The 72,089-nt window shown below is 41.6% G+C and overlaps 3 protein-coding genes across 3 annotated transcripts in view; 2 read left to right on the forward strand and 1 right to left on the reverse strand.

Moving 5' to 3' along the window:
• Nucleotides 1-3,893: 3,893 nt before the first annotated feature.
• LOC135087033 (E3 ubiquitin-protein ligase highwire-like) lies at nucleotides 3,894-47,605 on the reverse strand (the record flags this gene model as incomplete). Its single annotated transcript, XM_063981884.1, is given in 32 exon segments — nucleotides 3,894-4,083; nucleotides 4,734-4,838; nucleotides 5,390-5,514; nucleotides 6,874-7,039; nucleotides 7,427-7,593; nucleotides 8,353-8,623; nucleotides 16,278-16,456; nucleotides 17,036-17,170; nucleotides 24,271-24,480; nucleotides 25,143-25,376; nucleotides 25,772-25,870; nucleotides 26,891-27,037; nucleotides 27,412-28,164; nucleotides 29,721-29,905; nucleotides 30,633-30,799; nucleotides 30,886-31,381; nucleotides 35,834-36,059; nucleotides 37,589-37,764; nucleotides 38,274-38,486; nucleotides 39,313-39,407; nucleotides 40,756-40,927; nucleotides 41,862-41,973; nucleotides 42,073-42,225; nucleotides 42,617-42,766; nucleotides 43,016-43,150; nucleotides 43,342-43,617; nucleotides 44,213-44,389; nucleotides 44,505-44,831; nucleotides 45,959-46,165; nucleotides 46,726-46,872; nucleotides 46,980-47,232; nucleotides 47,520-47,605. Coding segments are annotated over 32 exon segments (6,534 nt in total), but the record flags the coding sequence as incomplete, so codon positions are not given.
• LOC135086918 (uncharacterized) lies at nucleotides 9,284-15,790 on the forward strand. Its single transcript, XM_063981742.1, has 4 exons — nucleotides 9,284-9,590; nucleotides 9,702-9,805; nucleotides 13,504-13,733; nucleotides 15,688-15,790. Exons 1-4 carry the CDS (start codon nucleotides 9,374-9,376, stop codon nucleotides 15,788-15,790), a joined length of 654 nt encoding a protein of 217 aa, XP_063837812.1. The 5' UTR covers nucleotides 9,284-9,373.
• A 6,201-nt stretch (nucleotides 47,606-53,806) lies between the features above and the next one.
• LOC135087034 (kalirin-like) overlaps nucleotides 53,807-72,089 on the forward strand; it is a 23,102-nt gene continuing 4,819 nt past the window's right edge. Inside the window, exons 1-11 of the mRNA XM_063981885.1 lie at nucleotides 53,807-53,978; nucleotides 57,272-57,487; nucleotides 62,519-62,714; nucleotides 62,901-63,014; nucleotides 63,533-63,713; nucleotides 65,969-66,192; nucleotides 67,474-67,577; nucleotides 68,249-68,400; nucleotides 70,233-70,505; nucleotides 71,059-71,162; nucleotides 71,806-71,886. Of these exons, the coding sequence (XP_063837955.1) occupies nucleotides 57,306-57,487; nucleotides 62,519-62,714; nucleotides 62,901-63,014; nucleotides 63,533-63,713; nucleotides 65,969-66,192; nucleotides 67,474-67,577; nucleotides 68,249-68,400; nucleotides 70,233-70,505; nucleotides 71,059-71,162; nucleotides 71,806-71,886 (1,611 nt within the window). The 5' untranslated portion in view covers nucleotides 53,807-53,978; nucleotides 57,272-57,305. The remainder of the gene's footprint in view (nucleotides 53,979-57,271; nucleotides 57,488-62,518; nucleotides 62,715-62,900; nucleotides 63,015-63,532; nucleotides 63,714-65,968; nucleotides 66,193-67,473; nucleotides 67,578-68,248; nucleotides 68,401-70,232; nucleotides 70,506-71,058; nucleotides 71,163-71,805; nucleotides 71,887-72,089) is intronic.

A 72,089-nucleotide genomic window follows, 5' to 3' on the forward strand; every position in this document is an offset into this window, starting at 1 on the left:
GATTTTACTAATAGTGCTAAGTAATGATATAGGCCTGTAATTCGACACAGAGTCTACACCGCCACCCTTGTAGATCGGGATCACAACAGCCTTTTTTAATATATCCGGGAATGTACCTTTCAAGAAGCTCAGATTGCACAGGTGTGCAATCATGCTGCATAATATGGCATGTGAGTTCTTTAAAATTGTAGTGGATATGGTGTCTATACCAGGAGCACTATTGCTTTTTAGATTAAGAATAATTTTGTCTATTTCCCTAAAATCTGTTGGCGTCAAGCTCATAGAGTTGGCTTTCTGAGATGGTGGTATTCTATGTAGAAGTTGTGATTCACTGGTTCCGGTCCTAGATAAAATGTCGTGAGCCAATTTTTCGCCAATTGATGTGAAGAATTGGTTCACAAGGTTCAGAGACGATGTTGGGGAAGCTGTAAGATTGAGCAGAGAGGAAGCATGAGATTGAGCATTTTTTATGTTGCATAATTCCTTAACAGTCTCCCAAGTACCTTTTAAGTTTTTATGATATTTATAGAATTTTTCTTTATAATAGTTAATTTTTAAATTTTTTGCCGTCAAATTACATGTATTTCGGTATCTTATATATTGATCTTTTATGATTTCATTGCCTGGATACTTTTTAACAAGTTTGTGCATCCTGTCTCTGGTCTTAAAACATTTGATGATACTAGGAGTAATCCAAGGCTTTAGAGGACGTTTTCTTTTGGTAAAGGTAACCTTTGATGTATGTTGTGCCATGAGATCATGGAGCGTTTCAGTTAATGTTTCGGCGGCAATATTTGGGTCTTCGATAGCTAAGAAAGGTTTCCAGTCTTTATCCGAAATCGCTTTTTTCAGAGCCTCATAGTCTATTTTAGTCCTAGTTATCGGGTTAGAAGGATTGGTTGTCATTTTAGCTGAACTTGAAATACTCAGTAGTATAGGATAATGATCAGTAATATCTGTTTCAAGAACGAAGGATTGATGATCTGCAACTAGTTTGCACATAAAATGGTCTAAACAAGTGCGGCCGTGTGTCGGGATATTAATGGCTTTATTCATTCCGTGGGATCCTATTATCTCTAAATAGTCTCTAACGCTGCTACTACCAGTGTCTAAAGTGTCAATATTTATATCACCAGTGAGTATTATGTTTCGAGTTTTAGTGTTTGTTAAAAGTGTATCCAATGAATCTAGAAAAGCGCTTAAATTTTTAAAGCAATAGGGGCGATATATTCCAAAAATGGTCATATTACTTATGTTAGCTGCAAGACAGTTAGCTTCATCGAGTTCTAGTTCTTGTACTGTGGCATTTATACTATTGTGGATGTACATGATAACCCCGTAGTAGGATTATAGTCAACAAGCCATAGAACAAGGCTCAAGTAGTTTCAAAGCAAGATCTGTCAAGGCTTAGTAGAAATCGACCACTTTATGTTTCATTCCATACAACGAAAATAGGAAATATTTTTTTCCAGCCAAACTATTGGTTTTAGAGAAAAACTTGTGCAGCATTTATTCATCAGAATAACGTAACCTATCGATAAGTTTTTTTTTTAAATAGAAATTGTGAAAAAAATCGCTATGTCCATAAATCTCAATTTCGATCCATAGTGCATCGGCCCAATTGGTAGCAAGTGTTTTATAGACTTCCTTTTAATAAAACATTAATTTTATTTGTATGTGTTTTACTAACGGTACTTTTGGCGATCACTTACACAAATGTAATTCTCAGCTTAAGTTGATAGGACTGTACTATCTATATCTATATGGCATTTTTCAAGCGATCTTGAAACAACAACACTTGTAAAGGTGGTTTTATATTTGTTTGATGTGTCGTGACGTGACGACGCGTCAGAACGGTATCGGTTTCATACATTTAGTACTAGCTGGTGCCCGCGACTTCGTCTGCGCAGGATTAGTATTTCGAACAATATGTTTATAAATTGTAGCCTATGTGTTATTCTGATGTATAAGCTATATTATTGTAAAGTTTCATTAAAATCCATTCAGTAATTTTTGCGTGAAAGAGTAACAAACATCCATCCATCATCCATACAAACTTTCGCGTTTATAATATTAGTAGGATGGTAACGTTCACACTAGTGCGTAACGTGTTGTGTTGTGATGGCTTATGTATGGAACCGATACAGTTCTGACGCGTCACGTCACGACACATCAGATAAATATAAATCCACCTTGTCTTGCTCGCAATATTACATACACAAACAAAAGTACCTATACCGTAACTATGAGACAATTTCTGTCTATATTCATTTGAAGGGCGCCACTTCTAACTTAGAAGTTCTAAGCAAATCTGTCAATCTAGCTGAGGAGATGTACATATAGTTCACGTTACGCTGTCATTGCTGTCAGCCACATTCATTGGTCCTCCCTTTATCTTTGATTTTATTCATTAACTACGTGCGGCGTTACTGACGCACTAGCGTGCGCGAGATAGATAGAAAATTTATCGTTCGACAAGAGTGAAAAGGATGGCTTACAAAACTAAACGATTCACAAACGTTCCATTCTGCCGCGCCGTCCCACCCAATGTTCGGGGATTCCCCGATACATCGAGAATCACGCATTCAGATAGCCGCAGTGTTGCCAGAAGGTTACTTTTGAACTGCATTGGTTACTTTTAGGTTACACTAATGAAAAGGTTACTTGTAGGTGATTTTTCAGAAATTGTAGAATTAACTTTTACAGGTTATTAAGTAAAAAATATTAATACACAACAAGTGACAATTTTAAAATTATGTCATAAACTGCATTTAAACATGAATTTGATTTATTATTTGTTATAAAAAATTAGTTTTAGCCAATGTTTTTCGATAGTGAAACGCAAATCCATGAAACGTTTTTATACGACCGGTAACTTTTCGGTCTTCATGGAATGGTCAAAATTTCGAATGTAGGTAAATGATTGATGATCAATTGTATTCATTTTCCATCCATGAACAACCTTACACAATCACCCCCCCCCCCCGTAGAAGGTTCAAAAAGGTAACATTTTTTTATATTTCTGGTAATTTCTGACAAGAGCATTTTTCAAGGGCGCAGTTTTGAAAGCTCGCACCGGGCGCATAAAAGGCTAGTTACGGCACTGATTATAATATAGGACTTATTACTTGGTATTAAGGCGATCATTGCAAAGATTCGATTGTGTCAACAGTTCCCAGGTTTCATTTGGTATACTATTCGTTTCTAAGTATCGCCCAGTCGCGTCGCCTTCACTGTGAGTAATATAGAACGCAGAACCAGTCGTGGAAATTCGTAGGGGAGTTCTTTGTCCATCCATTACGAGTAGAACTGGAACGAACGAACAAACACCAGCTTCATCTCCATTCTCTGGCACTGCCCAGTGAAGCCGCGTAGCCTACGTACTCGTAAGCAGCATGATCTGGCGAAGGTTGTGGGAAACAGGGATGCGGGCAGCGGAGGACCGGTCGTTGTGAAAATTCATGAGGGAGGCCTTTGGGAACAGGTTCAAACGAACACCGTCGTGTGCAGGCGCTTCCTCGAAGCCACACAGCAACCGTGGCCGCAGCGATTACAGTGAGACACTCACACTCAGCGCTGGCCAGTGAAGGGCCTTGTAGACAGCAGCGGTTACAATGAGACACTCACAGAAGATGAGCGTCGGCAACTCCAGGTCGGGCGCCAGTAGCTTCAATACACAATCAGTGCCAGCATAAACCAGCTCCATCTCCAGCGACGCTTGCCCTCAGCGCTGGCCAGTGAAGGGACGTCCTTGTAGACATACAGCAACTTGTACACATACAGGTTACTATGAGACACTTACCGAAGTTGAGCGTTGGCATCTCCAGGTCAGACGGCAGTTAGCCTCGACAAACATTCAGGTCAGGCCGTGCAGGCGCTTGCTTGAACAGCTGCTACAACGAATAATACTCACAGAAATTAAGAGCGGGTAGCTCTAAGTCGGGTGCCAGCAGGCGAGACGCGCAGCCGGCGCCAGCATAAACTAATTCCATTTCCAGCGCTACCAGCCCTTGGCGCTGGCCGACGAACGGCGCGTCCTCATAACCCACGCATAGGCAGCGGTAGCCGTAGCGGTTGTCCTCACTGTTAACAAATGAGTTGCTTTATAGTATTTGTTAGAGTAAGGATTCGACCAAACAAGAGTAAAATATTAATCTCAGAATAAATCGTCACTTTTGACATATTTCCCATACTGAAACTGTCAATGTGTCAGTTATACCAGGAGTTATTCTCGGATAAGAGTTTGGTCGAATCGGGCCTAAAGAAGTTACGCTAATTGTTGACGATTCTGCTCACTGAGTAGATAGTAAAGGGAAATTGCTATGCTGTCTATCGTATAATTATTATTGTTGCAAGATATTTACATGTAATACCGTGGCTATTTCCATCGCTTGAAGATACGAGTAGTTCTAAGATAAAATATTAGTTACAACCTGAAATGTTATCCCTGATTACTGCCAAGAACAGTAAAACAATCAATCGCAACTGCTTTTAATTAGTTATTAATTAAGTGTCAAATACGGAAATGTAGTGTCTACGCGGTAACTTGAAAGGCCGTTATATGATAACGATTGTGTAAATAATGTATGTAAACAACATTACCATAATACATGTATTTAATTACCATTTATAAGTGAATACAACTTATTAAGTTATTACGCATACAACACAACAAACATCAGCAATTAATATTAATTAAAATATAAGAAATACATTACGTGTAGTAGACTTACTTGTTAGACTTATTATATTCGTTCAGGTAGTCCGAGGCTGTTTCGAGAGAGAATATTACTTCGTTTCCAGGAACCACTAAGGCTTGTGGGGGCCATTCGGCAGCACTGCGGACAAAAACAAGTTCATATTTAAAACCCCGAGGCTTAATTGTGTGGTCTGGTCATTAATGCTACGTCTTTATACGGGATTATTCCCACTTGTCGTTCCACTCATATTGTGTAGTGCTAGTCTGGTCGCCGAGCGCGTAGAATTTTGTCAGCAATATAATTACGCGCGAGCGATAAGGATGGGTAGCTTGGGGTCATTGGACAAAATTCTACGTGCTCGGAGACCGGGCTTTAGTTAGTTTACAACAGAACCTCCAAAGTGACTTAACAAGACTGTTTTCTCGTCGTGGTGGAAACACTGCAACTCTTGTCTAGCTAGAATGTACATCTTGACCGCGGACTAAAACTAAACCAGTGAAGCCTAAGATTTTTGTTTTAGTCTAAGAGTGAAAGCAGTTTAGCTTAGCAGAAGAAACTTAATTTCTTTCTTCTACAGCGTCACACATCAAGCCTTTACATGGCTCTGATGAAAACATTGCAACAATAACTTGAACCTTATTCACTAATCGTAAGGTCGAAAAGCAACTAACATTTTCACTGTTACTCACTTGTTGGAGAGCTTGGGTGTGACGCTGAAGTAGGTGCAGTTGTAGTGCAGGCACGGCGTGTCGGGCTCGCTGTCGTCACACAGCTCCTCGGGCTCGCCCGACTCAGACGTGAGTTGGATCAGCCGCTAGACATAAACACATTTTGTCAGATAGTGCTCTCCGTCATCATCGTCACTATCAAATTATTCTAGCCTACAACGCAGGAGGACCCGAGCCACCCTGTCTTATTTACCAGAGAAAAAAGAAGAATTTAGCCTACACTGCCTATTGGCCAAATGGGTTAGGCTACGCCCAGCTATATTGCTCGCATTCAATTTAACGAAGTTGTGGTTCAGTAATCGTTAATGTTTAGCATTAGCGCTGTTTCTTCTTCTATCGTGTTGTAACAGTGTGACCCTCTTCTATCGTGTGAGCTGTAATAGTGAAGTTACAACACTGGTGACAGCCTTAATGAACAGCGTCGAATTAACTCTGATGATAACTTCAGTGTTGATCTTCTTTATCACGGCTTACTACTAAAGTGACTGTTATTAATTTTCTTCTTAAACAAACAGCATTGACAGAGAGAGAGCAACAAAGGATATGTCGTCATATACATTACTCGTCGAAAACCTCCATTTATGATAATTTTATGTAACGCGCGCCATGCGCTCAGTCCTTGTTGCATGTAGAGTCATTAAAATCAGTAAGTGTTAATATTGGTTAGTGTCAAGCTCAACATTTTCTGAAGAAACGGCGTAATATTGGTTACATACTCACTGCGACAGAAGCTCTCGCCCCAAGCTTAGATGGCACGGCGTGAGTGAGTCAAAATAAGCAAGCTGTACAGTGCAAATGATTAATCTAGACTAAAACGATGTAATATTTCGTGTAATGATCATCATTAGCATTAAAGCATTTCATCTAATGTTTGATAAAATAAGACTTTTTGATATTATGAAACGGTACAAAATTATTAAAAGGTGATTGCGTCTTTAATTTTTTTAAGTGAAAGCTCTTTTTTGAAAAATTCAAGCTCTTAAAAATGTATATGATGCTGGGCGTACGCTGATCACACTAAAGCCAACGTCTGTATATGTAAAAATATTTATAACTCGCTTCACCCAAGCGTCATCTGCCTTTAATTTTATTTTGAGACAAATATGGTACTAACAGTAACTACAATGAATGCGTTTCATTTGGAAACAATGAAAAATTTTACAGGTATTCAAATATTATACGTAAGTATGAAAATACTATATCATACCCGTAACTGAACATGATTCCCAAGTGTTATCCAGTCAACACTGGCCAGCAATATTGAAACGAGTTCATTTCAATTGCAACATTTCTGGGTGCAGGTGAGGTCACAAACAATATACAGGTGTATTTCTCTAACCAGAATGACCAACGCCCTACAGCGGGAAAGTCCCTCAAACCGTTGGCTCGAGCGTGGTCAGCGCGCACACAGCACTAAACGATCGCACAGCATCTACCTTGTATACCTTGCGGAAGGGCGGGTCTGGGATGCGAACGTCGCTCGCGCATCGGCAGCGCCGGCGCGGCGGGCCCACCGACCCGAACACCGTGAGAGTGTCCTCGGGCTGAGCCGTGATGCTGCGACGGTCCAGTTCCAGGACTATCCAGGACACGTTTGGAGGGAATAGCACCCTGGCGGGAACGAAAATGGATGTCAACAGGTGCAATGTGCAATAATAAATTGTCACATATGATTGTCATTAAATTAGTGACCAATGGAAATATATCAGGTCCCTGACATGAACTTAGGCCGCTTTATGTGAAGCGTATACGGTTCATAGCAAAATTAAGTTTGTTTGTTTGTGTAGAGCTTAGATCCCTGGAAATGAATATTTAGCATAGTTTAGGAAGACCCTGTTTATTCCAGAAAACAATAACTTTGATACCCTCGAAATTCCTAGCGCTCAATGGAAAAACTTTCGTCTCCCTAAACTTTTAGAAATTAGTCTTTAACTCGCCGTCCTAACATAACTGATAGAAATATTCCAAGAAGTTTTTCTCAATCGCGTCAAATCATACCTGGAGTTGGACACGGTGGCCTGCTTGTACGGGTGGTCGCTCTCCACCCAGGTGTAGTACTGGCCGGTGGTGGTGGGCGTGGCCTCCTCAGCTGCTGGCACCAACAGATTCATGGCGGCCACGTGTGGGAGCAGCGTGTGGACCATCTCCAGGAGCGTTATCATGCTCTAGAGCAAAAAAATTTTTGGTTAACAATTGCAGCTAAACAGCTTATACATATTTACTAATGACTGGAGAACTGGATTAAAAAAAGATTCGTAAATATATTCGAAAGTTTGATACGGTACTGAGTTTGTTCCGGCGTTTCTTCTCAGCACTTGCCATAATTATGTTTGTCTCGAAGCGCTGGTAGGGCCCAAAAGATAAGGAGACATGTAAAGTGCCCCAAAGGGTACCTTTTTTATTGTTTGCTATATTTGACGTTCATAAGCGCCACTTGTGGTCTAAACTGAATAAATATTTTTGATTTTGATTTTAATGATTCTTGGAACGAGAATTGGGTAGTCCTGTTAAGTTCCCTTGCTATCTGGTTCTCCCATTTGTACTCACTGACAAACTCCTATTTGATCGCGTGCAGATCCGGGATCAGCATGTCGGCGCACTAAGAAACATTATGCAGTTGGAACTCTTGGTCGGCCGTTTGGTGTAGTGGTCCAGAAGGGACTACTATGCAGAGAGATCCCGGGATCGATTCCCAGCCGGGCAGAAATTGAAATGATGAATTTTAGTTTCTGTGACGGGTCTGGGTGTTACTATGTATAAATGTATAATAGGTATGTATTTAAAAAAAAGTATATAAGTAGTATATCCGTGAAGCTAGCACCCATAACACAAACATTAAGTTGCTTACTTTGGGGCTAGCTGGCGCTGTGTGAAATTGTCCAAAGAAAGATTTATTATTTTATTATTATTATTAGCTCACTGACCTTGGAGTCGTCCAGCACGTCAAGATGCGCGACGGTGTAAGGCAGCAGCGTGTTGATGACGGGCGAGTGCTGGAGCACGGCGGCGTTGCGGCGCAGGTCCTCGGCCGTGAGCTCGTTGCGCAGCGTGCAGAACAGCGCCGCGCCGCGCTCCACCACCAGCGTGGCCACCCGCAGCGTGATCGCGCGCAACTCCGAGATCAAAGTGTCGGCGCTTTCGGACACGTTGTTCAGTTTTGTTGTCCTGGACAAGAGGCTGGTTTCAGGGCCATTCCTATTGGACATAGGAAAATCCATGTCACATGTGATCATGAAAAGCTATTATTGCTTTCAGTTTGACTACACTTTCGATTCGAATCCGACAAAAACTAGTAGAGAAATCGGATGACGGACATCGTATCTAGTGCGTATACCTACTAAAGCCTGGTCCGTGAGCACGTAGAATCCCATCCATTGACCCCAAGCTACACATCCCTATCGCTCGCGCGTAATTATATTGCTGTCGCGATCGCACACTCACTGCGGGCGCCCGTCGCACAGTCGCGACAGCAACATAATTACGCGCGAGCGATAGGGATGGGTAGCTTGGGGTCATTTGACGGGATTCTACGTGCTCACGGACCAGGCTTTAACATAATATATTCTACGACTACGCCGGATCATGTCATAGATTCGGATCGGATGTTATACGAAACCGCTCCTACGTTAGTTATGGACACATAGAAACATCGAAACTAAACTGACCAAACTGAGGAAATAAAGCCGGGTCTCCAGCGTGTTTTGCTCCACACAATCAACAAAGGCATGTCAACATTCAACACAAAACATAGTTTCACTACACATGTTTATTTGCATTTACAATGTTTTTGCTTTCATTTTCCGGTGGAAAACTCGTACACACAATCGCCCCCGCGCGTGTTGGCACTGTCTTATCACCACTAACAATTTGATAACTCAACTCATTAAATAGTTTGTGTTTTATTTTGTCGCCAAGGTGATTTTGGTGGTTTCGTGCAAGTACAGGATGGATTGGAATAAGGAAACGATCCTAAACTTTATTAAGTTCATAAGAGAAAGACCTGCGATCTGGAACACTCAATCGCCGGATCACAAGATTAAAAACAAACGACACGACGCCATGGTAGAAGTGGCGATGTTGATGGGCATCTCCATAAAAGAAGTTAATACAAAATGGACTATTCTTCGAAATCAATTCAGCCGGGAAAAGAGAAAGATGACGGGTTTGTTTTATTTCTAGTATTTCAATATGACATGACAATATTGTTATTCACTTTTTACAGTATTTTATGTACACTCTATTTTGTGACTATTTTTTAATTTGTATATTACAGGTAGCCGCGCAGACTCGGTATACAAAACAAAATGGTATGCATACAAGGAGATGGAGCATTTAATGGCATGCAATACACCAATAATTAACATCAATAATAGTGAGGTAAGCATGATTTAAATGTGACTCTAATAAGACCAGAGCACTTTTTATAAGAGCAGCAAGGCTTAGTGTATAGTGATAGTTACAGTAGCGATTACAATTCATGGTCTCTGAAGAGGTACTAGTCTGGTAATAAGATATCTTTCTTTCTTTCTTTTCAGCCAAACGACGTCCACTGCTGGACAAAGGCCTCCCCCAAGGTTTTCCACAATGAACGGTCCTGCGCTGCCCGCATCCAGGCTCTTCCCGCGACCTTTACCAGATCGTCGGTCCACCTAGTAGGAGGCCTGCCCACGCTACGTCTTCCAGCCCGTGGTAATAAGATATAACAGACACAAATCGAAAAAAGAAAAGCTATTTCATTTACTTTAATATAAATTAAATGCTGAAACTCTAATGTATATGTATCCAGTTATTCATCGCAATAACATAAGTTAAAAAAAATTAAATAGGTACTGACGGCTTTATGCCAAATGCATTTTCGACAATTCCGCAGGCGCGACACAATCTGTAATGGACAACACGCATAAGTTGGAATATTAAGTTTAATTATGACTTAATTTAAAGTTTAGATCACACACATTATACTAGTTTTTATTTCACCTCAATCCATCCAGTATTACCGAAGATAGAGCCTCGAGAAGTTTACGGACTTTTTAAAATTTTCAAAAATTTCCAATATTCGCGCGTGACGTCACAACATGATTTTGCAGCCCCCGCACGTTAACCCATTTACCACTTTTTGTCTTTTTTCAACTAAAATAAAATTTTACCTAACTGACAAGTGTTGTTAGTTGTCATCGTTCAATCACATTTCAAACTAGGCGCTAAAAAAGTAACCATTATTATGCCACCTATTGCCAATTTTGTGCACTATGAAGCCATTTTTACATTTATGCACTTAAAAAAAATGCGAAAGTTTGGATGTCTGGATGTCTGGAAGTTTAAAATAAAGTAAAGTAATGTTTATTTCTCACCAACATAACAGATAATATTATTATGATAACAAACAATCAGGAAAAACAAAAAGTAAGAATGTTGGTGGGTGTACTAGGAAGATTCCTGTGTCTCAGGTTTGTTACTCTTTCACGCAAAAAGTACTCAACGGATTTTGTTGAAACTGTACAATATTATTGTTTGTAACCCAGATTAACATATAGGCTATTATTTATGCCGATCTGTGACACTAAATTTCACGCGGGTGAAGCCGCAGGCAAAAGCTAGTCGTGAAATAAATAGGAAAGTTTAATGATCTGAAACGTGGTCGCTTACTATGGGCCTCATAAGAAGGCTCAAGGTCACCCAAAGGGTGATGGAGCGGGCTATGCTCGGGGTGTCCCTGCGTGATCGAATCAGAAATGAGGAGATCCGCAGGAGAACCAAAGTGCCCGACATAGCACGCAGAATTGCTAAAATCAAGTGGCAGTTGGCGGGACACATAGCTCGTAGAGACGATGGCCATTGGAGCAGAAAATTTCTTGAGTGGCGACCACGGGCTGGAAGACGTAGCGTGGGCAGGCCTCCTACTAGGTGGACCGACGATCTGGTAAAGGTCGCGGGAAGAACCTGAATGCGGGCAGCGCAGAACGGTTAATTATTAAAGACCTATGGAAAACCCAAAGGCCTCTCGCCTTTGTCCAGCAGTGGACGTCATTTGGCTGTAACGACGAAATAGGAAAGAATGTAACTATCAAAAATCTTCTCTAAGGCAGCATTTTTCCAATTTCGCAACGAGCGCGGCAATCACAGTTAACTAACAGACTAACAGAGAGCATAGCGAAATCTTTTTTAATCACCAATTTTCAAAACTCCCGGAACACTTTCCAGGTAACCACGTTAATTTGTACCAAACGACTGGACTATAATTTAATTGATATAAAAATTTGGGTACATCTTCTCAAAAACAAAAGAACTGGTGCTAAAAGGGTTAAGTGACGTTCTGACATTTGTAGAGGGCCTTGTAGAAGGGGAGGCTATGGTGCTGAATGTGGATTAACTCGAGTGTCATAGTAACTTATTAGGCTGCTAAGCTTGATGATAAAAAGAAAAATATTTTATTGAATGTACATAGTCTGGTCATAAGTTCTGTCATATGATAATAACTTTTGAATTTTGAATGAAGGTCTCAAAAATATTTTTTACTGAATTAGAATTAAAAAGAAAAAATGTGCGATAGTTTGAATTTTATTGTATGTGTAGTGGACGCATAAAGAAGTCCGAACTGCAGTTGTCACGTTGCATTGCTAAGCGCCAAAGGAGATTTTCGTTGTGCTAAAAAAATTTAGTTTATCTTTTCATTAAATGATAGGTATAGGTCATAGGTGTACCAGAATCTCATGGCAAACAAAAATATTGGAAAAGTGTGTCTTTCACATGGCAAATGTCTATGGCTTTATTGTCACCTGTCAAAGTAAATCAAGTGAACTGTCAGTCGCTGCAGAAATTTTGTAATCTCTTCATGCCTATTTGTTATTTTTGTGAAAAAGTCGAAAAAGCTCAAGCAAGTCATATTGTTTTCAATGTGTATTGTAAAATAAGGCATAATTCAAAGTCAATCTTTGATTTTAAAGCGCGTCGTTGAGTTGACAGTAAGTTGGAGTGAAATGTTTTGATACATTTAGTTTATTACCTAACTGCGTCAGAAGGAGGGTTTTTTTATATTATTCTTATAATAGCTGATTTATCGGGGGTTTCAGGTGTACCTCACAAATTGGTGCAGAGGAATGGTGAAAATGTTATGACCATGTAAATAAAATTGAAAAAGATTTCATCAAGCAAGATAGAATAAATTGAAATGCTGGAAGAGCAATTTATAATAAATACCTCTTTATCTTGATCATCTATTGAAGAAAAGTGGAATCCTTGGAATCGTTTTCTAGTTCTGAATGAAGTGATTAGTTATAAGTATGATACAGTCATAATAAAATTAGTTACATAAACTAATATACTATTTACTTATTTTTCAAGACATTTTCCTATTATTATTACTGACGGGATTGCTACCATGTACCTTAGTTTTGAGTTTCCAATATTTCGGCACCGAAGAAATTAAAACCAGACATCGTTCAGATGTGCGTTCAAAAGACCTGAGATTTAAAAAAATCCCACGTTTTGTTTAAACAGTAAGCGATAAAAAGTGACTTGAAAATGGAATACAAAATGATAAATGATAAGTCTTTATCAATGAAGAAGCAGAAGTTCAATTTCATGTGTCCTCCATCTAGGCTAGTTTCCATCGTCACTCAAAGTTTGGATGCGGTCTCAAATTTGGGCTTAATTGAGGTATTTTTTGGGTGAGAGGCATAAGAACTAATGCCGTTTTATATGTAAAATTCATACTTAGAGGTACTCAACCCGGTACAAAGTCTTTCCTTGTATGTTAGTCTGCCACTCTTTAGTAAGTCCCGAAATCCCCGCTTCGGCTCCCCTACTAACCATTCTAACCATTGTACACAGATAATATCTTAAATGCAGCTTTTCATGTTACTACGTCACATTTTCAAAATCCGCGCGGAAAATCGCTCCTAGCGGAAGAGCGCACTTTGAGCTTGAATATTTCAGTCATTTTTAAAGATATCAAAAAAGTAAAAATACAGTATTCATTCTAATTTTTTGTAGTTTTTTTTGGCATCTTCAACAAAAATTGTGCGCCATGTCCATTAAATGTTCGCTGTCTTGAACCCTGTTGGTATTACCCACAGAGAACTACAACGCCGCCGCCACCTCTAACACCACCACCTAAGCCACCGCTACCAAAAAAGAAGAAAACGGAAACAGATGGCCAGAGTTCATTTTATAAAGAAGCAGTGGAAACATTGAGAGTTATTAGGGAAAGAAAAAATACCTCACGAAATCCTGCTGATGATCTAACAAGTTTTGGGTTATACAGGGTGTCCCGTAATGTAACGTCAAGCCGGAACTGGGTGTTGAGGCAAGTTGTGCTGGTTATCAGAAAAATATAAAAAAAAATCTATGTGGCCTATTTTCAAAATAATAGGCATTTAAAAAAAAATTAAAAAATCTACTCCAGGTGACGGTTCTTTTACTCGTGTTGCCACAAATCTTCACTTTTTCCAAAATTTTTTTTTATTATGTAACCCTGAATAATGCTTCTCTAAATTGTTATCAAAATTACAAAACCAGCTGCTCCAGCTTGGATGAAAAAAATACATTATTCCCAAAAAAAAATTCAAAATAAAAATTTTGCCTAGTTTAAACTAACTGTACTGAAAAAAAAATGTACTACGCGAGTGTGGCAAGTGACGTCATAATTTGGCGCATTTAGTAAGGATTCCAAAATGGTATAACACTTGGTAAATTTTTGCTGTAATTGTCGTCAATTTTTGGTTTTTTGGAAATAATCCCGTTTTTAACTTTATCTACCTTGGTTAAAAATTATTATTCTAATGTGCCCAAAATTCAAGTTTGTGTGACTGACTACCGTACAGTCAGTCACAGAAACTTTTGTCACCATGACAGTAATTAGTAGTTGACATACTGTGACAAAAGTTACCCGTGCGCGCGCGCCTTTACTACCTGCTCTGCCTACACTTGTACTTGGTAACAGGGATAATAAGGATATGAAGTTTCGGTTATGGATACGGTTACGGATATTAGAATAATATTATACCGGTTTCGGTTACGGGCACGGATATGAAATCATTTCAGATTATCCGAAAGTTCAGGTTACGGAATTATTAGAATTTCAAAAATGTAGGTATAATACAAATATCAAGATGCTACGTGAGCGTGACCCACATAGCTACTTTATGTACCAACTAAGACGACACCTATGTATGATAAAGGTAAAACAGGCTGGCATATTAGATGGTGCCAGCGAATGCCAGACAAGTTGGTAACAAACATTAAGATTTAAGGTACAATTCCAAGACGGGCCGCAGACCGCAAACTGCAACCGCAAACTGCAAAACTATGAAATCGGCAGCGCGGCATTGCAGCTAAGCCGTGTATACTGCAGATTTCATAGAGTTTTGCAGTTTGGAATTGTACCCCTAGACTCCGCCTTTATCCGAAACTATCCGTAACTTTTGAATCAGTTTCGGTTACGGTTATGGATATTTTTTTATTTCGAATATCCGATAGTTTCGGTTACGGTTACGGATATCCATAACATCCCATGCTTGGTAAGATGGCCCTCTCCGTCCTGCTCATACCTATTAAAATGGCTTCTCCACCTCACTTAAGCCAGAAACTTGAATTTTGGGCACATTAGAATAATATTTTTAACCAAGGTAGATAAAGTTAAAAACGGGATTATTTCCAATAAACAAAAATTGTCGACAATTACAGCAAGATTTTACAAAGTGTTATACCATTTTGGAATTCTTACTAAATGCGCCAAATTATAACGTCACTTGCCACACTCGCGTAGTACAATTTTTTTTCAGTACAGTCAATTTAAACTAGGCGAAATTTTTATTTTGATATTTTTTTTGGGAATAAAGTATTTTTTTCATCCAAGTTGGAGCAGCTGGTTTTGTAATTTTGATAACAATTTAGAGAAGCATTATTCAGGGTAACATAACAAAAAAAAAATTTGGAAAAAGTGAAGATTTGTGGCAACACGAGTAAAAAGACCCTCACCGGGAGTAGAATTTTTTGATTTTTTTTAAATGCCTATTATTTTGACAAAATGCCACATAGATTTTTTTTAATATTTTTCTGATAACCAGCACAACTTGCCTCAACACCCAGTTCCGGCTTGACGTTACATTACGGGACACCCTGTATATTGCAGCACGTTTACGACAATATTCACCACATTTACAATGTAAAGCTAAGTATAAAATAAACGAAGTGTTATATAAAATGGACATAGAAAGCCTGGGATCAACATACAGCTCTCTTATTACTTCTGCTTCCAGCATAGATGATAGTGATAGTCCATTTCCTACAGCTTTCAAATTAACTCGAAGGTTTTCAACAGCAGATGATCAATGTGAAGAAATGATTAATGAAAACTCCTAAACCCATACTTGTGACGCTTTGGAAATAGCTTAATATACGTCAAAAACATCAGAGAACCAAGTAATTGTTTTTTTCTTCTTCTCTGTGGCTATTGTTTTATAGTTCCAAAATACTGAACTGTCTTATGCATGACATTGACAGTGGGGCGCCACCGTCAATACCGGATCGCTGGTTCCGATTTTTGCCATGTTGGAAACCATATAGTTGAACGATGGTAGCGCCCCCCTGTCATTGAGTTTGGTGGGACAGGGTTGCACCATCTTACTTTAACTTTGACAAACGTCAAAAATCTGTCAAACTCCAAACAAAAAACACCGACTGTGGTAAATGGAAATTTCCACAAATTAAAGCACTAGATGCGGACAGAGCAGGACCGGTCGTTGTGGAACTCCTTGGTGGAGGCCTTTGTCCGTCATTTGGCTGAAACGAACGAAGGAAAGCACGTAAGAGCATCTATTCCGACAGTAACTAGAGCTGTGATAGTTACCCATAGTAGATGAGGCAGGGTATCTGCCCTCGTGCCATGGAGGTGCCGTTGATGCTGAGCGAGCACGAGGCGAAGCGGAAGGTGGTCCCGTCGGGGCCCTTCACTGACGGCAGTCCGCAATCGCCGTTGGCGGTTCGCCCACCGTGGTTGCATAGACGGATCGCATAGCGGAGGTCTTCCTACACAATAAAACACACATCACTCAGTCAAACATTAAAACTATATTCGCGTAGCCGAGTCATTCTTGAATACATACAGTCAGCGTCAAATACTTCGTAACACCCATAGTGGGCAAAAAGCTGACAACACAACCTTATTCCATTTGTAATAAAGACGTATTACGAACTTTTTGGCTACTGAAGGTGTCACGAAATACATATTTGACAACACACATCAATCATTCATCCATTTAAACTGCCAACTGGACCAAAACTATAGAACCTAAATAGTCATATCATTCACACTCGCTCGTTCATGAGTGAGTAGCATATCATATCGAGGAGAAACAATGTATTTATAGTAAAGTAAAATTTGGTCAAATCATGTGATTCATTCACTGTAAGTACTGTAAATGCACATGTAAAGTGAGATTCTTACACTCTAATAGTTCCTATTAATACTCTCTTTTCTCCTTAGTGTATTGTCGATGATACTGAATAAACATTCCTTCTTTCTTTCAACAGCTGCCTGATACTTAACAGCGCAGCCTATAAAGCGTACACACCAAATGCTATGATTATAATCTCGTTATAACAAACCTTCAGTGCTATAGGGCGGTCGAATTTAAGCTGGACCATGTCGTGCTGGCAGTCGGCCGTGGAAAACGTGCCCTGAGTCACTTCCACGCTCACCCAGCAATGGCCAGGGTCTGCATCATCAGCCGTCGCGCGCAACTGTAGGTATACAAAAAAGAAAGTATTAACCCAAAATTGCATAGGAATCAGGAATTTAGTTGATTCGATTGCTACATTTTCAAAGAACCTGTCAGGAAGGTATTGTGCTCCTTCTGTACATTTTGGGAAGTCAAAGACGCGTGTGCTTCTAAACGTGACTATTTTGTGTCCTTGAGTCGAAGTAAACTTTACGAGCATGAACACAATAAAGCATCGGGCTGTTCAGTGCTAACATTCTCCACCTCTAGCAACTCCAGCGTGAAGCCAAAAAACTCATAAAAACCTCACAAAACTCATTTATTTTTGCAAATAGGCCTTTAAAACGCACTTTTATACGTCCCAGTATTAACCCTAGCACTGCTTCGGGACAATAAATGGGTCAGTGCTGAGAAGAAGCAGCGCAAGAAACTCAGTCACTATTGTCAGCCTCCTTTTCAAGTGCCTTAAATTTATGAATGGGCAATTCAACAACAGTTTGTGGTAATTTATTGAAAAGTTTAATGCTGTTAGCTATACTAAATTTTCAAAACAAACGGCGAACAAACCTCTTTTCCACAGTGCCAGCCACGTGCTCAGCCGGGCCCGGCGTATCTCCGAAATGCAGTTTGTTTGTGAAGTATTAGCACATATTGATGAGAAAGACCATAGTTCCATAGGGGCTGAATCCCGCACTCATTAGATTCACTTGATTTTGGAAATTGACAAACGCTTATGTGGTTGCCGAATTAAAGAACACACCGCTGTTGCGCACGGGCGTCCTTCCGAACTCAAAACTCTTGCGTCACTGGGGGGCGTCGCAATCGCAATCGCGAGCCTCGCTCCATAGGATTGGAAAGAATGTTGCCAGTTTGTGATTAAAAAAATGCAATTACGAAAAGAGCAAATTCCTTCCAGTTTGTGTTGTTTTATCTTAAACTAAAATTAAGAAACTAATAAATATATTTCGGTACGAAACATACCGCTCACCTTAAAAGTACCGAGTATCTTTTAACAAGACAAAACCTATGATAAGAAACTTACAAGTATCTAAGCTATTTGTAGAGTGAAACCTAACTATAAACCTAAAACTACTCTAGCTTTACTTAGATGCAAAACGTACCTACTCCCTACTCAACAGGAAGAGGACAAATCTTAACAACAGCTCGTTTGAAGAACGACTGTCCAATTTGTAAAGTAACGACCCGACAGATCCCGTCAGGACCTGGGTGTAAGGCGTAAACACGCGCAAGTCTCCACTGCAAGGGAGGAACGTTGTCTTCGCGTAACACCACAATCATGCCCTCACGTATCGGGGCACCGCGATTACTAAACCACTTGGTTGCTTGTTGAATATGATGTAAATACTCAAGACTCCATCTCTTCCAAAAATGTTGAGTGGACTGTTGGATGAGACGCCATCTTACTAAGCGGCTAGGATTCTCATCCACTGAAGAAATGTCAGGAATTGACGTTAAGGGCTCACCTATTAAAAAATGTGATGGAGTCAAAGGGAGAGGATCCCTTGAGTCTGCACTTAAAACACAAAGTGGGCGCGAATTGAGAATCGCCTCTATTTGACATAAGAGCGTATGCATCTCGTCATATGTCAAAGTTCGTGTGCCGACCACACGATGAAAATGATGCTTAAAGCTTTTAACACCCGCTTCGAATAGTCCACCAAAATGACTAGCGTATGGGGGTTGAAAATGCCAAGTGATGCCTTGACCAAGAACCTTTGAATTGAGCGTAGTTTGTACTACGTCATTACGCAAGAAACTATACAATTCCGTAAGATACCTATCGCATCCCACGAAATTCTTTCCACAGTCTGAATAAATATCGGTACACAAACCGCGTCGCGAAACAAAACGCCTAAGTGTAGCCAAAAACGCTTCTGTGGAAAGCTCCGAAACGATCTCTAAATGTATATATAGCCTTAACGCTCATACATACGAAAACTGCTACATAACATTTAACTATTTTAGCGTTACGAACCTTATTTGCCCGAACGTAAAATGGACCTGCGAAATCTACCGAAGTTTTTATGAATGGTCTGGCCGGTCGCAAGCGAGCTGCGGGCAACAAACCCATTGACGGCTGCGTGTGCGCGGGGCGCGCACGAACACAACGGACGCATCGATGAATGCGTTGGCGGATGACGTCACGACTTGATAATATCCAATACTTTTGTAAAAGTGTATATTGGGTGCTTTGAGCCCCACTGTGCAAGTTTGAAACGTGAATAAAGTCAATTAGTAAATAAGTTAAAGGATGTTTTTTAGGTAAAATCAATTGATGTTTTGACTCAAAAGATAAAAGCGATTTATGAATTCTACCGCCAACGCGAAGCAACTTGTTTGAATCTATAAAAGGATTAAGACGTTTTAATTGATTTGATGGTGATTGCCCATTACAAATCTTCAAAATATCATCATTGAAAACTGAATGTTGAACAACTCGTATAAGTCGATTCAAAGCGAAATTATACTCTGACACAGTAATGTGTTTTGAACTCGAAATATTGACCTTTCTACACTTATGATAGAAACGAAATATCAAAGCCGTAACACGAACAAGTCTACCGAGTGAAGAAAAACGTGAAATAATTTCTACGTCCTCGTTTGGAGTAGAAGTACTCGAACACAACACAACATTACGCTTTTCTTCATCAGTAGGAAGAACAGGCTTTGGAACAGGCCACATACCTTCATCCTCGCTCAACCAGCGAGGCCCATGAAACCACATCTCATGGTGCAAGAAAGCAGCGGGTAACATGCCGCGCGAAGCAGCGTCCGCGGGGTTGTCGGCCGACGGGACGTGCCGCCAACAATCCGCGGGGACAATATTCAATATCTCCGTAGTACGGTTTGAAACAAATGTTTTCCATTCATGGGGCGGTGAACGCAACCATGCTAAAACAATACTTGAATCCGACCAAGTATAAATTTGATCACTTTGTATTTTATCACTATAATTTTGTAACACCTTTTTAATAAGTTGTGATAACAAAACACCTCCCATCAGTTCGAGACGGGGAATAGATACGCGACGCGTAGGCGCGACGCGTGTTTTCGCTAACAATAAGGACACGCACACACTACCATCCTCGCGCTGCGCGCGGAGATAAACACATGCTGCGTATGCCTTTTCGGAGGCGTCTGAAAAGCCGTGAAGCTGTAATTTACAATTTTGAGGGAAAACATGACGCGGAAAGCTAATTTTAGATAATAGTGGGAGCTGACTTGTAAAGCTGGCCCACGAATCGACTATGTCTTGTGGTGGGGTTTCGTCCCAGTCCACAGAAGAAATCCACAATAATTGAATTAAATGTTTTGCAAATAAAGTCACTGGAGATAAAAGACCGAGAGGGTCGTAAATACGTGCAATTTCTGAAAGAATGGACCTCTTTGTACATTTTTCAGAGTAACTTTTCACACTGAAACCAAAAGTATCTAAGTTAGGGTCCCACTGCATACCTAGGACCTTAGTGGATGAGTCATTCTCCATGTGTGCGAAGGGCACACTTTCGCACCGCTCACCATGAGAAACTGTCGGCTGAGAACCGAGAAGTAAGGCGGGAGAATTACTATGCCATTTGTGCAACTCAAAACCTGCGGATTGACAAATACCTATCAACTCTTGTTGTAGGGCGAGAGCCCGTGACTCATTACTTTCACCCGATACGACATCGTCTACAAATACGTCGCGCATGAGGACCTGCGATGCGCGCGGGAAGCGTGCGGCCTCGTCATGAGCGAGCTGCTGAATGGTGCGAAGAGCAAGATAGGGCGATGAGCTAACTCCAAAGGTCACAGTGCAAAGTCTGTAATCGCGTAGGGGCTCCTCGGGGGAGGTGCGCCACACTATACGCTGAAAATCCCTATCCGATTCACGAATCATAATGTTACGATACATTTGTTTGATATCAGCTGTGAAAGCAATTAAATGAATGCGAAATTTTAATAACACATCAACAATATCTAAATGAAGCTTTGGACCAATTAACAAATTGTCGTTTAGAGAAAAACCGTTTGTAGTCTTAGAGCCTGCGTCGTAAACTACTCTGGTTTTGGTGGTTTCACTAGATTCTTTGACCACGGCGTGGTGCGGTATATAATAGTTACCACCTGCAGCTGCTGGACTATCGACGGGCTCCATGTGGCCGAGCTCTAAGTACTCCTGGAGGCACGCGTGATAATCATGTTTGAGCTGCGAATTGCGCTCGAGTTTGTACTCTAATTTACGAAATCTAGAAACAGCAATATCCCGCGACTCGCCGAGGGGCGGTGCGTCAGGTTTGAAGGGAAGAGCGACCACGTATCGCCCACACTCATTACGCGTATGCGTGTTTTCAAAAATAGATTGACACAAAAGTTCATCAGGAGTGAGAGACTTTTGTTCAGAAATTGTTTCTAATTCCCAAAATCGCTGGAGGTCAAAGTCGTCGTTAACAGAGCTGTGACACACCTGGACCGGAAGAGAAACCTCAGTCGATGAATTCAAATCGAGTTTACCCAACAATAAATAACCAAAAATACTATTCATAGCAATTGGTGAACCTGGTAGACCCGTGATTGTGTTATGCAATAAAATTTGCGGAATAATGTCAGCACCTAAAAGCATTTCCACTGGTTGTGGTGTATGAAAACTCGGATCAGCTAAAGTTAAGTTTTGAATATGAGACCACCCTGTATAAGGTAATTGACAAGTAGGCATTTGTGTTGTAATTAATTTGGGCAAAATCAATGCATCAACATGAATCGAAGGTTGCGATTGATTTCTAGGCGCAATGAAGAAAGAAGCCACTCCCTTAGGGTAAACCGGTTTGTTATTATTTATTCCATAAACTTGCGGAACGTTCACACGTCTACGTGAAATACCTAAACGTTGTGCACACGCTTCCGAAATGAAAGTAGCCTGGCTGCCCGTATCAATTAAACAGCGCACGGTTGATAACTTGTGATCATCAATATAAACATCGACAAGTGCCGTAGACAATAACACCGTACTCGTACGCACAATAGAATCGTTTTTCTTATCTCGAGTTGACGTTAAAGTCAGCTGGGCATCAGTCGTAGAAACAGAGACAACATTATTACACTCCGCCGTGAGCGGGAGCGGGACGGACTGATTAGTACCGCTACTCGGATCGAACGCTTTGTTTACATTATTGTCAAAATGAATTAATGTGTGATGGCGCTTCTGACAATTCCTACACGAAAAATTGGATTTACATTGGCTCACGTTATGGCCGAGATGTAAACAATTATAACAAACACTTTTGTTTTTAATAAAAGAAAATCGATCTTTTATTGAAAGATTCAAGAACTTAGAACATTTCGTCAACGTATGTTGAGCATCACATAACAAACAATGTGTCTTATCGCTATGTCGATTAGGCTGAGTATTGCCTGACACGTCAGAGGATTGCGGCGCGAAGTTCGCCGTGAAGGCTTGTCGCTGACCGGCGGCCATATTGCCGCTAGGGGGCGCCGCTCGCGAGCTAGACTGTGAGCCAAATCTACCGCCTTTATTGTTAATAATTTTACTCGACTGCCCGAAATTATCGTTAGAAAACTCCTCAGCGACAAGTTCACGCTCTAAAAATGAAATGAATGTGTTGACCTCTGGAATGTCTGAAGGTGAACACAATGATAACTGGAATTGCTTACGAACAGATGCGGGAATTTTACGTAGTAAAATGTGTAACAAAATGAAACTCCATTCACTGGTGGGAAACTTCATTACTTCAAGAGGTTTAATGTTTTCTTGGAAGGTATTTAATAAGTTACGTAAATCACTCGTTGATTTTACGTTACAAGATGGAATGTTGAGTATTTTATCAAGATGATTCGAAGCTATGATTCTTTTGTTTTCATAACGTGAAGTTAATATTTGTATTGCTACGAAATAATTAGCATCAGTGATTGGAATGGACTTTATAAGGTTGAATGGTTCATTTTTTAACGTAAGAAGCAAATACCTAAACTTTTCCGCATCCGTGTAGGCAGTATTGTGGTGAACGAGAGAACAAAACAAATCGAAATATGAATTCCATTCTGTGCTTTCGCCAGAGAAACTGGGCAAAGGCAAAGTAGGTAATTTAGCATTACTAAAAAATTCTGAATTAGCAAAGGGACGACTCATTCGTCTGCTCTGCTCCTGACATTGTTTTAATTTATCTACTTGAGTGACAATTGCATAATACGAATCGTCGAAGTCGTTTCTAATTTTGATTTGTTCCTCTTTATTGAATGATTTAGATTTAATGAGAGACTTTTCGACTTTAGTTTGCAATTTGCTAAACTTTCTTTGAAGAGCTGACAAATCTTTGGTACGTGAAATGAATTTTTGAATATCTGTAGTTGCAAACTGTAATGTTCTCTTTAAATCGTCTAAAATTAAATCTCGCTCGAAAATATCCTGAACACATGAACTACTACTCTCGCTATTGGAATCTAATGAGGTCTTGGAATCATTTTCCACTTTCGATTGCGCCATTTTGCGTTACAAAGATGGTCGCACGTGGAATGAAAAATGTGGTACGTATGTACGCTAAAATTACGATAAAACTACACAATTGGAAGGAAAATGAAAATTCGGGTCGTAGGACCAACAAATAATATGTTAGCTATACTAAATTTTCAAAACAAACGGCGAACAAACCTCTTTTCCACAGTGCCAGCCACGTGCTCAGCCGGGCCCGGCGTATCTCCGAAATGCAGTTTGTTTGTGAAGTATTAGCACATATTGATGAGAAAGACCATAGTTCCATAGGGGCTGAATCCCGCACTCATTAGATTCACTTGATTTTGGAAATTGACAAACGCTTATGTGGTTGCCGAATTAAAGAACACACCGCTGTTGCGCACGGGCGTCCTTCCGAACTCAAAACTCTTGCGTCACTGGGGGGCGTCGCAATCGCAATCGCGAGCCTCGCTCCATAGGATTGGAAAGAATGTTGCCAGTTTGTGATTAAAAAAATGCAATTACGAAAAGAGCAAATTCCTTCCAGTTTGTGTTGTTTTATCTTAAACTAAAATTAAGAAACTAATAAATATATTTCGGTACGAAACAAATGCATTTCCCTATAAATGAAGATGGGGTTCCAATCCACTCACCCGCAGGTCTTGCAGCAGCTCTAACGTGTACTCGTAGCGGCCGAAGCCCCCGTAGGCACAGATGCCGACCAGCATGACCCCGTTGCGGTCCACGGTGAAGCAGATCGCGTCGGGGCTGCCGTTGCCGGTGTGCCACGCGCGGGACTGGTTCACGCGCATGAATCGAGGCGGGGTCACCACGTGCTTCACGATGTTCGTTTGAAGGTCACCCTATATGAAGTAGAGTCAAGTTTTTAGAATAATGTCGAGAAAAACGACAACATTTAGCAATAATTTAGATTTAATAACCAGGAAATTGCTAAAAAGTTAATCATCATCATCATCATCATTTCAGCCACAGGACGTCCACTGCTGAACATAGGCCTCCCCCAATGCTTTGATGTTAATCGATTGGTAGCGGTCTGCGTCCAGCGCTTCTAAATCCCCTTAATGCAAAAAAAGTTAATTGGATTGGCAAAATAGTAACATAGCTTACAAAATTCATGCGATAGTCGTGTTTTGACTTTAAATTGATTGGTGATATCAAACACCCCATTTTGTATTGGATGTTAGCGGGTCTGCTGAGATGTTTAGAAAGAATCTAAATTTATTTTTTTATAAGATTGAATGTCCTTTGGGTGACCTTGAGCCTTCTTATGAGGCCCATAGTAAGCGACCACGTTTCAGATCCATATACCATCACTGGCAACACACACTGGTCAAAGACTTTGCGGTATTTCTGACGTGAGTGTATATCGCGAAGCTTCGCAGTAAGTTTCGGTGGATGCGGGCAGCACAGGACCGTTTATTGTGGAAAAACTTGGGGGAGGCCTTTGTCCAGCAATGGACATCATTTGGCTGAAACGAACGAACGAAGATTGAATGTCAATTACCCGTACGCTGGTAGCACTGAAGGACAGCTCAGCGACGAGCCTGCCGACGAGCTTGCAGCAGTACTCCGAGAGCTGTTCGCCCTGCTTGAGCTCGCCGTGATCGTGCGGCTGCCCGCACTGCCGCGTCATCATCTGCTTCTTGATCGGGATCGTCACGATGTCCAGCAGTCTCGGAATCAAGTCAAGAAGGTTCCACTCGGTGTGGCTCGCTTTACTATCTGTAGGATCTGCGGCCTGGGTAAATCAAGTAGAACACGTTACAAAAGGTACAAAAACCTGCCGCGTTAAATGAAGATAACCAGTGCAAACAAATCCCGACAGACGACACATAGACCCAGAAGCCAAAGATGATACGTAATAAGCTTCTGCTTACTCTTAAATGCCAATTCGTAGCAAACTAATCTATGGTTCTATTTAAAAATAAGGTCAGCAAAAAATTTTGGGTCATGTATGAAAATGCAAAAATTTGGCCGCTACATCTATGATGTCATCTGCGTTCAACTTTGCGTAGTCATCTTCATCGAAAGCAAGCATCTGTGGAGAGGTTAATGGTGTCTGCCGTAAGCGTGGTAGCTGAGAGGCGAGGGTGACAGATGTGCGCACTGTGATACGAGTGCCTTGTGTGTTACCTTCGGTGCGTCCTTGTTATTCGCGCGCGGAGGGATCGGCGGCGGCTTCTGTGTCGAGCGCGGTACCGTCGCCGATTTTGAGGGCACGTCTTTTAGAACCTTACAAAATGATTCATTTTAAGGATTGTTAGCGGAGTGCAAACAGGTTTAGGTCTATTTACACCCCAGACTATGAATCAAGATTACTTTAAGATTATTTTATTCTCGTAAATAGTCAATTGATAACGATAATCTTTAATATACCTACTATAATCTATAAATAATTTTATTATAATAACCAACTTGAAGGAATAATATTTCCTGTTAATTATTTTTTATATGTTTTATAGTAAATGAAACAGAAATCATTGGGTTATGAAAGTGTAACATACAGTATGCGTATGCAGGAAGAAACACCATTAATTTTCTGTGGTGTATTTTGGGGACTGTCAGTGTTAAATGGTTTTTATGTAGGTGCTGTGTAGCCAGTATAGTTTTAGGGTTCGTTTCGGTTGTATTGGAATTCACAATCAAAGAAAAATCAAGTGCCAGCCTAGGAACACATTCAGTTAGTGCATGTATAGTAAAAAAATGTGCTCACAACTATGGACGCGAATTCATTTAGTCCCAGACGATATAATAATTTATGGCTAAAATAACTGACCAGCAACGAATTCGTGTCATGCTGAATTCCCAATCGCGTCGTTAAGCCTAAAGGAGGTTAACGCACTTCACGATCTCATGCGTATGTCATCAAACTTCCTACCTACCTCCCGTATGAGGCACTCGAATGCATCACCACAATAACTTTGTCCATTTGACTATCGACGGCCGACCGTCTATTGATAACATCAAAATATTTATTTGTATGTAGGCCCTTTTCAGGGCATTTATACACGTCCCAAATATAGCTTGCCCTACCACCATATTGCGACAACATATGGGCTGGTGCTGAGAAGAAGTGGCGGAACAAACTCAGTCACTTTTGCCAGCCTCTTTTCCATTAGATACAGCAAATACTTATACAAGATATTATGTAATACGTGCGTAAGGCAGTTAAAGTCAACGCACTCTTGTCATTTATAGATAGAAAAGTATCACTCCCCAATGGCTCAAGCGACGAGTGCATAGTGTTGTTACCTTGCTGTCGGGGCGGCGGTACTCGCCGAGCGAGCACTGCGTGACGGGCACGATGTACTGCAGCACGTCGCGCAGGCTGCGGGACGCGCACAGCGCCGCGCACGTCGATGTCAGCTCACGGATCTGCGAGCCGGGCACGATGCCGTCCTGTCGCGGAGGATATGCATCATCAGGTCATATAGTTAGTTACCACTATGAAACAATCCTCTCTAATTTACAAGAGGGGAGGATTTGGCCTACACTCCCCAGCCTGGTTTGGCCAGCTCGTGTTGGAGAGACCTAATGTTTGCATATTTCTCTCAGTCGGCTCTTACGACCTCCACGAAGTGTGCAAGTAGTATTATTGTTATCTGCCGTGCAATATAACTTACTGTTACAAGAGATCGAGACTGTGTCGAGAGTATTAGCGTTTCATACGTGCTTTTCGCACCCTTTTGAAAGTTGTATATTTGAGATATTGATAGACATAAATTCCTTTCAAATGATTAAATAATATGCTGCAGTATAAAATAAAATATTACCTTCACATGGAACAGCAACGAGCAGAGATGGTTCCACTTGAGCGTGGGCGTCGGGAAGAAAGCGTGGAAGCACGTGGTGATGGTCTCATGCGCCTCCTTCAGGATGGAGTTGGTCAGCTCCAGCGCGAACTGCACGAAGCACACGCGGTGCGTCTTGTTCTTGCCGCGCCGGGGCAGCATGTTGCACGTCGGCGTCTTCTCAGACATTATCTTCTGAATCAAATTCCGCGCCTCCCCGATAGCCTCGAAGTACGACATGTACTCGTGAGTGTTCCTCCTCCGATTATTTTGCGGGTAAATCTCATTTATATAAGACTTTATCAATCGTAAGCATGCCCGGATGACGTACACCAATCGCTTCTGATGTTTCATCAGCGTAAGCTTTTGATAGTTGATAGGGACCTGGCCATTCGTGTCCATGATCCCGTTTTTGAACGTGGTCCAGCTCCACTGCAGCAGGTGTATGAGCGAGCGGAAGCAGGACACTGTGACTTTTCGAGAGATGTTCTTTGAGAGGACTATGATGGGGTCGCCCTGCTCGACGTGTTTGACTGTTACTGTGTGGTCCGCATTCATGAGGTTGTAGAGCAGGCAAGGGATCTGGCCGGCGTTGACGTCGGTGCCGTTGTTGGACTTCTTGGAGGTCTTGAAGTGGAAGCCCACCTCGTCGTTGATGACCATGGCCTGACCGGACGAGCCACAATCGGACGACGGGCCGTTGATGCAGGCCCAGGCGACGTACCATCTATTCGCCTGTGTGAATTTAAACATGATCTTATGTTATCTGTTTCTAAAGCAATAGGAAATATGTAAGGTTTTTTCATTTCTCACATTTCAGTTCTAAAACAAAAATCTCAATAAATAACTAAGATATAGACATAGGAAATTTCGTGACGTCTCTGGCCATGTTAGAACAACACGCAGTCCCATTATAATTACTGACTTTTGGACAGGTAACAACAGTGTTTATTTATGAATATTTTATTAACTTTTATAAGCGATGCATATTCTCTATTCATCAGCTTTGGTTTTAGAACTAATAAACAGGAGACTGTCAAGTATACGGCAATGCCCACTCACCACGACGGGCACGGGCACCTCGAACAGGATCGGATAGATGATTTAACTACGGCGTTTATAACTTTGTTTTTAGAATAAATATCAGTTGACAGTCAAGTTAACGGCCCCCCGTTAAGATAGGCCCCCTTAATTGATATTTATTGTCATCTTTTCTTAAAGGTTTTAAACCTTTGTCACCTGTCATCCGCTTTCAAATGGAGGGAAGCCGAAACTAATAAAACTTACACGCTCGTTGAAAAGTGTTTTAAAGTCACATTTAGTATGGAAATGTCATTTTAAAACAGTGTTCAACAACTGTAACTTTTTATTAGTAAGGGGGTTAATTTTAAACTCGTTCTTCTATTAATTTCGCTGCGGGTCCAATGTCAGTTTAACTTTCTCCCGGGACAAACTTGACCTTCATTGGTTGGGTTTTTATGGCGGTCAAGCTGTAGATCTACACAGGAGTTGCAGTGCGCAGTGGTGGGAACGAGAGGTGGGAATAGTCCCGTATTTTTTACCACGCCCACTCACCACGACGGGCACGGGCGCCTCGAAGAGTATCGGGTAGATGGTGTAACTACAGTGTTTATAACTTTGGTTTTAGAAATGATGTAACTACAGTGATTAAGGCCTATTCAGACCTAAGCGGTATTCGCTACCGTCTGCGGCAGAGAAAACCCAGTGGGTATGCGGTAATAATACTGTTCAGACCTAAGCGGTATTCGCTACCGTCTGCGGCAGAGAAAACGCTCTAGCCGCGGTACTTGATACTAAATACCTGAGCGAAACCCGCGCGGTATGTACCTCTACCCACAGCGGCAGCGAATATCGCTCAGGTTTGAATAGGCCTTTATAGCTTTGGTTTTAGGACAAATAAACATTTGACAGTCAAGTATACGGCCACGCTCACTCACCACGACGGGCACGGGCGCCTCGAAGAGTATCTGGTAAAGCCTGGTCCGTGAGCACGTAGAATCCCGTCCAATGACCCCAAGCTACCCATCCTTATCGCTCGCGCGTAATTATATTGCTGTCGCGACTGTGCGACGCGCGCCCGCAGTGAGTGTGCGAGCGCGACAGCAACATAATTACGTGCGAGCGACAAGGATGGGCAGCTTGGGGTCATTGGACGGGATTCTACGTGCTCACGGACCAGGCTTTAGATGATGTAACTTACAGTGTTTTATTGCTATGGTTTTAGAACAAATAAACAGTTGACAGTCAAGCAAACGGCCACGCCCACTCACCACGACGGGCACGGGCGCCTCGAAGTGTATCGGGTAGCGGTCCCGCGGCGCGCACTCGAACACGACCTCGTCGCTCTCGGCAAGCACCTCGCCGTCGCCCTCCTGGTCGCCGCCCTCGGCGCCGATGTCGAACAGCTTCACCTTGGCCGTGTAGTCGCCGCGCCCGCCGAAGAGTGCGATGCCGCCTAGGAATAGACGTACGATTACAACGAATGTTTGCATGCTAAATAACAAGTTAGAAAGCAAGAAATTGCTGTATCGCCTCATAAAAATACACGTAACGACCGGTTCACACATGGTCTCCGTTTTACTGTTCCATTTTATCGTGTACGTTTTTTTTTCGTCGATGTATGTATTACTGTATACAGAATACTGTGTCATGTGTGAAGTCGCTCATACAACTACATACGCCATCGACGAAAAAAAACGTACACGATAATACGGAACAGTAAAACGGAGACATGTGTGAACCGGCCGTAAAGAAAAACGATTTTTTAATTTCACATTTTGTTTACTCAATAGTGCCAACTAGCTGACTCGCTTGCCAATCCCTTTTTAGTTTTTTGGCGGTTTAAATTTTGGTCCAATTTATTTGAAACTAGCTTTTGCCCGCGGCTTCACCCGCGTGAAATCTAGTTTATCACAGATCGTCATAAATTATAGTCTATGTTATTCTGGATTATAAACAATAATACTGTAAAGTTTCATCAAAATCCGTTCAGTAGTTTTTGCGTGAAAGAGTAACAAACATGTTGACATCCATACAAACTTTCGCATTTATATTATTAGTAATATATTAGTAAGATGGACTTTTTGTATTTGAGCAAAAAAGTCATCTTTTTTGGGGTCAATCAAGTTTTTTTTGGACTTAAAATACAGTTTCTAAATTAGGCTAAATAAGAAAGTACATACCAAGCAGTATATCAGTGTCGCACATGAAACGTATAGCTTCGACCGAGTGGCCGGAGTAGCCCCAGCCGCCTCCATGGTTCTCGAATCTGTTCACCGTGAGGAAATCTTCCTTCACCGGCACCGTCGGGGACGATGCGCTGTCTCGCTTGCAATCCACTTGGTTCAGCCTGAGTGAAACAAGGATAGCATAAATCATCTGTTGAATAAAACAAAAAAACGGAGGTTTCGAAAATAAAAAATATGATTTACTTACTTAGAATCATGTGCGTATGTCAATGAGTCCAGACATCCCAGCAAATGCAGGGCAGCATGCATCCTCGTCACCGAGCATCCTGGTGCGGACGGGATCGCCAACTCCTGATTTAGCACTGACATATTAGACAGCGCAACATTTTCCGGCGGTTTGTTCTCGTACAGAACAGACGTCTCTACAACTTGGAGGTTCTTGAATTCGTCCAGTCGCCTCATGGGTCCGAATTTGGGGTATTCATGCTCCGTGTCGGAGGGGTAGGAATCATCGTTGTTGCAGCATCGGTGCAGTTTATGGGAGTCGAAGGCGAGGATGTTGTAGCACTTCATGACGCGCATCTGCGGCTGGTAGCACCAGAGAGCGTCATACAACGGGTCCAGAGACGCCAACGTGTTCACAAAGTCTACTTGTTCGGGGCCGGTCCACGCATTGCACGCGCCGTCAGCCTTGTTGATGGTGATGCACTTGAACGTGTGCTCCGGACGGTTCGGGAGGATCACTGGAAATAACCAATACCGTCAGCCAATAAGTACTTTAACCAATATAGTAAAATATGCTGTGTATTTATTGGTTGTAGAAGAAAATACAGAAAAGTGTGTGCAAGACCTGAACTAATCTTGCTTAAGGCCGGGTAGCAGAGAAAATGGCGAAAATGAGGTTTTCATTTTTCATTTTTGAGGTACTAAACAGTAAAATTAAAGGCTAAGATTTTTATTGGGCATAGTTGAGGATATTTTCTAGGGCTATTAACGGATGGAAACACGATTTGATGAAGTTGACTCGATAGAATATATTCCCAAAGTTACCTCTATTCGTTTTCTATTTATGGTTTTATTTTTAAAATAAGCGATTTGAGGTTCTAAATCTTTTACTAAACTAAAGTTCAGAAATAACTTGAGGGCTTTTAACGGATGAAATTTTTATATTGCGTCTTATGTTAAAAAATGTGGAAAAAATCGTCGATGACGGCTTGGACAATCTCAATCAGTCGCGCGGTGGCGCTTACGGAGGACGGACGCGTGTCAGTTTTTTGGCCATGACAGTTCGCGATTTGTCAATATTTTTGACAATGATGACTTTGATGAGTCACAGTATAATAATATCAGTGTTACTGGAGAAAGCTTAAATTTTTGATAATTAAGAATTATCAATTGTGTCTACCTATTGAAATTTAAATCGTTCGCATCCTTTTAAACGAAGACTCTACTCATGATACATAGTACATTCCTCAAATATGAGACAAAACCAATTAGTTAAAATTACATTTTAATAGTACCTACATACAATCGTCTTACACTCTTTAGAAGAGCACACTGACACAAAAAAATAATAAAAATACTGTCTAAGGTCTGTAGCTAAAGGTCTAAGCTGTAAGATAGAAGAATCTTCTAGCCAAAAAGATGGCAGATGCAGCAGATGTCAACGGATTTAAAACTGGAGTTCATATGACTCCTTGTAGACGTAAGTCTCTAGAGCGTCCCTTCCTCCACCATGCGTAAGAATGTTTCAAAAATATTGTCTAAGGTCTGTAGCTAAAGGTCTAAGCTGCAAGATAGAAGAATCTTCTAGCCAAAAAGATGGCAGATGCAGCAGATGTCAACGGATTTAAAACTGAAGTTCATGTGACTCCTTGTAGATTTGAGTGTCTAGAGCATCCCTTCCTCCACCATGCGTAAGAATTTTCACAAAACTACTGTCTAAGGTCTGTAGCTAAAGGTCTACGCTGCAAGATGGAAGAATCTTCTACCCAAAATTTTATAAAAAAAAAAAAAAACCGACTCCAAAAAACCTACACTAAAACGTAGAAAAATAATTACTAATTACCTACTTATTTATTAGGACGAATTATTAATATTTATGTAGGTATACCATGATTGATACTTCTGGAGTCGGTGCCAAGATTATGAAACATGTAAAGTTTGCCTGCACCGACTCCAAAAGTATCAATCATGGTATACCTACATAAATATTAATAATTCGTCCTAATAAATAAGTAGGTAATTAGTAATTATTTTTCTACGTTTTAGTGTAGGTTTTTTGGAGTCGGTTTTATTTTTTTTAATAAAATTTTACTTATTTCTTGCTTTTTAGTTAACCCTACAGTGGTCGCGTGGATTACACCCGTAATCCACTCGTGCAAATTGTCGAATATTTTGAAATCGGTCAACGCGATCGTTTTGATACTTCGTGTACTTTAAGTTGCATAGTCGAAGATCACACTTAATGACGTGTGAGCGCCAGGTCGCTTGTGGATGTGTCGCAGGAGCCCCGTAAATGCCAATGGTCTACCCGTGTAATCCGCGCGACCAATTACGTAAGTATTTTTTAAGTAACCTTTTTTACTTAATGTGTTTGTTTTTGCATTATTAGTGTAAATTAATGCTTTATAATAAATAATTACGGCATAGGTATGTATTTACATTGGTGTTTTCAATAAAATCATCGTATTTCAGATAAAAATCATGAACAATAGACAAAAAGCACAAATTGCGGAATGGCTAGAAGTAATTGACAATGAAAGCGTATCTTCTAGCGACTCTTCGGTTTCTGATGCAGAAGTGCACATTCTTCCACAAGAGAACAAGTTTCTCAGACCAGTGATTAGCCATCTAACTCAGAACCATCACAGCGGAGGTTTTTAGGTCGCTACTTTGACTGCGGAAGAAAGCGAAATAAAAGTTCTGGAAATACTTGTAATTCGTGCAACAAATTTATTTGTCCTTATCATTCCATGATGGCCTGTATCTCTTTTTCAAAATATAATTAATAAATAAGTGCAATTAGTACTGAATAATTTCTGAACTGCCAAAGTTGACATTTTCTTGATGAAAAATGATGATTTTTATGTTTTGGTTAATTTATAAAAACTGAGAAGAACTTCTCGTTTCTTTGTTTGATTATTTCATTAACTAATACATAACAATAAATATAAAAAATAAAGAAACATGTTTTTATAAAGAGATGTCTTCTTTTTTTACTCCATAAAATGGCTTACGCATGTAATCCACGCGACCATTTACGTAATATTTTAGACCGCGACCACCGTAGGGTTAACTAATTATTACCTTGATGTTACCACTGAAGGTAGGCAGTACACTGAGACCAAAAAAAATTGGTTCATAATCGGCGGAGATATTGCGTATAAAAAAGTTCATCCCCAATTTTCCACCCTTGGGGGTTGTTTTTTTTATTATTAAATTTAAATGGGACCACCCTTGAGGTATTACCTATACGCCGAAAAAAGATTTGTTCAAATCGGTTCATAATTGGCGGAGTTATCGCGTAACAAATATAGAAAAAAAAAAAAAACATACGGGTCGAATTGAGATCCTCCTCCTTTTTTGAAGTCGGTTGAAAAGATGGCAGATGCAGCAGATGTCAACGGATTTAAAACTGGAGTTGATGTGACTCCTTGTAGACTTGAGTGTCTAGAGCGTCCCTTCCTCCACCATGCGTAAGAATTTTCACAAAAATACTGTCTAAGGTCTGTAGCTAAAGGTCTAAGCCGTAAGATAGAAGAATCTTATAGCCAAAAACATGGCAGATGCAGCAGATATCAACGGATTTAAAACTGGAGTTCATGTGTATCCTTGTAGTTTTGAGTCTCTAGAGCAGTGGTTCTTAACCTTTAAGTCATGAGGGACCATTTTACCAAATTTCTGTCTTGTCAGGGACCACCTCATAATCGGTCAAAACCAGTTTGACTGCAAAAATTAGTTAAAAGTGGTTTTGACCAAGGTGTGCAAGTGCACATCGTGGACCACTTGGAATGCCTCCAGGGACCACCAGTGGTCCGCGGACCAACGGTTAAGAACCACTGCTCTAGAGCGTCCCTTCCTCCACCATGCGTAAGAATGTTTCAAAAATACTGTCTAAGGTCTGTAGCTAAAGGTCTAAGCTGCAAGATAAAATAATCTTCTAGCCAATAACTTTAAAACTATAATTTGAACGAATTTTGCTATTAGTGGACAAATTTCTGCTCACGATGGACTAATTATCTGCTATACTCTCGACTCTCTAAAGCACAACATTTATAAAAAATTTGCTGCGGTAATGCACTCCAGGTAACAGTGTGTGATGCTCATTGCTCATAGTGATTTTCGATACAGAGCCCGGTACATACGTTATACATAAATTATGGAAAGAAAACACCCAGAGCCAGACCAATACAAACAAATATTATGCATGCAATTTTAGTATGATATTTTTATTTATTAATAAACAAAAAGATTGAACAAAATTGATGCGTGTACTGATTAATGTAATTAACCACATGCAAAGCTTTGTGAATTGCAACAACTATAATTTATTATCCAAGCTCTAAATAATCGCTACTACGAGTAACTGATCATAAAATGTTTTTCCAATCGCTCAAGCTCCCGAGGATCTACCGATAGGTCGGGTGACGTAATCTTGGAATTCTTTTAGCCGGCGCGGAACTTCCGGAAGGTCGGGTGACGCCACGCCTCTTTGAACCGTGTTTACTTTGGCAGTTATATTCTATATTTATTCGATTCTAAAATATATTCCCAAAAATTTTGAAAGTTGTTTTAATTTGTATCACTTGGATATGATTTGTATTAGAAAGTGCTGTGAGTGTGACGCTTGAACGGAAGGAAGTCAACCCAACCTAACCAACTGCGTATTTCTAAACTGCGTATTTCTATACTGTGTAGCCGCGAGAGCTCTTTGGCGCGCTGTCTTCGGCGAAGTATTGCGCGCGCAGATTTTGACAGCGCGAAATACCTACTTTAGCAGAAATACCAAGCCTTAAGTATCAGAATTCCTACTCTCTAACGTAGTTTACGTAGTCTCGAGCCAATCTGGTACTCTCACTCATGCTGACATCTCGCATTGCATGAGAGGGATGTAAATATTCAAAACTTCGGAAAATGTTGTTAGGACTATATCTGAACTGTTATTAAGGTATGAGCGTGTCATCGTGACTCACCAATAGCGTTGTTATTAGCAGTGATAGTGGCGCTGAACAGCGTGTCGGTCTTGATGAGCGCCTGCGAGACCTGCACGAAGGTCTGGTCGCCGGAGCAGCACACCCAGACGGCCTTGCACGCGTGGCGCGGGCCCAGGCGCGGCACCCGGCCCGGCGTCGCGTACCAGATGGGGCTGCGGTCGTTGCGGGCGGGCTCCTCCAGCCGCGGGCGGCCGAGCGAGCCTTTCTGTTTACAGAAATATTTCAAGATCAGCAGAGTATAGGCAAGGGCGGGAGTATGATTATACTGTTCCATTGCCTTTCAACGAAAGATAAAGCCTGGTCCGTGAGCACGTAGAATTTTGTCCAATGACCCCAAGCTACCCATCCTTATCGCTCGCGCGTTATTATGTTGCTGACGCGCTCGCACACTCACTGCGGGCGCCCGTCGCACAGTCGCGACAGCAATATAATTACGCGTGAGCGATAAGGATGGGTAGCTTGGGGTCATTGGACAAAATTCTACGTGCTCACGGACCAGGCTTTAAAACACTGGTTGGGTTTTTATGGCGGTCTAGCTGTAGATCCTGGCGACACAGGAGTTGCAGTGGTGGGAATGAGAGGTGGGAATAGTCCTGTTTTAACGTAAGATGGAACATTGAAATCATAGCCATTTACAAGGTTTGCGAAAAATAAGATCAGACGAAACTTTTTATTAGTTTTTATAATACCATTTGCTGCCGAAGATAGAGTGCAAGGGCACTCGCCGCCAAGTCACCTGCACTCAGCTGCCCGTACTGGTTCGAGTCGAAGTTCACCACACGCATATTATACCCAGTACGTAATAACTGCCGAAGGTGTAGAGTAAGGCAGCGTCACGCCCACCACGCATCGGCAGCTGGCCCGCGACGGTTCGAGTCACTTGACATACCAAAATGTGGACAGGTTACCCTATCCACGGTCTATGTCAAGGCGCTGAGCGGTTAGGTCAGCAGCTGTCACAAGTATGTCCAGTACCTGGTAGCTGCCGAAGGTGTAGAGCTCGCCATCTCGCATGAGCACAGCAGTGTGTTAAGACCTGGCGGCGGCACTCGCATCCAACTGCCCGTACTGGTTCAAGCCGAAGGTCAGCCTTCGTTCCTTCGTTTCAGCCGAAAGACGTCCACTGGACAAAGGCCTCCCCTAAGGATTTCCACAAACACCGGTCCTGCGCCGCTCGCATCCAGGCACCTCCCGCGACCTTCGGTCGCCCAGATCGTCGGTCCACCTAGTGGGATGCCTGCCCACGCCACGTCTTCCGGTTCATGGTCGCCACTCAAGAACTTTAGGGTCAGCTTCACTTAACTTGAAGGTCAGCCTACCCCACGTTTATTGCATCCATTACCTGGTAGCTGCCGAAGGTGTAGAGCTCCCCGTCTCGCGTGAGCACAGCCGTGTGGTAGGACCCGGCGGCCACTGAGCCGGCGCGAGGCACGCGCACGCGCACCAACCGGTGGTGCGCCGCCACGTCGCCTGCACCCAGCTGCCCGTACTGGTTCGAGCCGAAGGTCAGCCTACCCCACGTTTATTGCATCCATTACCTGGTAGCTGCCGAAGGTGTAGAGCTCCCCGTCTCGCGTGAGCACAGCAGTGTGGTAGGAGCCGGCGGCCACTGAGCCGGCGCGAGGCACGCGCACGCGCACCAACCGGTGGTGCGCCGCCACGTCGCCTGCACCCAGCTGCCCGTACTGGTTCGAGCCGAAGGTCAGCCTACCCCACGTTTATTGCATCCATTACCTGGTAGCTGCCGAAGGTGTAGAGCTCCCCGTCTCGCGTGAGCACAGCCGTGTGGTAGGACCCGGCGGCCACTGAGCCGGCGCGAGGTACGCGCACGCGCACCAGCCGGTGATGCGCCGCCACGTCACCTGCACCCAGCTGCCCGTACTGGTTCGAGCCGAAGGTCAGGACTTCGCCTGGTGGGGAACAAAGCTGGTGTTATACAAAAATGTTCCTTTTCAACCGAAAGAGGTCTACTGCTGAACACAGAGCTAAGGATCTTCATAGTAATCGGTCTTGCACTGTTCCAGCTCCACCGCATCTGACTGGCCAAAGTCTTCAGTCCACAAAGCCTAACTACACTAAGGCGGTTATCACACTGCGCCGCGCTCCGCCGCGGAGCGCGTGATTTTCGTATAAAAAATCACGCGCGCGGACGCGTTGTCAGTGTGAAGTGCCGCGCGTGTTTTCTATACAAACTGAGGTACTTGCATACAATGATTAAATCTGTCGCCCCGCGCAGTGTGATAACCGCCTAAGTCTTCGGCACCTAGTCGCCACATTAAAAGGCATTATTCTATAGAATATTCTTAGGTTGAAAGCTGTAATTTTTTTCAGTCTCAGTGCTCTTTACTGTGAGCTCTAAAGATAACTCATTATTTCCTGCAAGAAATACATCAAAGCATGCTGTAATCCGTTCACTTACCGTGTTCCGTCAGAAGTACGGTGTGGTGCAGCCCGCAAGCCACCGCCACCACCCGGTGGCCGCCCGGGATGGCCACCCTGGCCGGCGGCAGCGAGCTCACTTTCATGCTCGCGTCTCTGTCGGCCTCGGACCCAGCCGCGTGGAGCGGCGAGCCCTCGTACTGGGTGAAGCGGACGCCTTCTTTCTCTATTTATAAGAAGCAAACGTCATTTCCTTTCGTTCATCTTAGGCTTGGTTGCACCATCTTGCCGAAGAGCTGGTCGGAGACGGCGTGCCTTTGCTAACCGTCTCTGACACTAGTCAACGCTAGTCATAGAGTAAAGGTTTTACGGAGTATCAGTGGAGATAGGCTTTTTACACCTTTTCGCTGGTCTCAACTATTTTTTGTAACTTTGACAAACGTCAAAAATCTGTCAAACTCCATACAAAAAGCACCGGTTATCGTCAAAGTTACGGTCAAAGTAAGGTGGTGCAACTCAGCCTTAGTTGTTACAGAAGAATCATAGATAACTGAAGATTATCTGGTCGAGATATACACACGGTTTGTTTTATATGAGAATCGCAATTTCTGGTTAGTAAAATTTGTCTTCTTTTGCAATAAGACATATTCACTAAGGCTATTCTATTAAAAATATTGTCTTGCTTGCTAAAGCTTGTCCTATTAAAAAGAAACTGATCAAGGCTGAAACTAATTGCTGGAGGAATGCTTTGAAAAATGGACCTAACTCTATCTTCATTGCAGGAGCACGTCTCTAATTTTCCAGAGGCAAACAGAGGATTTGGTTCGCATTTCCCATGCTGACGGGAGAGGCCTAATGTTCCATAGAATCATTTGTTTTACTCGCCTTTTGTGTCTTCCACGGGAAGAGCGACAGTGGTCCACTCAGCCGGAACCACTACAAAACAAAAATAACATTCAGATCACTCGAATAAAAAAACCGTATTACATTTTTTCCTTTAACGTTTCACCTACCGCTCCTGGTGTCGGATTTGCCGGAGGCGTCGGCGCCGTCGCCGTCGTCGTCGCCGTCGTTTGGGCGATCGGAACGGCCGGCCGTCGCGAACGTCTCGGCGCAGCGTCGGCACGCGCCGCAGATGCCGCAGCCGCTGTCGCCTTCGCCGCACCCGCATCTCCTGGCGACAGAACTTGATTTTGAACAAGGAGGTAACAGCACCACAATATAACCCAAAACTCACACGTGCCACTGTTATAGTACAGGTTGTTGTGACAACCTTAAAATGTCCTAGGTCAGTGTTCAAGAAAGAGATCGTTAAGACGTAACCTCTTAGAGAGTGGAACCTGAAAAGAGTTGGCTTATCCGCAGCAGTATTCCTATAAACGAATCCATTTTGTATTTTTTTTTTAACATTATTAGCAATTTGTATTGCCCAAATTACTAATAGTCCCGTTAGCCCCTCGTTTTAAGCTAAATAAGCTTGTGTTACGAGTGGGCTCACCACAATAGTCGAGCGGCGGTGGGATTCGAACCCGCGTTCCTCGGATCTCGAGTCTGCCACTTCGACCCCTTCACCGTTCGGCTATCGTGGCTTTAAATAGAATTGAATAACCATTTATCAATTTTGGTCTGTGTCTCCTTTCAATCAGCGCGGCAGTAGTCCATCGCCCATGGGAGCGCCCAGCACAGCTCGCGACCTGTGCTAGCCCTACAGTGTCACTCACTCTCCCGGCACGCGGTTGAGCAGCTCGGCGCAGTGGCAGGCGCTGCCGAAGCCGGTGCACTCGCGGCACACGGCGCACACGCGGCAATAGTCCATCGCCCACGCGAGCCCCAGCACAGCTCGCGACCTGTGCGAGCCCTACAGTCCTGTGCTAATCCTACAGTGTCACTCACGCGCCCGGCACGCGGTTGGGCAGCTCGGCGCAGTGGCAGGCGCTGCCGAAGCCGGTGCACTCGCGGCACACGGCGCACACGCGGCAGTAGTCCTTCGCCCACGCGAGCCCCAGCACAGCTCGCGACCTGTGCGAGCCCTACAGTCCTGTGCTAGTCCTAGTGTCACTCACTCTCCCGGCACCCGATTGGGCAGCTCGGCGCAGTGGCAGGCGCTGCCGAAGCCGGTGCACTCGCGGCACACGGCGCACACGCGGCAGTAGTCCATCGCCCACGGGAGCCCCTGCACAGCTAGCGACCTGTGCTAGTCCTACTATGTCACTCACTCGCCCGGCACGCGGTTGGGCAGCTCGGCGCAGTGGCAGGCGCTGCCGAAGCCGGTGCACTCGCGGCACACGGCGCACACGCGGCAGTAGTCCATCGCCCACGGGAGCCCCTGCACAGCTAGCGACCTGTGCTAGTCCTACTGTGTCACTCACTCGCCCGGCACGCGGTTGGGCAGCTCGGCGCAGTGGCAGGCGCTGCCGAAGCCGGTGCACTCGCGGCACACGGCGCACACGCGGCAGTAGTCCATCGCCCACGCGAGCCCCTGCACAGCTAGCGACCTGTGCTAGTCCTACTGTGTCACTCACTCGCCCGGCACGCGGTTGGGCAGCTCGGCGCAGTGGCAGGCGCTGCCGAAGCCGGTGCACTCGCGGCACACGGCGCACACGCGGCAGTAGTCCATCGCCCACGCGTGGGTGCTCGTGCATAGCTGCACGTCCTCGCGCGCGCTCTCGCTGTGCCGTTCTCGCGGGTACATCTCTGCAAAGCACGGACCGTGAGAACGCGAACATTCGGTAAATAGGGGACAGGACACCTAGAGCTGAAATGAATATTTACGGGAAGGTGGCTAAATTTCGTTTATTCATTGCTATTTTAGGTTATTATTTTAATCTTCATCATCATGTCACTCCGTTATTTCCACTGCAGAAGGACCCTCTCTAATTTACCAGAGGCAAATGAAAAAAATTCTCTACACTATCCACGTTGCTGACCAGACGGGTTGATGAAGCTTGATGTTTGCTTATTTCTCTCTTAATCGCTTCTAACGACATCCACATTATCTCCAAATTAATTTGATATCAGCACTCATTCGGTCAGTTAAATATAAATAGCAGTAAGAACTACGGGCCTCATAAGAAGGCTCAAGGTCACCCAAAGGGCGATGGAGCGTGCTATGCTCGGAGATTCCCTGCGTGATCGAATCAGAAATGAGGAGATCCGTAGGAGAACCAGAGTGACTGACATAGCCCACAGAATCGCTAAAATCAAGTGGCAGTGGGCGGGGCACATAGCTCGTAGAGCTGATGGCCGTTGGGGCAAGAAAGTTCTTGAGTGGCGAACTGGCGACCACGAGCCGGAAGACATAGCGTGGGCAGGCCTTCCACTAGGTGGACCGACGATCTGGTGAAGGTCGCGGGAGGTGCCTGGTTGCAAGCGGCGCAAGACCGGTCTTTGTGGAAATGCTTGGGGGAGGCTTTTGTCCAGCAGTGGACGTCTTTCGGCTGAAACGAACGAACGAAGAACTTTGTAGAACCTACAAATGACGCGTAATATAGATATTTCTACACATACAAACTGCATGGAGAGCCATAGTTTTAACAGTATTTGTATTGATTATGATCTCCTTGGCTGGCAGACTGTTGAATTTTGAGGAATCGACCAACGAATGACTACATCTCTACTTTATACTGACTTTCTTTGGTGTAGCCAAACTCCCTCCCACATTGGCCTTTGTTGTTGATGCCAAACGTGTAGACTTGACCGAAGTTAGTCAGCACAACAGCATGTGCTTTGCCCAGCGCCACCTGAGAGAAAATTTTGTATTCACGTAATGTTATCTTACAATATTGAATAAGTATAATGTAAACATATTTTAATTTCTATCTCGCATGACAAAGTTTTACCTGAATAACTCTCTCGTGGCGTAATCCTTGCACGATTCCGTTGGAGTCGCAATGCTGCGTGTCTTTGCCGTACATGAGAAGGAGGCCTTGCCTCGTCACTAAAGCTGTCGAGCCGTAGTTGCAGGCCGCGTATATCACGTGGTGACCTTCAGCCTAAAGCAGTAAACGAAAAATTTGAAGTCAAACAAATTGTTATAATGACGCATCGACACCTAACTATGAGAGTCAATGTTTTAATGCCAGATTTTGTATGGAAAGTGGCGTCTTTTTTTTTTCGCGCGGCCATCGACCAAACTGTTTTTTGATAGAATCAATAAAACATTTATTCTAGTGGAAGAAGACAAACCTCTCAACATTTTAGACTAGAAAGTTATATGCCGGATCTGCACTATACAAACAGGAAAGATTTCATTGTTTGTATTGTATATGTTCCAGAACCACTGGGCCGATTTAAAAATTATGTCACCATTAGAATCCTAATTTTTTTCTGATCAATATAGACGGTACGATGTTCGCCGGGTCTGCTAGTGTTCTATGTACTGACCTTGAATATCTTCTTAGGTCGCGTCGGTTTCGGCGTCCGGCGGTGCTTGTTGGTGTCGCCGTCTTCGCCCCGGCGGGCCACGCCCGTGAACATCGCCGTGCCGTTGTCCATTACCATGATGGCATGCATGCCCTCGTGACCCACTGTCACCTTTAGAATAACACACAGTTGACTTTAATAACACATCCTTCTTCCTCTCCAAGGGCGTAGCTACAACCGTATCTAAGATCCTCCAGGGCCAGGTTAAGCCATTAGGCAGAGTAGGCAGACTCATTTTCAAGATAGATGAAAAGGGTCCCTGATAATCTTTTAACGGGTGAATAGAATATCGGCGTCAAATCTTTAATGATTAGGTAGATGAAAGACACAACTTTTAGATGACCAATTAAAAAAACTTACCTGCATGACTTTGCTCTTCTTCACGTTAGGAGCTTCATTCTTCATGAACATGGCTTCCTTCATGAGAGTCCAGCGGCCTGAATTAGGGGGTGCAGCTTTATATCCAAGGCTGGCTCCTTTGCCTGTGTAGTATACCTATTGGACAACATATTTCTATGATGTAAATTGTCATAGGATAAGGTATTATGAGACAATCAATAATGCAGTATTGTAACGCTCAAGAATGAATTTTACAGAAGAAGGAAATGTTCCAGGTACATAAGCGAAATCCTAAAGCTTTGCCAATAAATTATCATTTGCTAATTTGTAATCCTTTTCTTTCTCACCTTCCCCGAAGCGGTGGTCAAAAGGCCGAAGTCCTGTCCAGCACAAATACTGGACAATGGGTCATCTTCATTGTCTTCCAGCTGCATAGCCACAGGAGCGTCTAGCTCTGAGGCCCGCCGAGACAAGTTGTCTTCAAAGGGCGCTCGCCCCAGCGCGAGCGTTCGTCGCCTCAATAGGTGAACGTTGAAGTGCTTGTGTGACGTCAGTGTCGTGGTATTGGTGCCTTCCACGCGTTCTTTGGTGTCCACTTCATACATTTTTATGGTTAGGTTGTCCTGTTGGATACAAATAGTACAGTCACTCAAAGAATACCACATAAATAGAGCTTCGCTATTAGAAATTAAGCAAATATTCTGACTTTAAGCCTTTAAATGTATCTGTTACGGTTAAAGTGATAAATTGAAAATTATGAATAATCGCCGGTTATTATGAATAATTACCGACAGGCGAGATAAAAGTGATAAATTAATCACATTTATCAGTGATTATTTAATAATGCAATCTTAATACTAACAAATATCATAAAAGAGAACACCGGCTCGTGTACAGCGCCGGTGTACAGCCACACATTTTGAACGTTTTGATATCATATATTAATATAATTTGGAATAATGACTTTGGACTGTTTCTTGCGTAACATTACTTTGCCATAATGCCCATAACATATTGTTTTGATTTAAAGTGAAAAATAGGTTAGGGTGCGGCGGGGGTGGCCCTTGGGCCACCCCTAAGCCACCTATTTAGTTTTATACACACATAAATGATCTCATATTAATCACTTTTACCAAATCATGAGGTAATTATTTATAATAACCGGCGATTATTCATAATTTTCACATTTATCACATTGACCGTAACATATCCACTCACAAAATTGGTCAGCATAATCAGTCCGAGTTGGTTGCCATCCGTAAAGACTGCCGATTTTGGTTCGATGGGCACCGGATGTCCGGGTTCTAGCCTTATCATATTCTTCACTTCTAAGGTCTCTCTATCAATTTCATATACTTCAGTCTTCTTTCTTCCAATCCTAACATACAACTTATTCTGCAAAAAGAATTACATTCAATAAATAAGGTATATCAAGTGGGTAGGTATAAGCGTTCAAAGATTCATTTAATAGTTAATGACTTCGTTAAAAATATCCAATGTAGGTACTCACTTTACAATACCCTAGCCAGCCATGTCGATCACTAGCAAAGAAGTCAGGTTTGTGCAAATAAACGTGTTGCTTAATCGAGCTGCCGTATCCTGATCCGATTTTCAAGAGGCCTTTGGACGTGTATACGTAGAGGTAGCAGCCGTCAGACGCTAGCGAGCGGACGACGAGTTCGCCGGGTCCGGCGGTGAGCTGGGACGGCAGGTCGACGGGGAAGCTGGTGACTAGGGACTGGTGCGGGACGCCGTAGTTCAGCCACTGGTTGCGGGACGGAGAGCCGAGGATTACGGACTGCACGCTGCGCTGCAGGATGGTCAGGTTCGCGGGGATCTGCAGCAAAAATAACAATTGCAGGATGCTGTATATTCACCAGTTATTCAAATAAAGTGCGTGTGATTTATGATAACCGCAAATGTTATACTATATTTGTGTAACATTTAAAAGTATTAAAAAAAACATCTATTTAACTGTAATCATCTCTTTGTTTAAAAATTAGGTACTCTTTTTTTTCAGAACCATGGCCATGGTTAAAGGGTAGGTAGAATGGTTGGTTTCACCATAGGTAGGTTTTGTGTAGAGTTCGACGCGATACAGAGCCTCTTGAAACCAAGTGCAAGTATTTTTAACTGAAATTATGGCAGGGGTGGCCAACTTGATTAGACATAAGATCTACTATTTACTAACGAAACCCTGGGCGATCTAACACTTACATACTTCTTGAAATCTTAAATGGAACAGCATAGTTTAGTACACAATCATGTACCTATAGTGTTTTTTGCCTTGCCACGATCGACTGGACTAATATTCGCGATCGGCCACCCCTGAGTTATGGTATTTAACGTTAAAGTATACTAGATTTTGGCAGCAGCTTCTCCCGAGCAAGCTCTACTTGGAAAATATTAAATAAGTGTGATAGTTGGAATTCATCACCTCATCATAAAGAGTAGATCTCTAATGTACACCATTATTACCGGAAAACGCAGCGTGGGACGTCCACTCAAGGTGGACCAACAACATCATAAAGGTAGCAGGAAAGCCCTGGACGCAGGCCGCTACCAACTGGGTAACATGGAAAGCATTGGGGGAGGCCTACGTTCAGCAGTGGACGTCCTATGGCTGAGATGATGATGATGATGATGAGGTACACCATTTTAAAACCATCACAAAATACTTTATTTACTTATACCATAGAATAATAATAAGTAATACCAACAAAGAGATTTCATATTGCCAAGTTATTGATTGTTCCTTACACAAACTTGAATTTTGAATGGAGCCCCAACATATTGACAGGGTGACTTCTCACTAGTTGATTTAGTTTACCTATTTGCATAGAATAAGTACATTCTTGAGGTCTTATTACTATTACATTACATAATGTAGGTACAGTGCTTACTATTATGCGTAACAAAGAGATAGAGTTCCTTTCGCATTCGTAACATAGCCTGTATACCAACCTGCAAGGTCTGCTCAGACAGCGCGGGCGGCGACATGGTCAGCGTGGCGACCGCGTTGAGGATGAGCTCGGCCTCCCCTCGGGCGACCGACAGCGCGATGAGACACGAACTGCTCATAGAGGTCAGCACTGTGGGGGCTTCCGAGCGCCCGCCCGGCCCGCTGCCGCTCGCTACCTCGATCAGCATGGCGTGTAGGTTGGTTATTATCTGAAACAATTGATAAAATGTTAGAGAGGTCAGTAATACAGGTGAAGTATCTGAGCTTTCTTTGACAAGTTTAGTCACATCGATGCTAAAACAAATGAAGTTTGTTATCTTTTTATCAATGTTAGGCTGGGTTGCACCATCTTACTTTAACTTTAACAAATGTCAAAAATCTAACAAACTCGATACAAAAAACACCGGTAACCGTTATAGTTATGGTCAAAGTTAGGTGGTACAACTCAGCCTTAACATTAGTCTTTAAAGACTCAGTCTCAAGACTGATCTCAAGATCACACATTGGATTTCCATGTCAGTTATCAGAACCTCCATCATCTATGCTAAGTAGTTATAGTAGAATTAAGTTAAATGATGGCCCAGAACGCAACGCATAAATAATCTGAATCCGTACAGAAAGCACTACAAAGTAATATAATTCACTCCAATCTATTGTGGCCACAAACAATACCTGCAATGAATCTATGGGCAGTATGGGCACAGCAACTCTTTCAGAAACAAAGCAGAAAACAAACAAAAGAACATAACGGAGATGATGCAACACTCACCTCGGTGGGCTCCTGCGCCAGTTCCTCCGGCGTGTGCCCTTGCAGCACATCGAGCAGAGCCTTGAGAGCATTCTCACTGAACTCTGCGTCGGTGAACCGCGCCTGCGAGATCAGCGCGAATACCGTGCGCAAACCAATACCAGTCACCTGCAATCATATTTTTCGATGTAGATGACAATCTAACTCAAAAATAAATAGAGAGGAGTAAGAGATTGATGAAAAATAAAAAATGTGGAGTATAAGAAACTTGTTACCTTAGGCAACTTGGTCAAGGGCACAAGTGCTGAAGCCTCGTCGTCATCACTGTCATCCGATTGTTCTGACATGACTCCCGGAAGGTGCATCCATCTCATGAGGATAGATCTACGGACGCTCGCATACACAGCAAATTGTGAAGGGTTGCTGAGTATAGATGGAGCAAAGCATACTGGTGAAGAGTTTAATGCTTTGAAGCGCCGAAGCTTCTCCTTTTTCGTGAGCTTCTTTTGAGACTTCCGCTCCCATTTCCTGAAATCAATCAAGAGCAATGTGTCAATAATTTGTTCACTTTCAGTAACTATTGACCATGAAAGAAAAAAATTTAAGCATTCTTGTACACTGTATGACTGAAACCAATGTGCTAGATCTGTAGACAATTTTTGAGTGAGAAATCATAATGCTCTACCCCAGAAAATCTAATATGTGATTTCAACATATAAAACCTACATTATCTGGATCAACAAATCACTTCATGGAAAATTAAAAAAAAACAAGCAAGTAAATTCTGTTTTTGTAACTAAAGGCACTTTATTTACCTGGTGTAACTCCAACAAAGTGCCCGAAAGTATTTTCGATAATTTTCTGGGTCCATACATTTTAACTCCGGTGGCTGCATCATCAACACCAATCAAATTGTCGCCTTCTAGTTCTGAAATCGCACCATTGAACACCAAATTCAAAATAAATTTTACTAAAAGAAACAAATTACACAAACAAACAAAAATCGCAACTGTAAACACCCAGCAAATGTCGCTCTAGCACATCACACAGCATCATTTATTAGACTATATCAAAACATAAAGCTAGGTCACAGTGAGCCCTGGGATCTGGGCACTGCAATCAATAAAGGTCAATGCTCTATGCACTTTTCTTAATAGGTATGTATATCAAATGCGCACCCATTGCCTATTTACCTTACTATAGACACAAATATACTATCGCAAAGCCAGATAAGTTTTAGCTAATTGTTAAATCATAAAAAAATTAAAAATTATTTCAGAAATATTTCGTATAGCTTTTATCACTTATTTTACACGTACGTATTTTGATTACAGCTGTATTATCAAAGATGGAAAAAAAAACAAATCAAGTAAATTACCTGAAACAATAGCAGCAACATTTTGCTGTTTTCTCTTCGCTTTTCAGTAAACTTCACAGAAAACTCTACAATTTGAAAATCTAGAGCTTTTCACCGAAGTTTGCGGTAGGTAAAGTCCGAACGTCAGAAAATCAATAAATATTCGGAAGATAGAGATTTCAGTCGGTATTTATGTCGGAAACCGATATTTGAAGTTTATCGATATGAATACAAATCGATTACGCAGAGTAAAAAAATGATATCTTTTTTTAATGGAGAATGCCTATGACGTCTCATGAGTGTTATAAGAATCTCATGGCAAACAAAAATATTGGAAAAGTGTGTTTTTCATATGGCAATTGTCTATGGTTTAATTGTCATCTGTCAAAGAAAATGATGAAATCTGTCAGTCGCTGCAAAAATTTTGTAATCTCTTCTTGACTGTTTGTTATTTTTGTGAAAAAGTCGAAAAAGCTCAAGCAAATCATATTGTTTTCAATGTGAATTGTAAAAATAAGGCATAATTCAAAGTCAATCTTTGATTTCAAAGCGCGTCGTCGAGTTGACAGTAAGTTGGACTGAAATGTTTTGATACATTTAGTTTATACCCAACTGCGTCAGAAGCAGGGTTATGTTTTTTTATATTATTGTTACTTAATAGCTGCTTTGTCGGGGTTTTTAGGTATATCTCACAAATTGGTGCAGAGGAATGGTCAAAATGTTATGACCATGTAAAGAAAATTGAAAAAGATTTCATCAAGCAAGATTGAATAATGGAGAAGTTTCCATTTTTTTTCTTTTAAATAAACTTGAAATAAATATAAGTAAAACTAATAATAATTGTGAAAGAATCATGAAAATATCTCTACAAATAAATAACTTACAGGGCCCTAAAGTTGCGCATAACTATTCACGCCATTTTGATCGGGATATTCACGACAGTCATTTGGAGTACAAACAGTACAACATCTAGTGCTGTTGACAGATCCATTTTTTTTTTAATCTAGCAGTTTTTAATTTTTCAGCTAGGGTCACTCAGGATTCTTTTTTAGTAAAATTTTGTAACCTTTTTTTAAATTATCCCAGACGTGGCCATATACAAAAAGAACGGCACCGCCTATGTTTCAGTTCCACGCGAAAATATGTAGGTAATTTAAATAATTAATTTCCCAGACATTTCTTGATCGATTTAAAAAAAAAACTTCACCGTCTTTTTAGTTTTGGTTTATATTTTAATCCCATTCAGAGAAATATACTGTTTTTAACATCAGGAAACTTCTCCATTGAAATGCTGGAAGAGCAATTTATTTACAATAATACCTCTTTATCTTGATCATCTATTGATATTGAAATGCAAGTGGAGTTCTTAATCGTGTTCTAGTTCTGAATGAAGTGATAAGTTAAAAGTATGATGCATAATAAAATTAGTTACTTAAAGTAATATACGATTTATTTATTTTTCAAGACATTTTCCTATGTTAAAAACTCGATGTATAACAACATTCTTCATACACATACCTGCCTAAAATATATATTCGTACTTCATGTTCAGTAATATTAAAGTCGTAAAAGTAAAAAATTAAACAGTATCAAGATCGTTTATTCCACTTTCCCTAGTATTGCTCTCAGCAAAGTTTATTTTCCCTATTTGCCATGAGATTCTGGTACACCTATATCAGCGCGCGCGTTATGTTTGCTAAGGTATTTGCAGAAGTGCACCACCTACGACTTCTAGTTCCATGCTATAATTTGGAAACAAAACACATCGCTTCTAAATCGACTACATAATATTTAAATTATATTTCTTTTGTTAGAGGTTAGACAATCACAATGAGGGGAAGTAGGGGGACTTTTAAAAACTCTCTTCAGGTGGGGGCTGGTACAACAGGCGTACAGCGTTTGCCCGGGCCCATTCTAGAGTGGCTGCTTTCGGTATTTCTTTAATTAACAAAGCTGACTGAGTGAGTACCTACTTACTGGCATAGGTGCAGCTTGCTTAGTGGTGAGTTGGGGGTCCTGTCCTGTTGTACCAGGTGAGGGCAGACCCTCCAGATAATTCCTATTTATAATCAACTAAAGGAAGGGATTGGGGTCCCACTAAAAGCCAAAGTGGCTCGCTCAAGAGCGTGAGTCTGCTCGATAGCACTCGATTGGAACAAAACTTAATACTGTTACAGGAATAAGATTAGCCAAACACCATGAGTTTAATAGGTACAGTCATTTTGGGAGTAAAACTTCGGTCATTTGATTCTTTTAAGGTGAGCTTTTATTTAAAAATAAAAATTTTGTTGTTTGTTTGTATTGAAACTGAAACTACTGCTGTATAGCTGCCGACTAATGTTAATGTAGAGTGTGAAAATAATGTATTTAAGTGCGTGGAAGTGTGGTCTCTTGTAAAGGCACCGGCTAGCTACACATGAACAATTATACTATAGGATAGAACTATGTCCCTAGGTATCCTAATTCCCTAGTTCCCTAACCTACAGCATAAATGTAAGATAAATAAATATATAAATAAGTGAGGGATGTCTGCACCGTGAGACCTAAGGTAACAGACGGAATGTGGTGAGGAATAAGGTCAGGAGTGGGTTTTCTCACTGCCAGTCAAGCAGACTCACAAGACTGATCAGGATCTGATGGCTAAGGGTGTCTTGGCCACAGTGAGAGGAATATAGTTACCAGGTGGAACGATACGTGGTTGAAATGATGTAGTCCAAGTCCAAACGGTCAAAGAGGATTTATTAACAATCTTACAATATTTATACTAACGCTATTTACACACACATACAAGTACATTACTTAAATCTATACTAGTGTACGCCCGTGTAATGTGCAACGATTGCACTATGATGTAGGCCAAATTTGTTGCTGATCAGAGATCAATGTTCGTCTGAACAACTGCAATGGGTTAATTTAAAAATATTTTACCATTACAATCGTAATACAAGTAGGTATTAGGTACATTAATAGGCTAGTTTCCTAAAAAAAATTATTCAGTCCGTCAGTTTTAATATAAAAAAATATTGGACACGTATTTTTTTAATTGTCAATCAAACAAATAATTACAAAGTTAGTGCGTTGAAGTTCCGCGCGACGTCACAAAGTGCTGCACTTTTATGCACTCACTAACGTCATGGGCCTTTTCTTTAGAACTTTGGCACGCTTTATCTCTTTACATTTTCATTAATTTTAAAAAGTGAAAAATACGTATCAAGTAGTTTTTGATTAGCTAACTGACGGACTAATTAAAACTCTTGCTTTTTTACCCAGGAAACATCCCTATATGGTCAGAGTCAACCGGTTTTTATACGCCAGGAAAATGCACTGATTTGCATATCCACCTGTACGGGGAATCCAATGGGTTATGTGCCCACTATAAACCTGACGGGTCCCTCGGGTGACACTTAGTGGGGTAGCACACAAGGTACCGTTTAGTCGTTTACTCCAAAGCACGCGGGCAGATGCTCTCGCGTACAGATCCATGAGGATCGCCGTCTTGCTGGCTCGCTGCGCCGGCTTCGAATATTGCGCCGGCTGAGGGCAATCTTGAGCCCCGAGCATGAGTTCGGGCTTTGCCTTACCAGCTGCTGCACATAACAGGCAGCTGGGAACCTGGGTTTCTTCACCGGAGCGGAAACAGAGTCCACTGTGGTCAATGACAGTGGCGCACTGAAAGGTCGTGTGGCCAGTGCCCCCCCAACAGGTGACACACCTTGATGGCCTCGGTTTCTACAATGTTGCCTGTACTGAGGCCACTGCGATGCAGCTTTTCTCCAGCGCCATCTAGTGTTGAGCGTTGTAACTACTTCCTAAACCATAATATTACAATAAGGACAGTGATATTTGAATAAGTTTGATAGGTAAGTGTATGACGTGAACCGCAGCATAGAATAGTTTTGTTTTTATAGATGATTGAAGCTATGATAAAATGACAAAATCTTAACTTTATTTTGTTATTTTCAAGGATTTTACAAAATAGTTTTATTCATTATAACAAAATATCTTTAGCTTTTGGCTATTAATCTTCTTCTGAATTTCTGATCACCATGCCTTAAGCTCCACACAGACGCGTCTTGAGCCGTGCGAACCACTACATCCACCGACTCTACCACCTAGTTGGAAGGAAAAGTAAATTGTCACTTAGAAATAAGTTGACAATTTACAAAACCTGTATCCGTCCAGTGTTGACTTACGCCAGTCCGGTGTTTGCTCACACTTCCTGCACAGACCTTAAGAAATTCCAAACCCTCCAAAACAAATTCTTACGCCGAGCCGCGGATGCCCCGTGGTTCGTGCGTAATACGAATCTCCATAGAGATTTCGAGATCCCATCGATTGATCACTTTATGAAAGAAGCCTCTCGCCGCTACTTTGATAAAGCGATCAACCACAAGAACCCTCTTATCGTTAGCGCCGCCACGTATACACCCCAGAAAGATGTCGCTGCCCAATACCGACGACCTAGGCATGTCCTAGACGACCCGGACGATCCTATTACCGAATTTCTGAACACAGACATCACTGCCTTAAGCACGCCAACTACTCCACAACACAGTAGCTCGTTACACCGTACTCGCCGGCGAGTACGAGGCCCTGCTTTCCATTTCGGACGGTACAGACATGTACCGGGCCGGTTCTCCCCTATCCGTCCCCCGGACACGGCCTGAGCCGAGGTCCGAGCCTACCGTGGCGCCCTCAGGCCGCGTCCGTAGTCCCCTCGATCGGGCCCACTACAGTGAGCCCGCCGTAGGCTGGACTTTGGTCCAACACCGCGGTGGGCAACCCTCTAGTTGGGTTCGCCACTGATCGGGCGCCTTATGCGCTCGATACAGCCCGGTCGCGAACGTCGGTCTGCGACCGATGCGGACGAGCCTGGGCTTCGCTCCGCGAAGCCCACACTCGGCCTCGTCGGCACGCGCACCAACGATCGCCAAACGGCTAGAGTACCTTCTGTACTCGCCACTCTACCCGGTGAAGCTGGAAAAGCTACTCAAGCTACAAGCGCGCGTCCCTTCAAAAAAAAAAAAAAAATAAGCTCCACAATTCCACATATTGGATAAGATGTACCTATAGCTTGAGATCAAACCATTTCTGCCATTATAGGATGTTTTGCCAAAAATGGTTGCCTAATTTCTTTGGCACGAAATTTTTTAACTCAAACAAAAACTAAGCTAACTTTTCTCAAATGTAAAGAAAGTGCTGTTAGAATGTAAAATTTGTTGTAATGTGCCTTAATTTATGTAAACAACAGTAATGGACTTATATAACAAGGAAATTAGATGAAAGACTTTTGATTAGTTATGAAGTAAGGGCGAAGTGCCGAAGTGTGTGTATTAACAGGTCAGTTTATGCCCGGTACGGCATTGGGCCTGCTCGTTGCTCGACGATATAATCAATAATATCGAATTATCCTCGCATTTGAGGTAAATGTTAATTCAGTTATGTGAAGTTGCAAATTCAGTACTTTTTGCAAATTCAGTACTTTTTTTTTACTTTGGTTTCTTTTTTATTCATAACTTTGTGAACAACTAGCCAAAGTTACAAAGTTACTAAATTCGTAATAGTTATAATTTTGGCCAATGTTTTCGAGTGACAAAACTTTACCTAGATTGACTACTCAACGCATTATTTAAATTCCTTAGCAATAATGAATCGATTAAAATCACTTTTATTGCTCAGTTCTAATACCGGTTTTTTAATTTGGGTGGTTGAAATGTAACATCACTAGCGCGCCATTGTTGGTGGTGGTTGGTTGGTGTTCCTCAGTGTCATTTTTGTCCAGTTTGTGTGTTTTTATTAAGTTTTAGGGCAGTAATGAATATATTTTTTACTAATATTTTAGTGGAAGTAACAACAGTGACAATAATGCGTGCCGAACCTTTTATACCTGACTAATTGGCATCTTTGAGTCATCACGGTTAGTTCAAATTGATGGCTGAGGTTATTTGTTGTGACATAGGTAGATATACGTTATTAATTTGTCATCAACGATTTTAATTAATCTTTGGAAAAGCCTGCCTATGTGAAATATATAAAATAGTGCACATTACATGCGCTTCTGTTTAACAAGTAAATCTCGTTATATACGTGCGCATGAACACCTCCAGTCGTATCTCGGCGTTGGTCGCGATTTACAAAGAAACATTTTTCTTGAACAACTCACAGGTCCTATTGTTGTTATGCAGCTTACTAATGGTGATATGATGATCAGAATAAAATATGTCAGACAGTTAATGTAAAATGAAAATAATAAACTGGCAATGAAAAGTAATCCTGCTATAATGCTTGAGTCAGTAATGTAAGTCAATACATAGTACTTTGTATTTGAATCTATCTGCATAATGTTTCCAACAATTGTTCTGATCAGTTGATGTTGGTTTCTCATATTGGTCTAAAGGTATGTAGTTATTAGCACAAATTTTATTTACCTTAGCATTGTCATTTGATTTTTATTGTTACATTTGTGCTACAGTATTACAGTATAGGTATGCAGAACAAAATAAAATAACAGTGGTAGTAGGTTTTTAATATTTTTATAATCCATGTTATTCACCCATCCACCCACATGTAATTGCACATTTGTTCTAATAACCACAATTGAAGTACTTAAAAAAACTTTTCATTACCTATTTATTAACAACCATTTTGTGTGTTTAGTGATGTGACTTATTATTTTCTTACGAACCTCTTCATCATGGCTCCACTCAGACTTGTTAAAGCTCTGTGAGTGAGATTTCCTTGATAAAACTACTGTGTAGAAACAAGTTACTTAAAAACTATGTGTTTTATGTCCAGGTCTTTGTAGGATTAGACTAGATTCCCAGTTATTATTGACTAATTCTTATTTCATAACTTTATAGAAATAAATGTTTATGGGAACGAAAGTTATCTACAATTAGTAGGTCTTAGTATATAATTTTATGTTTCTTGCAATTTGTCTTACATTTTCGCTGGAGATTAACAACAGTAAAACAAAACTTGAATAACTTATCTGATGATGATGATAGAGTAACCTCATCAGGATATTTTTAAAAGTATAATAAAGAACCTTAGATCACTGACAGATAAATTTCTGAAGTAAAACATTTATATTGTAAAAATATACATAGATTATTATCTAATTACTCAATTACATACTCTACTTCCTATCTATAAGGAGTTATTATTAAAAACGGGATAGCTTAAATTCATTTGCATTAAGGTAAATTAGTTATGCGAATGCAAGCAATTTATTTACTGGATACTCCGTAGTTAAGTTTCAGCAGCTAAGATAAACAGTAAAAATTGTCTGTGTTGATGTGCCTAAAGAATTTTACACTTTTTATTTAAAAAATTATAGCAGGCAAAATAAAATGTAGTAATTTGTTAAAATAATTAGAAACAATAATGTTTCTGTGTTGTTGCATAAATTGTTTATTAGGTGTTAACAAGCAATATTTCAATTATTTTTAAATATAATTAGTACTTTTTGTAATGAAAATAGTGTACAGTTTTAACCCTTTAACTGATCAAATTATCTGTAACTAATGTAATGAAAGTTATTGGCTTATTGAATCCAGTCTTTTTTACATCAAATGATAATGTCATTGTCAACCATTCCAACTAAATATTTTTGTGTTATAAGTGGGTGGTCCAGGTTCACCACTGCACAGTAGTCCAGCACTAGCGTTCCTCCAGCAGTCCAACGCCGATACTGATGGGCTGTACATATACAGGGTGGAAACGATAAGTGATCTCATTCGATTATTTCTAAACTATACAAGATATCGAAAAACTGGTTACTGATCCTGAAAGTGCTTCACGAGCTCTATCCAACGGTACCAATAATAGGTTACAGAATTAACTGGATCTATCCGAAAATTAATTGTTTTCAGCTTCCATACATTTAGTAAAACCACATAATATTAAAAACTATACAAGATATGCAAAAACTGGTTACTGATCCTGAAAGTGCTTCACAAGCTCTATCCAACGATACCAATAATAGGTTACAAAATTAACTGGATCCATCCTAAAATTCAATGTTTCCAGCTTCCATACATTTAGTACAGCCACAGTCATGGCACTCATGTCTTGATAATATTATAGCAAGTAAAGCCTAAAACCAATGTTTTCCATGAATAATTTTAAATAAGAATGCAATTTACGAGTTCATTTTAAGTGTTTAATGTTTAATAAAAAAAATTAATACTTCTAATTTTGTTTGACTGGCATACATTTAGTATGGAGGCTGAAAACATTTAATTTTCGGATAGATCCAGTTTATTATGTAACCTATTATTGGTACCGTTTGAAAGAGCTTGTGAAGCACTTTCAGAATCAGTAATCAGTTTTTCGATATCTTTTATAGTTTAGAAATAATCGAGTGAGATCACTTAACGTTTCCACCCTGTATACTCAACATCAAATAAACCGCACCTTCCGCGACGCAAACTTTAACGATTTTCTTCTGACACAATCATGGTGCCCCAACAATATTGGTGTTATTTGAAAGCCCAATAAATATCCTTAAAGAAAAACACATTTAATTTCTTAATAAATGAATAACATATACCATAAATGTGACTTGAAAAAATACCTCACTTTGGGCCCACCTATGGGATCAATTAGACCAATTTTTATGGTTATAAAACCAAATAATGATTTCACGTGTCCTCTTTAACAGATGGATAGCAATTAAACCCAACTTAACAGTTTTATAGCCATAAAAGTTGGCTCTAGCGTAACTACCTATTTTTTGAAGAAGTGACTCTGGATCCTTCTAAAGACACATTTTTGGGGTAAAAACCTTTCCTTTAATGAAATGAAGGTTAGAACTAGGCTTTTAAATGGTACCAATATTGATGGGAAGTGGGGATGCATACGTTTGAAAATGCTTGTCGCGGGAGGTGCGATTTATTTGACGTCGAGTGTAGATCGTTCCATCCACGAAGACGCGCCCCACGATTCATCCGCTAATGTTCGAGTGTTATCAGTACACGCTAAATTATCCATGAGTGCACACGCACACTACAATAATGACGCTCAGATTGCTCAGATCAAACTCCGCGCATCCTGTACTTCCCTCGACCAGAAATTGGTGGGGCGCGTCTTCGTGGATTGAACGATCTATAATCGCCTTTATGTTTACTGCAACATTATTATTTATTTATTTGTGGTCAAATACCTGCCTTGTCTTGCATAAAACAAAACAAAATGTATTATCCCCAGGATTCTCCAGAGCGAGCAATAGGTAGGGCCAGCGATGGAGGTGGCAGCCCGCGCGCTCGACGTGCTGCCCCTGCTGCAGGAGCGGGTGGCGGCGCTGACGGGGGGCCGCGACCGCCGCGGGGGGCCCATCATATGGTTCCCCGCCAACTCGCGCCGCGACCGCGTCGCCCCAGATGACTACCGCCGCCTGCTGCACTATTTAATGAGCATACCATGGTATGTTATGAATCATTGCTAATTTTATTTAAGACAGGGCCCCTCACTTGTTTTGGCTGGACCCCCTGCGTGTAGGATTGTATTCTTCATGTGGAAGAGTAAGTACACTTTCTTTTTGTGCTGTATGTTGTATGATTTTAAGTCAAAATCCAGGATATTATCATGGACCCCTGTTGCATTCAATCAAGGGGATCTACCAATATAAATTTCACATTACATGGATCCGTAGCAGATCGCAATCGATCCGTGGAGATTTTAAGATCTTTTTGATTTTTATAAGATAGAGTGACTAGCGTACCTGATCAACTCTACATAAATCGAAGGAGTTTGGTTTGTATTTGCGCTCAGATCTTTTAAAAGTTGGCTTATCTTATTGTCGGCTGTTTGGTGTAGTGGTTCGAAACGGACTACTATTCCGGAGGTAGTGGGTTCGATTCCCGCATAGTACAAACATTTGTGTGCATGAACATATTTGTTTGTATTGGACTGGGTGTTTTCTATGAATAATAAGTATGTATTTACAAAAAAAAAAAGTATTTAAGTATGTTTATATCCGTTGTCTTGTACCCATAGTACAAACTTTGCTTAGTTTGGGACTAGAAGCGCAGTGTAAATGTCCAAGGATATTTATTTATTTATTTATCTACCTTGTACCGTGCGAAGTCGGGGCGGGTCGCTAGTATTTGTTGGTTTGCAACACTTACTGCACGAAATGCCTAGATATTATGCAATGACACTGTAATATTCAGATATAGTATTAAATCTGAAAGCAGTGAAAGTAAGTGAAAGTCTATTTAAAACTAACATTGATAATTATCAAATCTCAGTAGTGCTCTACAATTTATTCATATCCATATCAGTGTAAAACGGTAGTTAATACTGAGAATAAACTTACCTCATTACTTTATTGGTCCACCTACCAAACAAGGATCGTTACGAGAAGCGATTTTGCATATGTGTGCGCACATTGTTGGCCATACAGATAACTCGTATCCCTACCTGCACTGCACGCATCGACAATGGCCACTTGACATTGTTCCAAGGAGTAATCAAGTTCCATTGTTTGGGTCTTCACTGCAAAACAATATTGCCTCGCTTTATCATGCCACCAATTGGCTTTATGAACGCAATTTAATTAATTTCGCATCGGACAGTGTAAAACACATAATATTATGCTAATTAATTGGAGAGTTCCAAAAGCACATAAAAAATGTCAAAAACTTGAGTGTGGGGTGTTTAATCGCAGCATATGGCTTTCGAAAAGAGGTCAAAACGCGCCGATCGATGCTAAAAGTAGCATGTCTGTTTCATTCCTAAATTGATTCAGTTAGTTAAGACCCAATTAAGAAGGAATTTATAATATAATCATTCAATGATCCAACACTACATAGGCTATAATAGATCCACAAAAACCATTACAATAATTTATTAGAAATCGGAGCGAATTCCGGCAAGTATTTTAGAAAGCTATTAGTGGTTTTTGTTAAAAAATTATGTATGATAACACTTAAATAGCGGCACCAAGTTCGGATCCAGCAAGCGGAAAGTGTGATGAACGCAAGCACGCCTACCTAGAGATGTGCTGCTGAGAAAGTTCTCGTTCCCGGCAATATTCCCAGTGAGAATATTCTCGAGAACCGAGAACGCTCCCGGGAATATTCTCAGTGTTCTCGACAGAATGCATTAAGTTTTAATTTTAATTTTGTTGTTTATATGTGATATTATCTTTTAATGTTTCAATGTTTTGTTAACTGGGCGTTAAGACTAGTCATTATAAACAAGGTATGAAACGTGTGAGTGACATATTGCTGTCTTGCTCACTCTTTTCGTGGCGAACGCGTACCGCGGCTTTAGGACTCGGCTACGGTATTTGAACATCAGTGTGCCTCTGAGTTTTAAGGCCCTTGCCACCCTGGCGGATTGCAAGTGGATTCAAAGCGGATTCAAAGTGAATTTAAAGCGGAGTGGCGACGCGACGGAGAAGTCGCGTGAAAATATCATAAAGCTTCCCAAAGGCTGCCCAGCCGAGCTGGATTCGATGATTGACTTTTTTTTCGAAGTTGGACCTACCTAACTGGACTGTTTGTCCCAGGTATACATTATTGTCAACAACCTCGAGTGTAGAGTCTCCAACTGAGAGTGGGTGCAACACGGTCTTTAGACATGATTTTTAAATCTTGTCCATGTTCATTTTGAGACCCACTTGTTGAGAGACTCTGTTGAGGCCATCGAGCATTGTGCCTAGATCTTCCACGATCTCAGCTATGACTACGATATCGTCTGATGTCTGGGTGATGCACTCGCCGTTGATATTTATTCTGAATCCGCTCCAGCCCAGAAGCTTGAAAACATCTTTCAGGGCGGTGGTGATGACGTCTCCCTATCTCACCCCTCGCTGCAACTGGATAGGTTTCGGGTCCTGATCTTAAAACGGACTGTCACTGTGGCGTGTTTGTACAAGCTTTTCAACTCTTTAATGTATCAATAGTCAATTTGGCACAGTTGAAGAGACTGAAGCACTGCCCATATTTCAAACGAATCGAAGGCTTTCTCATAGCTCACAAACGCAAAGTGGCTGATTATACCTCTTGATTTTCCGTATAATCTGTCGTTGTGTATATTATTATGGTATATGGTAGTTACTAAAGCCTTTTCGGAAACTGGCTTGTTAGGGGGGCTGAAAGTTGTCGAGCCTGCTAGCGTGACAATTCGTAATGACTATCGAAAACAGCTTGTAGACATGGCTCAGAAGCGAAATGGGTCTATAATTCTTCAACAAGGTTTTGTCACCTTTTTTGAAGAGGAGTATTACCATTCTTCTAAGTGTTGGATCAATCTAGCTAGCACGTATTTTCTATAAAAATGTGTCAAATGATCCGTCAGACAGGCTATCCACAACTTATCCAGAAGTGGCGAAACAGGCCCTTACTAAGCGATTGTGAAATATACCCTTAATGTCAAATAAGAATAGTTTAAGAAAACTAATAACACGCTTTTAATTACTAACAGCACTAAAAAGCCAAAAATCATCAGGACCCTGGACATCATCTAGCATTAAAGTGCTCGAAAAGATAAATCCAACGAACCCAAACTCTGTGAGTTTCCGCCGTTTCGTTTAGGAGTTCCTATGGCTACCTCCTGACTCCATCATTAGGACCCTGAACATTATCTAGCACTTAAAGATCTCGAAAAGACATCCAATGAACCCAAACTCGATGTGATTCCGCCGTTTCGTTTAGGAGTTCTTTTGACCACCTTCCAGTCCCATCATCAGACCAGCTGGTACCACAATATTGTATTGTCATTTCTAATCTACATATAATTGCCAAGTTTCATGATGATACAAGACTTAGAAGTGCGTGTAATTCAGATTCTAAGATTCCATTACATAATTAGTTACATACACGACGACCTAATAAGAGCGTGTTAAAAGCGAAAAAATGGACAGTTACATTATTTAATTACGTGTAAAAAGAAATTTCTGTCATCTTACATATCATTAAAACGACATTTCACGACGAAAAAAATAAAATATAATAAAGGTGCAGTTGCCAGGAATATTGCCGAGAAAGTTCCCGAGAATATTCTCGGGAACACTGAGAATATAGCATTTCACTGCAAATAGAGTGTATTGTTTAATATACACTTATCTGTTGACTTAATTTAATACTATTTTAGTTAAGAAAGTTTGTTTATTTCCATTTGATAAACATGATTCTCAACCTTTCTCACTTAGGAGAACGCTCCCGGGAACGCTCCCGAGAATATTCTCAGTTGAGAGAGCATTCTCGGGAACGGCACATCAATACGCCTACCTGAGTCATGGATAGTGAAATATTTATCTAGGCACCATAGTAATTCTATGTATAGGTACGTTAAAGATTTGGCGTTAGTTGATTAGCATGATGATTTTTAATTAGGAAATGTTGGCTACAAAAGGATTTAAAATGTTTTACTCCGCAATATTCGTTAATGAAGGATATTAGTTCGATTAATGTTTATTTGCGCACCAAAGTTAACTGACTTATCAAAATATTTGGGGCCATGGGGTCAGGTTTATACTTGACAACATTTATTTTGATTAGAGGTTTTTGTTTATCATCTCGTAATAATTAATATGTTTTTATGTAGCCGAGGATATTAACAATATTCAAATAGAAACAGAAAATAAATCTTAAAATAAATACAATGTTCACACGTCGCGTCGCAGTTATCTTTTCTTGACTGCTAGTGATGTTATGTCTGATGAATCACTGCAAAGTTATTCAAAACTAACGTCTAATCAAGAGTGATTTTGACATGCTAATGAGTCTGAGTTGTAAGGATTACAGCAGATATGAATTTGTGTAGTAAACTTTGAATATTTTTTAAAAGCGATAAACACATTTTTTTAAAGTAAGTGCGAGAAAATCCATAAACGGTTGTTCAGCCATGCCACAGTCGCACAATCGTGTGAATGACGTCATCTTATTCGAAAACAGTGCTGTACCATACTGTTATTTTATTGATTTTAGTGTATGTTGTGCTTCAACGTTTTTCATATTCTTAATGACTTGAGCATTCAGTAGGTGGTGGCATAACTAAATTCATTGAATTTTTGATACTAGATGCAATATTTACGGCGTTGTTAGGTTTTCGACGCGGTTCTAAGTAAAATAGGAATTTAATGTGTTTTGCTTGAGATATAACAAAATATTTGCTGAAAAAAAAAACACGAATAGCATCATGAAAGACCACAAATATATCAGTCGGTTGTCTCTATCAGGTAATCATCGCATATTGCCGTAAGACAGCGACAAGAAAGCGTCGCGCGTATCTCCCGACTAGCGCATATTTTATCATTTTTTATTTGCCGCCTGAGGCAAGTTATTTTTAAATGTCTCATTATATTTGCCTCAAAAATACCTGCCAGCATCAATGCACTAGGCACTTTTTATCCGTGTCCAGGATGTTATAGCTTATCGATTGTAGATGACGATGGAAATGTGGAATAAGTAACTGTAACTGTTATTTTATTTCTTTTTGTTACAGTGATTCTGTCAGATCGCATGGCTTCACGATACTAATAGACATGCGATATGGTTCAGCTTGGGCTGCTGTAAAGCCCATTCTAAAAGTTCTCCAAGAACACTTTTCCTCATCCGTCCACCAGGCATTGGTTGTCAAACCTGACAATTTCTGGCAAAAGCAACGCACAACGATAGGAGCTCACAAGTACAAGTTTGAGGTAAGTTTTTATAATTGATAACACTATGTAGTATTTTTGTCCTCTATTACAGATATTTCTATGCATATTTTACTGTTTTCTTGTGAATACTTACGTTAACAGGACTATTCTCACCTCTCGTTAAAACCGCTGCAACTCCTATGTAGCCAGGATCTACAATATACTTACGTTAGTGTTTTGTTTCAGACAACCATGATTAGCTTAGAGGCACTTCCCAAGGTGATAGATAGCTCACAAGTAACAACAGATTTAGATGGCACACTCCAATATGATCATGCGCAGTGGATCGATTTGCGATTGGTAAGAAATATTGTATTACCTAGCTAGTTTAGGAACTCTACATAAAAATTTCTTGTTGTTAGTGACATAGTTTATCTAAAATAGGGCTTTGCACACGTGTAGGACTATTGACTGAGTACTTATTATTATTCTATGGTTTGACGACGTTTTTATTGAAAAACATTAGCAAGCAAATAGAACAATATTTTGTGAAACATTTCGCTCAACAAGAACTATTTCAAATAGTGACAATGTCGCGCTTGCGTTCTCTCTTAACATGTTCCGCGTCACGCAAATGCGTTGCAAAAATCATGTTGCGGGGACGCTTAGCGTCTAACGTGCAGCGTCATGCAAATTCAACGTCATGTTTGTGGTGATTTTGATTACCTAGTGCATGCGAGGCTCAAACTGCTGAAAATCAGCGTTGTGGCATACATTGTCCAGGCTTATGTTAAGCCAGGGACTGGCACACGTTTAAGTGTACCATTTAAAGTGTATTATTATGTGTCTTCCTTCTAAAGTATAATTTGTAATCGTAGGCCTTAGAAGAGCTGGTGTGGCAAGCGGGCGAGCTGATCGACAGACTGGACGACCTGCAGGAGGACGTGGCGCGCGCGGACTTCGCCGACGACGTGACGGGCGCGCGCCGCGCCATCGACGCGCACGCAGACATCAGCAAGCGGCTCGCCAAGGTGCCCGTGGATGAACTAGAGGCGCAAGGTCAGTTCGTGCAAACAATTTCACGTGTGCGATCCCCCAAATGGAATAATAACGTCCCACTCAATATTTGAAAGAGCCTCAGGTATCCACAATTTATTGATGGAAACAACAAAATATACTCGTACAGTACATTTGAGTCGTTAATATCTAATTCTGTAAACACGAAACAATATTGTGTTTACCCAACATATTGCCAGTGTAAACAAACCATATTGAACAGGGAATTTATTTCGTGTTTCAACCTGATTTTATTTACACACTATGATATGGCATGATAGATTATTTGATTAGAGAAAGTGTATTGAAAATATGAGGATATAAAACATCTTTATGTATGGCTGATTGTATTAGACAGACCACTCGAGCGAACCCGCGTTTTGTATGCAAAAAAACAATACTTCATGTTTCCCGTCACTTGAAAACCTTGTTGCGGACTATTCGCACGCGTGATTTGCGACGGGCAGCACGACAACTGGCTCGGACGTAATGCTAGGTATGTGTCACGAACGCCGACACCAGCACCACAAAGTCATATTTAAAAATTGTTCGCTACCGCTTCCACCACTATCTGCGCCGCAACATGTCATTACAGTAACGTCTTGATTCATTAACACCAATTAATTTGCACTGTTGGTCTTGAAACTTGCACAGTTTAATTAAACGATTAATATCTGTCTGGATGAATGTGTAATAGAAAATTATTGAATTGTGTAATGGCGGGGTCTATCGCGTAACAAAGTTATTTGGCTGTCGCGGTCGAGCGGCCGAGGAACCAGTCACACCGTTGATGGTTAACCCTAGTCGCGGATTGTATAATAGCGTTTTCAGCGCGGGCCGACAGTTGTGCGTTACAACATGCCGTAGGATGTTGTCGATCCGTGTCGTTCGACAATCGTGCTACGGTCGACATGTGTTTCGATTGCTTGTGGTATTTTGATGATGAAGGTACTTACAGTTCTTATAATCATTTTATTGAACAGTGAAAATATTCAAAGTGTTCCGTTTGTTATTCAGATGAGTTATGGATCTATTTGAGTTACAGACATCTCAGTGCTTTGCAAAACTTTAAAATGTTCTTTAAATTGGTAATTGCTGAAAATCCGGAATAAAGTATAGCAACATATTGTATCTGTTTGCAATGGGGACTATCGTTTTTTTGCTCACCAGTTGGCGCCACTGTTGACTAAGGTCCAGAGGTGTAGCTGACAAAGGCGACTTTAGAAGATCGGTGCCTAATCAAAGTTTTGAACCGTGAATTTCATTAATTGATAAAAAATATACTATTGAAAATAAATATCTTGGTGCAGTGTAAAATTAAAAAAAAATATTATGATAGTGTTAACGGTATTATTGAAAGAAACATAATTATTTCATGTAATCAACGAACTAGCTATACAAACGTGATAGATTTTTTGCTTTTTTAGTAAGCTGCGCGCTTACTAAAAAAGCAAAAAAAAGTCGTAAATATCGGCCGCAATCGTGATATAGGTATATTTCTATCATAATTTCCGACCTATGATTTATATGGTATTGATACAGGATGTACATTTTGAGAATGGGCTAGACTGTTAATGACTTATGTGTATTTGTATTTGCTGTTTTTAGTTGACAAATCGCTTAAATATCTATTCTGATAGTTTCTCGAAAAATGTGAAACAAGTATCGAACTGATTTACTGACGCTATGTAATAGGTATGTTTGTAGGTCAATTCTGGTTTGGGTAATCACCGAGGTTAAACCTAATTATGCGTGCGAATCGATTAAGTATAAGGGTGGCCTCCTATCCTCATATTTGTCAGATGTTCATATAACAACGACAATCAGATGTAGAACTATTATAAGACAGATAGCTATGATAAGATGATTTTGGGGGTTGAATATGTGCCTCATACAGACCTGTTTGCGTATGGTCATGATCGTTACAGACGACAACCCTAGCCCTACTTGCTAGCGAACGATCACGCTACTTTGTAGTTTTCGGCCTTCAGGACGTTTGCCTTCGGTTTTCTTAATGATCCAGAGCTGTTCAAGGTCTCCATATTTCCTGGCAATGTGGCTAAATAACTCCAGTATCAGAAGCAGGACAGTTCTCTATTTAATTTCTATCTCCATTGCAGACCATTTGCTCCAGGATCCATCTATTTTTAAAACTGTACAAAAGGAATTTAAATGTATCATTAAAATTTATGTGTTATGTAATGAAAAGCAAATGCGTTTTAATATTATCTCCATACTAACCGAGTTAACCTATCCAGGCGAGCGCGTCCTTCAGCGCTTGGAGGCGGCGGAGGCAGCTTGCGCGGAGGCCAGCGGCAGCGGCGGCGAGGCGGCGTTCCACTGCGGCTCGCCGGGCGCCGTGCGTGCTCAGCTGGCCGGCGTGCGGTCTGCCCACGCGCACGCGCACAAACTGTGGCAGCACAAGAAGATGCAGCTCGACCAGTGCTTCCAGCTGCGGCTGTTCGAGCAGGACTGCGAGAAGGTTGGTTATACTTATAACAAAAACAGTCGCTTAACGAGGAGGCGTTCCTCTGTGGCTCGCCGGGCGCCGTGTTTGCGCAGTTGGCCGGCGTGCGATCTGCCCATGCGCACTCGCACAAGCTATGGCAGCACAAGAAGATGCAGCTCGACCAGTGCTTCCAGCTGCGGCTGTTCGAGCAGGACTGCGAGAAGGTTGGTTATACTTATAACAAAAACAGTCGCTTAACGAGGAGGCGTTCCTCTGTGGCTCGCCGGGCGCCGTGTTTGCGCAGTTGGCCGGCGTGCGATCTGCCCATGCGCACTCGCACAAGCTATGGCAGCACAAGAAGATGCAGCTCGACCAGTGCTTCCAGCTGCAGCTGTTCGAGCAGGACTGCGAGAAGGTTGGTTATCTATCTATATAAATAAAAATGAATTGCTGTTCGTTAGTCTGATTAAAACTCGAGAACGGCTGGGCCGATTGAGCTGATTTTGGTTTTAAAATGTTTGTCGTAGTCCAGGGTAGGTCTAAACGTTGAGCAAATAAGGAAAAATTGCGATGGCTTATTTATTGCCTTTAAGGCGGAACAGAGTTCGCCGGGTCAGCTAGTACTTAATAACAAAAACAGTCGCTAATCGAGGAAGCGTTCCTCTGTGGCTCGCGGGTGCTGTGCGTGCGATCTGCCCACGCGCACTCGCACAAACTCTGGCAGCACAAGAAGATGCAGCTCGACCAGTGCTTCCAGCTGCAGCTGTTCGAGCAGGACTGCGAGAAGGTTGGTTATCTATCTATATAAATAAAAATGAATTGCTGTTCGTTAGTCTGATTAAAACTCGAGAACGGCTGGGCCGATTGAGCTGATTTTGGTTTTAAAATGTTTGTCGTAGTCCAGGGTAGGTCTAAACGTTGAGCAAATAAGGAAAAATTGCGATGGCTTATTTATTGCCTTTAAGGCGGAACAGAGTTCGCCGGGTCAGCTAGTACTTAATAACAAAAACAGTCGCTAATCGAGGAAGCGTTCCTCTGTGGCTCGCGGGTGCTGTGCGTGCGATCTGCCCACGCACACGCGCACAAGCTCTGGCAGCACAAGAAGATGCAGCTCGACCAGTGTTTCCAGTTGCGTTGGTTTTTCAAAGAGGCAGTAAATTACGACATATTATTATTATTTTTTTACCTTTTACGGTACCCTTGTCTATTGATAATATGGATATAGCTTAGGCCTTTATGCTTTCTCATATTTTGACATTCTTGCCTTTGCCTTTCTTCATCATCATCACTCCAATGTTTCATTTATTGTTGCAGATGCTCGAATGGATCGTAAACCATCGCACGGCGTTTCTCGCTACCTACGTCGAGATTGGAAGATCCTGTGCAGCAGCTAAACGCCTTCAAGAAGAACACGCTAGGTACCTATAAAATACTCTGTAGTGGAGCTCCATATTTAATTGTAATATAACGTGTCGCATATGACAGTATAACCAGGCCTGTTCATCTCCGCGAGTTTACATCGAAAACAAAACACGCACGATGGCCCACCTACAGGATACTATTCGACAAGGCCTCACATACGAGCGAACATTGACTCACGCACGCGTATTCTTGTGTATGATGGAAGAAAGTAAAGAAAATGGTGTACTAAATACTGTGCAGTATTTAACTGCCTAAATAATAATAAAAACACAGAATGTACTTTTTTAAGTTGCCTCAAGACTTAGTCAAGTAAGTCAAGTCAAGACACTGAGAGGTAAATAAGTAGTTAATATTATTCATGATAATTCATGCAAAATCATGTATTTCCTCCGCCATATTCCGCAGTTTGGCACCTCACGTCACATCATTTTACCGAAGTCAGCCCTATAGCTTCGGCGCAGTGCCGATCACTGACGTTTGTCTACAAAATGGTGCTTGACTCTTGAGACAGGCTAAATTACACCATATTGTTGATGACATTGAGCATACATTTTTTTAAATACCTTCGCGAAGTAAAACTTCTGTACGTAGTACTTATTATTATTCTGTGGTATAACTTCATTGATTAGAGAAGAACAGTCTCGATCATTTTATGCATCGTTTCTAGGTTCGCCGCAGCGTGCACCGGCGGCGGACGGCCCAGCGTGGCGCGTGTGACGACTGCTGCTCGACGCCTGGCCGACAAGCGCCACTACGCCGAAGCCCACATCACGGCGCTTGCGCATCGCCTCGAACGCGCTTACAAGCAGCTTTCCGCCGGTGAGTTTGAGACTATTGATGCCTGCTTACTTTTCTTCTGTTGTGTCTGTACTTCTTTTTTAAACAGAAAGACGTAGCTGCTGAACGAACTGAAAGCCAAAGGATCTCCACTACGACCGATTTTGATTTGCCCACCTACCAAGTCCGAGGTTAGCCTACATAACGTCTGTGGTTGCCACTCGAAAACGTTTCTGAGCACGCTTCAAAGGCCATCCCGACTTTGGGCTATGATGTAGGCTCCGCCTATTGTCGCTTTTGTCGATTCTGTCCGGGAAATCTATTGGTGTTTTAGTTGTTCTGCAGAATCAGTAAGTTGGAGTTCAAGTTGAAGAGCTTTTGGCATTATCTTTGAAGAACCGTGTTGCTACCATACTTCACATATATTAGTACATAGCTCTAAAAAATCTGTATTGTTTTAACATATTGGTTTGTACAGTTAAACGTGTAATTAAATAATTAAATCTCCACCGTTTTTTAAGTAATCACATCCGACGGTGCATAATTAACTCATTTTCTATACGGATATGAACTCGTTTGTGTTTCCTGTATTATAGTAAAACTGAGTTGGTAAAACATTTCAATACAATTAAAGTAATTCTTTTTAACTATGCTGAATCACTTGAAAATGATTGATTGCTTGACCGCATTATTGGGCACAATTATGCAGTTGTGCGTTACATAGGAACATTTTTGTTTGTAAAATATAACTCAATAGCGTGATATATCAAATTATAGTTGGTTTCTAGGAAGTTTTCTTCATAAATGAATGAATATACACGTGCTGTTTGTATTATCAGTGGTAGCCGTTAATTACTTTTTATACGCGAGTATTATGTGCATAATTAATTGTACAGCTCGTTATTAAAAAAATACTACAGCTGTACTAAATGTACCGAAAATAGCATGCGTTGCTGTAACAAAATTTAAAATTTCTCCTTTTTAATAAAGTCAACTTAGTACATTATCGTCTACTCGTATCGTATTCAATGAAAATATTGTAGGCATATGAATTCAAAGTGCTGAGAGGCTACGAATCATTTTTCACAACTACGTGGATAGAACCATTAGATCGTTAACAATTTCGTTGATAGCGATGCGTGTGGTTTTATCAACCATAATCGATGGATCTTCATCTTATTGAAAACTAGAGGGTTTCTATATCATTTCACACATTTATCCTATATCTGATATTTGGCGATATTGGACTTTTCTTTCATTTCCGAAATCCAATTAAGTTATGCTAATCCCACTAACGTGTTTTACCTTTTTCGGTGTAACGTAGTGTCTCAATAAAGTCATGTCGATATTAAATAGAATCGAGTAACGTACTGTCCAAGAAACGTTTGTCGAAATTCAGTTACTACGCTTTGTTTTAACGTAGGATAAAGCTTTGGTTTCATTTTGTAATCGAATCTACTCTTCTTCTTGATTAGTGTAGATGTTAACAATTTGGTCAGAATAGATCTCCTTTCTTTCCGTTACTGTTATACAAATGTTAACAGCATGTACAATAGGCTAGATGACAAAATTTCAATTATTTGTCCGTCAGACAGATAATTAGAAAATATTAGACTCATATTTTTTATTTTCTTTCATAATTAAATAATAACAGTGCTACATCGAGTTGAAATGGCGCGTTACGTCACGGTTTTACGCTACGTCACGCTTTTACGCTACGTCACGCAAACGGCATGCGACATTTCAACTCAATATAATATTGTAATTATTCGATTATGACAAAAATAAAAAATGTCTCCAATATTTTTTTATTATCTGTCTGTCGGACTAAATGGAATTTCGATTTCATTACCCAGTCATCGTCCCTATTGCAGGTCTAGAGGAGCGCTCGGCAGTGCTGTCTCTGTCCGTGGTGTTCCACCACAAGGCCGAGGCGTACGCGTCAGCCGTGGGCGGGTGGGGCGCGCAGTGCGCGGTGGCGCTGCAGCTGGCCACGGGGCAGGGCGGCGCGCCGTGCGGCGACCCGCGCGCGCTCGAGCAGCACGCGCAGCGCCACCGCCAGCTGTACGAGCACATGTGCCAGGCGTACACAGAGGTAAAACTACAGAAGGAGCGCCCAGCAGTGCTCTCTCTCAGTGGAGAAATTTGTAAGGAGTCATGCAAAACGCCCGGGGAATGGAGAGATCTCCTGAGATTTGTTTCGTACGGCGTGAGGCAGGAAGAACCATGGGTGGCAGTGGAATTCTCTCTCTCTCTCCCTCTCTCTCTCTTTCATTAATATTGTGTTTCATCACAAGGCGGAGGCAGTGGATGAATTTTGACGAGTGGAACGGGCGAACTGGTGGACGTATGCGTCGGCGGTGGGCGGGTCTGCGCGCAGAGGCGCCGTTAATAATACGAGCACATGTGCCAGTGTACACCGAAGTGAGAGCTTGTGTACTACAGACCTAGCGTTCAGCAGTGCTAATTCTCCGTGGTGTGGAACGACGAACTGGTGGACGTGTGCGTCGGCAGTGTGCTGTCTCTTCGCGGTGTTCCACCACAAGGCGTACGAATGCGTCGGCCGTGGGCGAATTTACGCCTGTCAGCTCTACGCTAGGCATATGTATCAGGCGTATACTGAGGTGAGAGCTTGTGACATACAGGTCTAGCAGAGCACTTGCAGTGCTGTCTCTATCAATGGTGAAACACATCACTAAGTGGAGGCTTGCATGTCGGCGACGGGCAGGGCTTCGTGTGTGCTCGAGCAGCACGCGCAGCGCCACCGCCAGCTGTACGAGCACATGTGCCAGGCGTACACCGAGGTGAAAGCTTGTGTATTACAGGCCTAGTGTTCAGCACTGCTAACTCACAGTAGTGATCCACCACAATGTGGAACGGATGAACTGGTGGACGTGTGCGTCGGCAGTGTGCTGTCTCTTCGCGGTGTTCCACCACAAGGCGTATGAATGCGTCGGCCGTGGGCGAATTTACGCCTGTCAGCTCTACGCTAGGCATTTGTACCAGGCGTATACTGAGGTGATAGCTTGTGACATACAGGTCTGGCAGAGCACTCGTAGTGCTGACTCTATCAATGGTGGAACACACCACTAAGTGGAGGCTTGCATGTTGGCGATGGGCGGGGCGTGTGTGCTCGAGCAACACGCGCAGCGGCACCGCCAGTTGTATGATTGAGCACATGACAATGTGACTAGAATACACAAAGGCGAGAGCTTGTTTATGTACTACAAGCCTAGAGAAGCGCTCGGCAGGGCTTTCTCTCTCCCTGGTGTTCTACCACAAGGCGTTGTGTTCTACTCAGCCAACCACTTGGAACCCACTGGCGACGTAGGTTACTCACTTATATTTAGACTTTTTAGATCATTAAAGGTTTATTCTTTCAACATCAAGTCTTTACTGAAAATTATTAGATACTAGTACCTTCAAATTATGATGTTTTGTTGGCAGGTTCATTCCACTAGTAAAAAGCTGCTATACCAGCTAGATCACCTAGTTCAAGTTTGCCATCAAACCGACCCTGCGGATATGGTAAGTTTATAATAATATGTTATAGGCCCCAAATTCGCTACCATTGTGCTTGTTGGAGGCTTTGTTATAAACGTATACGCTAACAGCATGTTGTTATCATTTAGTAGGCAATTTGCATATTTTAATAAGACCTCGAGTATCTTTTCCATATTTGTCGAATTGAAATACCCTTCAAAGAATTTAGTTACGTCGTTTCGTACCGT

Source organism: Ostrinia nubilalis, chromosome Z (genome assembly GCF_963855985.1).
Source record: "Ostrinia nubilalis chromosome Z, ilOstNubi1.1, whole genome shotgun sequence".
Classification (NCBI taxonomy): Eukaryota; Metazoa; Arthropoda; class Insecta; order Lepidoptera; family Crambidae; genus Ostrinia; species Ostrinia nubilalis.

Coding starts and splice junctions, on each gene's coding strand:
- LOC135086918 (XM_063981742.1), top strand. CDS start 9,374: ATGGATTGGAATAAGGAAACGATCCTAAACTTTATTAAGTTCATAAGA. Junction 9,591..9,701: donor GGAAAAGAGAAAGATGACGG/GTTTGTTTTATT, acceptor TGTATATTACAG/GTAGCCGCGCAGACTCGGTA. Junction 13,734..15,687: donor AGCCGGAACTGGGTGTTGAG/GCAAGTTGTGCT, acceptor TTCTGCTTCCAG/CATAGATGATAGTGATAGTC.